Source organism: Rhinoderma darwinii, chromosome 3 (assembly GCF_050947455.1).
Source record: "Rhinoderma darwinii isolate aRhiDar2 chromosome 3, aRhiDar2.hap1, whole genome shotgun sequence".
Lineage (NCBI taxonomy): Eukaryota > Metazoa > Chordata > Amphibia > Anura > Rhinodermatidae > Rhinoderma > Rhinoderma darwinii.
In genome coordinates this window covers 383,027,642-383,099,730 of record NC_134689.1, presented here as the reverse complement: position 1 = coordinate 383,099,730, position 72,089 = coordinate 383,027,642, and the positions used below count along the sequence as shown (strand labels likewise).

Below are 72,089 nucleotides of genomic sequence, written 5' to 3'. Positions count from 1 at the left end.
AGAGAGCCATCTTTCTTTTTGATGAAGAAGAACCCGGCTCCCGCCGGGGAGGAAGACTTTCATATGAAGCCCCTCTCCAAGTTCTCTTTCACATAGGCGGACATGGACAGAGTCTCTGGCGAGGAGAGAGGATATACCCTACCACGGGAAAGGGATGCACTAAGAATCTGTTCGATAGGGCAGTCATACGCCCGATGTGGAGGAAATCTCTCTGCCTCTCTCTTGCTGAAGACGTCCGAAAATGCTGCATAATGACTCGGCAATCCTGCCAATGACCGAGGCAGAGAAAGCTGAACCAAATGAATCTGCACCAGGCAATGGCTTTGATACAGAGATTTGTTGAAGGGAATGAGGGGATGGGAGGAAACCTCCAGCTCACCAGCTCCACGCTCCTGTGTCCAGATCTCGCCCAGATCGCCGCGACGGCACACGGCAGACAACACGAGAGAAAGAAAGGTAGGATCCAGCGATGTATAGTAATGTGGGGAAACTCGGTTTCCACTTTATTGAACATGCACAATAAAAAGTGAACACAGGAAAAGTTACAAGGTGGTTGAATTGGCAAATGACAGGAAGCCTACGCGTTTCGAACACGGTCTGTGCTCTTATTCATGGCTGATTCAATCATCGCTGGATCCTACCTTTCTTTCTCTCGTAATGGCTTTGACACTCAGTGCCCCACTGGAGTACCTCTCCAGAATTCCAGCCCAGGACTGGGGCATGCAGTCGGAGCCATGGCAGGCCCAGCAACACAGGGTTAACAGCTTTGGATAGCACATAGAACGGCAGAAGTTCGGAGTGAAGAGCTCCCACTTGGAGCCTCAGCGGCTTGGTCACAGCTATAACTGGGTCTGACAGAGGTAGTCCATTTACTGAAGCACCTGTCAACGGGCTCTCCAGAGGGGTGGTGGGTAATTGCAGAAGGTCCACCAGGTCTCTACGGATGAAATTAGCAGCGGATCCAGAGTCCAGATACGCAGAGACCTGATGCGTTCTCTCATCGAACACTATGGTCACAGGTATGGACAATTTAGATGGAAGTCCATTCTTACCCAAGGCTGTCACTCCTAGCAACCCTAGGCTTTGGGATCTTTGGGGACACAGGCGCACAAGATGGCCACCGAGGCCGCAATAAAGACAGAGTCCAGAAGTGCGTCTGCGTTGTCTCTCCTGGGGAGATAGTTTACACTGGTCCATTATTACAGACTCCTTCGGAGGATCGATATCTGAGGACAGCAGGGGTTGCTGCAAAGTAGGAGCCAGACTGGGAAGAACTCCCTCCCGTCGAACCTCTTGGAGGCGTTCTTGGATCCGTATATCAATCCAGGCAGATAGAAGGATGAGGTCATCCATGGTAGACGGCAGATCTCGAGCGTGAAGTTCGTTCTTAATTTTAGGAGCCAGTCCATGCCAAAATTCAGCCACCAGGGCCTCATTGTTCCATAACAGCTCTACCGCCAGGGTGCGGAAGTGGATGGCGTACTCACTCATGGAGGTGTCTCCTTGGCGTAGATTAATCAAAGAAGCCGCTGCAGATAAGACCCGACCAGGCTCCTCAAATACCATAAGAAAAGTCCGGAGAAAGGCTTGGAAGTCACGGGTCTCCGGTCCTTGTCTCTCCCAGATAGGGTTCGCCCATGCAAGAGTTTTGCCAGTGAGGAGAGAGATGATGAAAGCGACCCTTGCACCATCAGACGAAAATGTCCTAGCATACAGGCTGAAGTGGATCTGGCACTGATTCAGAAATCAACGACAGGTACTTGCTTCTCCATCTCAACAGGACCAACTACTCCAGGCATCGAACATTCTTGCACATCAGCAGGAGGCACAAGCTGCCATTCCTCCTACTAAACCTCCTGGCTGTGTTGATCCTCAGACTACACCTCTTGGCAGTGTTGACCCGCATGTTTCTTTGCCACTTCCTGACCACTAGAAACATGCGGGTCAACACTGCCAAGAGGTGTAGTCTGAGGATCAACACAGCCAGGAGGTTTAGTAGGAGGAATGGCAGCTTGTGCCTCCTGCCGACGTGCAAGAATGTTCGACGCCTAGAGTAGTTGGTCCTGTTGAGACCGTAGGTTTAGCATATCCGCCCGCATCTCTTGAGACGTCGCCATAGTCTTGAATCGACCAGCGAAGTCCATGGCCTGAGCATACTTTCACGAAGGGTCTGTGGACCCACTGGGCCGTACCACCTTGGCGGTAAGGCAGCTGGCCAACAGGGCGCAGGTCAATGTCTATAGTTCGTATAGGTACCTGTGACAGCTTGGACAGCAGCAAGGCAGGCTCGGCTGGGATTAGGCAGCAGCCGTGGCGCATTTACCATGAGGCAATGTGAGCCGACAGCCTCAGGCGGCGCAGCCCAGCTGAAAGTGGGGGGCGGTATTTTGAGCCACAGACGGACTGGACCGGGGAGGGGGATTATTTTGCTTAGCAGACGTGCCTGTCTGTGAGAACACTCCTGCTCCTCTCTGACGCTGTATGAAGCACGCGCCACCAGAGAGGAGCAGGTCTGCAGGAGGAGCGGTCGTCTCCTCAAGCAAGTGACCGGACGAATTAGGTGAGCGGTGGACTGCTTTGAATACAAGCTACGTCCTCTCCCTCTCTCTCCCTTTCGTCTGAAGCAGTCGGTGCAGAGAAGAGGAGGAGGGGAGAGTTCACAGCCTCAGAGTCTGCAGAGAGGAAGCTCTGTGTCTAGTTCTCTCCTGTGTCCCCTGTTACCCCCTCCTCTCCTGTGTCCCCTGTATCCCCCTCCTCTCCTGTGTCCCCTGTATCCCCCTCCTCTCCTGTGTCCCCTGTATCCCCCTCCTCTCCTGTGTCTCTTTGCTTCCCTCTCCTCTTCCCCCCTCCTGTGTGCTGTGCCCCCCTATTTGTCTAACAGACCAGCTACTTCTGCAGCTGGTTATATCTGCTGTCATGGGATGCCCCTGCCGCTTCAAGAGACTGCATGAGAGATCCTACATAGAAGGTAAGTGTGTGTATGAGTGTGTAAATGTTTGTTTGTGTGTGTGTGTGTGTGTGTGTGTGCATATATATATATATATATATATATATATATATATATATATATATATATATATGATTCTCGTCGATATATGAGACTGTCTGCATTAGAGATCCTACATAGTAGGTAAGTGTGTGTATGGGTGTGTAAATGTGTGTGTATATATATATATATAATCTGTGTGTATGTGGAAATATGATTCTCGTGTACATATGATACTGTAAGGACATTCACACATTGTAGTTTTGCAGCAATAATTTAGAAACTTTTTTTGCTGTGCTTTTGTGTAAATAGTGGGAAAACTGATGTGTAGAGTATATAGTGTATATACTGGTATTGTGTGTTTAGACTGTGTAGCAGTATTGTGCGTAGTGTATGTTGCAATATAATAGGCAGTGGCGTAGCTGTAGGGGGTCGCAGCGGTCGCAATTGCGACTGGGCCCGAAGCCAGGGGGGCCCGCAGCCCCCCGCACCACATCAATAAAAAGTTACTATAGTAACTCGGGCCGCGGGCCCCTGTTACTATAGTAACTGACAGTACTTACCTTCCTGGTTCCGGAGCGCAGTGGAGGTCCTGACGTCAAGCGCTGTGCGCAGCGCATGACGTCACACCGCTATGCGCCGCGCACAACATCGTGATCCTGGATAGAGTTAGGACAGAGCTTCCGCCGCGGCTGAAGAGGAGGGTAAGATTAATATCCGTCTGCTGAAGCTGATTGGAGGGGTCCGACTCCCGGGACCCGCCAATCAGCTGTTTTGAAGGGGCCGCAGGGTTCGTACGAGAGCTGCTTCCCCTTCATTTCGGTCACTTAATTCCGGTCACACTGTGAATCGGTGTCGGCGATTCACAGTGTGAGCGAGTAAGGGAAATGAAGGGGAAGCAGCTCTCGTACGAGTGCTGCGGCCCCTTCAAAACAACTGATTGGCGGGTCCCGGGAGACGGACCCCGACACATCAGCTATTGATGGCCTATCCTCAGGATAGGCCATCAATGTTTAGGGACTGGACAAGTCCTTTAAGCCTACGATGTAGCAGGTTTAGAGGGCCCATGAGACAGGTTCACAGATTGTGTGATGCTGTCTGCTGGCCCCTGTATCTAAGCCAATCACATGGTAGGCTTAGATACAGGGTCCCACAGACAGTATCACACATGGGCCCTGTATCTAAGCCTAACACGTGTTACTAATCGTTTTTTGTGTGTTTTCTTACACATGATTTTAGATTCCAGGACTACTTCGATGACGGCTTTTTTTATTATCAATAAAATGGTTAATGAAGGTTGTGTGGTTTATTTTTATTTCAATAAAATATTTTTTCTATGTCTTTGTTTTTTTTTTTAAACTTTATTACTACCGCCTTAGTAATGGCCGCCGGCTGTTTGACAGCGTCCATTGCTAAGGCGGGGCTTAGTGTTAGCTGGTGCAGAGGCTAACACTAACCCCCATTATTACCCCGTTACCCACCGCCACCAGGGGTGCTGGGAAGAGCCGGGTACCATCAGGTACTTGACCATCTGTAGTGATGGTTGGGCAATGGGGCGGCCGCAGGCTGTGGAAGGCTTTATACAGTGGCCCTTCCCACCCTGGTAATGCTAGGCTGCTGCTGCTTTTATGTATCTGGCTGGTTATGAAAAATGGGGGGGACCCCACGTCATTTAAAAAAAATAAAATACAAAATAATTGGAAAGAACGATGTGGGGTCCCCCCTAATTTTCATAACCAGCCAGATACAACACAGCAGCAGAAGGCAGCAATACCAGGGTGGTAGGGGCCACTGTTTTTGGCCTTCCCCAGCCTAATACTATCAGCCTGTGGCCGCCCCGGTGTCTGGCCGTCACTGCAGATGGTCGGGTACTGGTTCGTACCCGGCTCTTCCCAGTACCCCTGGTGGCGGTGGGTACCGGGGTAATAATGGGGGTTAGTGTTAGCCTCTGCACCTGCTAACATTAAAGAGGCTCTGTCACCAGATTCTCAAACCCCTATCTCCTATTGCATGTGATCGGCGCTGCAATATAGATAACAGCAACGTTTTTTTAAAAAAACGTTCATTTTTGGCCAAGTTACGAGCAATTTTATATTTATGCAAATGAGCTTTGAAATGGACAACTGGGCGTTTTTTTTTCGTTATGTCCAACTGGGCTTGTATTGTGTTTTTAACTGGGCGTGTTTATGTGTATGACGCTGACCAATCAGTGACCAGTCAGCGTCATACACTCCTCAACATCTGCACGCTCATCTCCTGAAATACTCTGTGCTGCTGTGAACTCTGCTCTTACCATTACTGTCTGCTGAGCCAATGTATCCTATCCATACTTTATAGGGTCGTAGTGCTATACACACACACACACACACACACACACATTTTTTTGGGCAGACACATATGTATTGGGGCTATTTCCCCTGACATTTTAAGTCCTTAGTGACGCCCCCGGCTGCTAGTGCTGGATTGTTGGGTCACTTAGGAGACCCAGCGATGCAACTGAAAGCTGCAGACTGTCGGCCACGAGAAGTTTGTGGGTGGGGGGGACCCAATAAGAACTTTTGCATCGGGGCCCATGAGCCTTTACCTACGCCCCTGATTATAGGTGTATGCAGTGTATAGCAGTATTATATGTGAGTGTAGTATATAGCAGTATAATAGCTGTGCAGTGAATATAATGGTACTATATGTCTACAGTTATAGCAGTATTTTTTATACAAACAATATGTAGTGGTATTATATGTGTACACACCTATAACACCGCTATATAATGTACAGAGTATAAAGTGATTTGATTAATTATACTTACAGCATATGTTGGACTCTATATGTACAATATATGGCAGCATTATATATATATATATATATATATATATATATATATATATATATAGTACATGGGGGTATTATTCAGTCACTATGTGGTTATGGTTCAGTAACAGTATGGGGTATTATTCAGTAACAGTATGGGGGTATTATTCAGTCACTATGTGGTTATGGTGTGGTGGTATTATTCAGTAACAGTATGGGGGTATTATTCAGTAACAGTATGGGGGTATTATTCAGTAACAGTATGGGGGTATTATTCAGTCACTATGTGGTTATGGTGTGATGGTATTATTCAGTAACAGTATGGGGGTATTATTCAGTCACTATGTGGTTATGGTGTGGTGGTATTATTCAGTAACAGTATGGGGGAATTATTCAGTAACAGTATGGAGGTATTATTCAGTAACAGTATGGGGGTATTATTCAGTAACAGTAAGGGGGTATTATTCAGTCACTATGTGGTTATGGTGTGGTGGTATTATTCAGTAACAGTATGGGGGTATTATTCAGTAACAGTATGGGGGTATTATTCAGTAACAGTATGGAGGTATTATTCAGTAACAGTATGGAGGTATTATTCAGTAACAGTATGGAGGTATTATTCAGTAACAGTATGGTGGTATTATTCAGTAACAGTATGGGGGTATTATTCAGTAACAGTATGGAGGTATTATTCAGTAACAGTATGGGGGTATTATTCAGTCACTATGTGGTTATGGTGTGGGGGTATTACTCAGTAACAGTATGGGGGTATTCAGTCACTACGTGGTTATGGTGTGGTGGTATTATTCAGTAACAGTATGGGGGTATTATTCAGTAACAGTATCGAGGTATTATTCAGTAACAGTATGGAGGTATTATTCAGTAAAAGTATGGAGGTATTATTCAGTAACAGTATGGAGGTATTATTCAGTAACAGTATGGGGGTATTATTCAGTCACTATGTGGTTATGGTGTGGGGGTATTACTCAGTAACAGTATGGGGGTATTCAGTCACTATGTGGTTATGGTGTGGTGGTATTATTCAGTAACAGTATGGGGGTATTATTCAGTAACAGTATCGAGGTATTATTCAGTAACAGTATGGAGGTATTATTCAGTAACAGTATGGAGGTATTATTCAGTAACAGTATGGAGGTATTATTCAGTAACAGTATGGGGGTATTATTCAGTAATATTATGGAGGTATTATTCAGTAACAGTATGGGGGTATTATTCAGTAACAGTATGGGGGTATTATTCAGTAACAGTATGGAGGTATTATTGAGTAACAGTATGGAGGTATTATTCAGTAACAGTATGGGGGTATTATTCAGTAACAGTATGGGGGTATTATTCAGTAACATTATGGGGGTATTATTCAGTAACAGTATGGTGGTATTATTCAGTAACAGTATGGGGGTATTATTCAGTAACAGTATGGAGGTATTATTCAGTAACAGTATGGGGGTATTATTCAGTCACTATGTGGTTATGGTGTGGGGGTATTACTCAGTAACAGTATGGGGGTATTCAGTCACTATGTGGTTATGGTGTGGTGGTATTATTCAGTAACAGTATGGGGGTATTATTCAGTAACAATATGGAGGTATTATTCAGTATCAGTATGGGGGTATTATTCAGTAACAGTATGGGGGTATTATTCAGTAACAGTATGGAGGTATTATTCAGTATCAGTATGGGGGTATTATTCAGTAACAGTATGGGGGTATTATTCAGTAACAGTATGGAGGTATTATTCAGTAACAGTATGGAGGTATTATTCAGTAACAGTATGGGGGTATTATTCAGTAATATTATGGAGGTATTATTCAGTAACAGTATGGGGGTATTATTCAGTAACAGTATGGGGGTATTATTCATTAACAGTATGGAGGTATTATTCAGTAACAGTATGGAGGTATTATTCAGTAACAGTATGGGGGTATTATTCAGTAACAGTATGGAGGTATTATTCAGTAACAGTATGGGGGTATTATTCAGTAACAGTATGGGGGTATTATTCAGTAACATTATGGGGGTATTATTCAGTAACAGTATGGGGGTATTATTCAGTAACAGTATGGGGGTATTATTCAGTAACAGTATGGGGGTATTATTCAGTAACAGTATGGAGGTATTATTCAGTAACAGTATGGGGGTATTATTCAGTAACAGTATGGGGGTATTATTCAGTAACATTATGGGGGTATTATTCAGTAACAGTATGGGGGTATTATTCAGTAACAGTATGGGGGTATTATTCAGTAACAGTATGGGGGTATTATTCAGTAACAGTATGGGGTATTATTCAGTAACAGTATGGGGGTATTATTCAGTAACAGTATGGGGTATTATTCAGTAACAGTATGGGGGTATTATTCAGTAACAGTATGGAGGTATTATTCAGTAACAGTATGGGGGTATTATTCAGTAACAGTATGGAGGTATTATTCAGTAACAGTATGGTGGTATTATTCAGTAACAGTATGGGGGTATTATTCAGTAACAGTATGGGGTATTATTCAGTAACAGTATGGAGGTATTATTGGTAATGTTGGTCTTACAATCTACAGTGAACGAAATAAGTATTTGATCCCTTGCTGATTTTGTAAGTTTGCCCACTGTCAAAGACATGAACAGTCTAGAATTTTTAGGCTAGGTTAATTTTACCAGTGAGAGGTAGATTATATTTAAAAAAAAAACAGAAAATCACATTGTCAAAATTATATATATTTATTTGCATTGCGCGCAGAGAAATATGTATTTGATCCCCTACCAACCATTAAGAGTTCAGCCTCCTCCAGACCAGTTACACGCTCCAAATCAACTTGGTGCCTGCATTAAAGACAGCTGTCTTACATGGTCACCTGTATAAAAGACTCCTGTCCACAGACTCAATTAATCAGTCTGACTCTAACCTCTACAACATGGGCAAGACCAAAGAGCTTTCTAAGGATGTCAGGGACAAGATCATAGACCTGCACAAGGCTGGAATGGGCTACAAAACCATAAGTAAGACGCTGGGTGAGAAGGAGACAACTGTTGGTGCAATAGTAAGAAAATGGAAGACATACAAAATGACTGTCAATCGACATCGATCTGGGGCTCCATGCATCTCACCTCGTGGGGTATCCTTGATCCTGAGGAAGGTGAGAGCTCAGCCGAAAACTACACGGGGGGAACTTGTTAATGATCTCAAGGCAGCTGTGACCACAGTCACCAAGAAAACCATTGGTAACACATTACGCCGTAATGGATTAAAATCCTGCAGTGCCCGCAAGGTCCCCCTGCTCAAGAAGGCACATGTACAGGCCCGTCTGAATTTTGCAAATGAACATCTGGATGATTCTGAGAGTGATTGGGAGAAGGTGCTGTGGTCAGATGAGACTAAAATTGAGCTCTTTGGCATTAACTCAACCCGCCTTGTTTGGAGGAAGAGAAATGCTGCCTATGACCCAAAGAACACCGTCCCCACTGTCAAGCGTGGAGGTGGAAACATTATGTTTTGGGGGTGTTTCTCTGCTAAGGGCACAGGACTACTTCACCGCATCAATGGGAGAATGGATGGAGCCATGTACCGTCAAATCCTGAGTGACAACCTTCTTCCCTCCACCAGGACATTAAAAATGGCTCGCGGCTGGGTCTTCCAGCACGACAATGACCCGTAACATACAGCCAAGGCAACAAAGGAGTGGCTCAAAAAGAAGCACATTAAGGTCATGGAGTGGCCTAGCCAGTCTCCAGACCTTAATCCCATCGAAAACTTATGGAGGGAGCTGAAGATCCGAGTTGCCAAGCGACAGCCTCGAAATCTTAATGATTTACAGATGATCTGCAAAGAGGAGTGGGCCAAAATTCCATCTAACATGTGTGCAAACCTCATCATCAACTACAAAAAAATGTCTGACTGCTGTGCTTGCCAACAAGGGTTTTGCCACCAAGTATTAAGTTTTGTTTGCCAAAGGGATCAAATACTTATTTCTCTGTGCAAAATGCAAATAAATATATATAATTTTGACAATGTGATTTTCAGTTTTTTTTAAAATATAATCTATCTCTCACTGGTAAAATTAACCTAGCCTAAAAATTCTAGACTGTTCATGTCTTTGACAGTGGGCAAACTTACAAAATCAGCAAGGGATCAAATACTTATTTCCTTCACTGTATGTAAATTACTGGTGTGGGGGCTGTGGGGAAGTGTGAGTGTGGCAGCAGATGATCAGGCTAAGAGACAGTCTGCAGAGTGGCATGTGATGTACTTTGACATGTAGGTGATACTTACGTGTGGTATGTGGGCCCATAACTTGTGTACAGCCCAGGGCCTAAGATCATATTAATCCACCACTGGCTTCGAGCCAGCACAGGCAGACCACTACAATACAGCAGGTAGAGCAAAGAAACCAGCCCAGGACGTGCCGCTTCAAAACAGCGCTAAGTGCGATCCGTCCTGGACTGGCCTGAATTTAACTGCAGAGAGTGACGCCACAAATGAGACTGGCTGCGAGGAGAGATATGGGGCTGTGCAGACTGTAATATTTGCACTGCACTGATTGGCAGTAAAAATAATTCTTTCAATATTTTCTATACTTCAAACAGCACTTTAAGGCTATGTTCACACTGAGTTTTTTGCAGGAGGAAAATTCTGCCTCAAAATTCAGTTTGAGATTTTGAGGCAGATTTTGTCCCTTCCTGCACGTAGTTTGCCGCGTTTTTCACCGCGTTTTTCGCTGCGTTTTTCGCTTGTGCCCATTGAGTGCTACGGCCAAAAAACTCAGCGAAATACGCTTTTTCTGCCTCCCATTGATGTCAATGGGAAGCCAGAGGCCTAAACGCGTGAAGATAGGGCATGTCCCTTCTTTCTCGGGAGGCATTTTCGGCTGGTTTTTGATGAGTTTTGCGGAGCGGTTTCCGCACCAAAAAACTCGTCAAAATACTCCATGTGAACAGGGCCTAACAAATAAACATCAAATGTTTTCTTATTTAAAAAAATGTATATATTGCGTGTTTGTTTAAAGCTAGGAATGAGAAAACTCTGATAGATTTGGGGGGGGGGGCGCCTTTTTATAGTTCGCCTCAGGCAGCAGAGGGGCTAGGTTCACCCCTGGGCAGCAGGTAGACGTCAGGCGAGGTGAGGCAGGTCAGACGTGGAATACAGCACGACATGACTTTGGCACAGCACAGTGCTTGACCAGCATAGTATGGAATGCAGGGAACAGGAACAGGAACCGGACCTGGAACAGGAACACACCAGGAGACCATTGCATAGACAGACTAGGGAAACAACAACAACGCTCAACCATAGAAGCAGGGGACTGGAGCCCTCTTATAGTCCAGGGTACTCACGGGTTCAAGTTCATCAGAAGTCCGGTGCGCACGCTACCCCTTTAAAAGCGGGCACACGCGTGCGCGCACACCCTACGGGATCCGGCTGCGGTCAGTGGACGCGAGCGCTGGTGTCTCCTGAGGAGGCTGGGGCCAGCGCTTGCCGACTCGTAGCTGCGGCTGTCAGGGGGAGGTTGGAGCTGACGGCCTGCAGCCACGGACATTACATCAGTAAAGAAATATTCGGCACACAAAGTGATGATTTTAGCAAATCTTTCGGTTTTATGTTATCAAAAATTTATGCCAGAGGTTTAGTGTGACGTTTCGGTCGTATATTAGACCTTCATCAGGCACTTGTACCTCCTGGTGTCTGGTTCATCCAGTCGTTGGCGCTGTGTAGATTAGAAGCAGTTTACTGCTTTCTTATGGCGCTCAAGAAAGCAGTAAACTGCTACTAATCTACGCAGTGCCAACGACTGGATGAACCAGACACCAGGAAGTACAAGTGCCTGATGAAGGTCTAATATACGACCGAAACGTCGCACTAAACCTCTGGCATCAATTTTTGATAAAATAAAACCGAAAAATTTGCTAAAATCATCACTTTGTGTGCCGCATATTTATTTACTACGTAATTGGGTTGGGACCCTATTCGTGCACCTACCGGATCTTGTGCGCTCTGAACCACTACATACGGACATTACATCAGTCAGCATTTGGGGACTACTTTTAATTTTCCCAGGGCCACACTTTGTCTAGAACCGGCCCTATGTGCACAGTACATGTCACTTTTTCTATTGTTTTCATGCACATATCTTCACATAATCACTAATACTGAACAGACAAAAAAATCTTGCAGTCCAGAAGCCAGTAAACAGTTGAGTCACAGAGGGTGGGATTAGATAAGTACGTGCATCACATATTTAGTAGAAATCAAAAAAGACAGCCCTACATATTCTCCCTAATAGGTACGGTGGGGATGATAACATAAAGAAAAGTTCCTTTAGGACACCCCTGGGGTCACAGGAAGACTAAGACTAATATGTAACAGCCTATCAGTGGCGTAACTACCGCTATAGCAGCCGTAGGGGATACATGTGTGATCGCTGGGACGCCCAGCGATAAGGAGATCGGGGGACCGAAAGTCCCCCGAAGTTCTCCATGACAAACCTCGGACTTCTGGTGTCTATCTGCAGCTCCATAGAAATGACTTGCGCACCGGTCACGCTTGTGCGCATGCGTTACCAGCGCTCCTTTAATTTGTTTTGAACTGAGCAGACGCCGGAAGTCCGAGGTTTGTCATGGAGAACTTCGGGGGACTTTCGGTCCCCCGTTCTCCTTATCGCTGCCAGCGATCACACATGTATCCCCTAGGGGATACATCTCTTTTGTAGGACAAACTATAGACCGTTTTATTGCGGGGGGGGGGGGGCTATATGGCGATATCTACAGGGGGGGGTCTGTATGGAGTTATCTACAGGGGGGGTTCTGTATGGTGTTATCTACAGGGGGTCTATATGGCGTTATCTACAGGGGGGCTGTATGGCGTTATCTACAGGGGGCTGTATGGGGTTATCTACAAGCGGGCTGTATGGGGTTATCTACAGGTGGGCTGTATGGCATTATCTACAGGGGGGATTTGGAGCTTTAAGGCGTTATCTACAGGGGGGCTGTATGGCGTTATCTACAGGTGGATTTGGGGCTGTATGGCGCTATCTTCAGGCGGCTGTGTATGGCGCCATCTACAGAGGGCTGTGTATGGTGCTATCTATAGGGGGGCGCTGTGTGGTGGAATCTATAGGGAGGCACTATCTACAAGGGGGGGTTGTGTGATACCCAGCGGAGGGGGGGCCCCAATCAAAAGTTTGCTATGGGCCCCAGTCTTTTCTAGTTACGCCCCTGCAGCCTATGATCATTCTTCCTGCTCACACATGCATCTATCACCCCCCTCCCCTACACAGAACCAGCAAACTTGCTCCTTAACTTCAAACGAGTGCTGTTCCTCACATTTTGGGGCTGGAGCTTAGATCCTTATACTGAAGTCACGGAAATTATTTAAAGTCATGACATATTACATACATCCTTGTCAGTGAAAATGTTAAAACACAGCATTAGAACACTGAAATACCCCTAGAGATATGAGGGCAGATTCACTAAGCATTAAAGGGGTTTTCCCAAAATCATAAATTGTCACCTATCCATAGGATAGGTGACAATTTACTGATTGCTGCACCCCCTGCAGTGAGGAGGAGCTTTGATGTGCCTGCTGCACCATTCACTGTCTATGAGAACGACAGAAACAGTCGAGCGCTGTACTTGGCTGTTTCATTCCCATAGACCTTAAATGGAGCGCCAATGCATGCTCGACCACCGCTCTATTTAATGTCCTCCTCATTGCAGTCGAGAGGTATGGAGGATCTGGGGGTTTGGAACTCCGATTCTCTTGATCGGTGAGGGTCCCAGTGGTCAGAAAATTATCCAGGGCCACACCTAGACTTTTTGTACCGCTACTGATTGATATTAATTATTGAGCTACAGCTGCAGTCCAAATGAATACATTGAGTTGCATGCAATCTTGTGGACTGCAGCTGTCACTCAAGAGTTCAAATCAATCAATAGTGCTACAAAAAGTCTAGGTGTAGCCAGACTGTTTAGACAGAGTAAATTTAGACCAGTCAGAAAAAGCGCCAAATTGATCAAGTAGCGCACACTGGATGATAGATTTGGCGCATCTTGCTAGACATGTTAAACGCTTTTGTCTTCATTATACCGCCTCTTGGTTGGCTTAGTTTATTCCAGATTTGTTTGCGCCAAAGTCTTGGCTCAATTTTGTCGCGTGTGGAGTATTTAAGCCACACCCATTTCGGCTTAGCCACACCTATTTTCCCTGACACTTTTGGAAAGTGTCTAGTGAGGCGCAAATATCTGTTCTTTTTGGCGCAAATCAATAACAAATTTGACCAAAAGATGCGCAAATTATGTTCCACAATTTGGGAACCTAGGCCTGGTTATCTTTATTAGGGCATCTTATAGACACCTGTGCTTTTCACGGGCTCACTTTAATTATCTAGACATCCAATTGGTAGAAAATTGGCGGGTGTAATTATAGTTTGAAGTAGCTGAACAAGTGAGTAAGCGGTCCATACGTGTATCTAGATACACGCTTGTCCCCAAATATAGGATAGGTTTCAAAGCGGAAGCGTGTTTAAGAGAGGGAGGAACTGAGACAGAAGAAAAGCACAAACCTTGCACAAGAGATACTTCAACAGAGAGGAAGAGAACAGCAGCGGAGCGAATGCAGAAAGTGTCTGCAAAATAAGATTCTTTACTGAAAGGAAAGAGACAGGCAAGAAAGAGACATTGTGCGGGTGTGGCAAAGCCAAAGAGACAGCACAGGCTATGGGTTCTTGGGCGATAGATGTTTTCAGGAGGGAGTGAGTGTAGAAGTAGGGAAAGAGAAGAGTACATTACAGAGTATCAGTGTTGAGCTTTGCAGAGAGACTGCTATAATGAGAGGAAACAGTCTGAGATGAGGAGGTAGCCTTGAGTTACTTTAAGGAAAAGAGACTGAGGAGAGGAGGGAGTGTGTCTGTAGAGAGGAGTGTTAGTGGTGCTGACGAGACCGCTGTTACATTACAAGAGTGTAGGCTAAGAAAAGACTGCGCTAGTAAAAAAGGAAGTAAGAGTGTTATCTTAAAACGGCAAGCTGATTGAAGTAGGTGATGGATGGGGGTCTGGTGAAACAGGGGGCTCTGTATGTACAGAATCAGCAGCGGTTTGGAAAGGTGAGTGTAACACCATATACTATTTATATAAACTAATTCTACTTCACTGTTTTCCTGCTTTCAATTGTACATTAAAGGGGTTAAGTCCTATTAGGGTACATGGACAGCCATAGAGGGGTGTACTTTATTAAGGATTGCCCTCTACTAGTCAGAGTGGAGAGTCTTTGCAAAGACTTGACATGACAAGTATCACATTGAACGGGTACCGTGTGAATAGTTGACAAGTATCACATGATCGCACAGTTAGTTGAATGGGTACCGCGTGAATAGTGTCAATAGCAAACTTGAAGATCACTTAGTGTCCAAGATAATAAACACATGTTCAGACCATGGAGCCCCTTTAAAAAGAAGCTCTGCCATTGAACCTGCTCTGGAGAATATATTAGACAATTGCATAAATAGCAATTCCCATGTTGTATGTTACTTTCAGAAATACTTCCACTAGCCATGGGAGGACATTTGTAATAATCCTGTGTTTATAATCCATTGACAAACTATAGGATGCCATATAAGGCATCCTACAATCTGCGAATGTGCCTGAAGAGCAAGCAAGGGGATCTTGAAAATCTCTGCTGACTGCGTGATATGAAAATTCCTAATATATTTATACTGGCTTTAAAGGCAGAGCTTCTCTAAAGCCATCGTTCTCACAAAGCAGTCAGTATGGCAAAAAAAAAACAACAAAAAAAACGGCATTCTAATGTGATTTTCATATAATTAGTGGGAAAAAATGCATTTTGACTGCAACGTGAGAACCCAGCCTAAACCATCAGCTGTTGCACACAACGCATGTAAGAGTGCAGCCAGCTCATGAGAATTTCTTGTTTCCATCCCATTGGTTTTTTGTGAACCAGGAGCCGACGGGTTGTCCAGTTTAGAAAACCCATTCAGGGAATTCTTAGTTAATAGAGGGGATCCTCTATTTAGGATCCTCATCTCTTGTCCTGTCCTGCATTACACAGACAACCCATTGATATGAATGGGAACTGTGTAATGCTTAATATCCCCTCTGGGGGAGCTGTAGAGAAACTGGACACTTACTGACAGGTTTCCCCATAGATTACAGCTAATTGCTTGGGGGACACTATGTGATCAGATTATTATCAAGGGACCCTTCTAAAAAAAGGACATCCCCTTTAATAAGAAAAAAACATAAGACAGGTTTAAGGGTATACATAGCATAGAAGCAGACCATGCAGCTGCCATAGGACACTTGTAGAGAGGGGGGTCAGCCCTGGTTCATCCCATCCCCTTTGCTACTGGGTGGTGAGAATTTGTGCAACACTGGCCGACATATAACGCTACAACTTTGTAAATACCTGGCATAACTTCTCTTATTCTAAATAAACGACTGTTGTATAGTTCAGAGCTGCATTCACAGTTCTACATGCTTCAGAACTTGAATGCCCCAGCATTCCCTGCTTATTCATTGTCACAAATAGCACTGTTGATTTGTATTATGGTAAGGCAATGCACAGTAATCTAATGTAGGGAAAGGTCACTGTTCCACTGCATTATATGAGTTCAGCTGTTAGGGATGTGCCTGACAACAAGCTTGTTGACTGATTCCAATAACAACTAACAGAATTATGAGTGCAGCTCTGGACTATAATACAGACTAATACAAAGATAAGGCTGCGTTTGCAGTGTACATTTGGCGTATAAGTGCCGAAATAGCTCCCAGTGCACATGCCAAGCGTATACATAGGGCCCTTTTGACCTGATATATGCTAAATAAGTGTTCTTTTGTCATATGCCGGATGGCATGCGTTGGCGTGCCTTTTTTCAAACTGTATTGAATGGCGTACTCAATACAGAGGCATCCCACAAAAACCATTTATACCATAGCATGCTTTTTTTCTGGACAAATATATCTCAGTATATGTTTTTTATAATGGCATTCAATGAGCAACGTATGCCACTGTACATAGTCACATACATCATAGGTTTCCGTTAGAGGTATATTTCGGGATGGGCCTAAAAAAAAGTCCTCAAAAGCGTGTGTGAAGCTTGCCTTATTTGGAAAAAATTATTGCTGTTAATAAAACATTAATACAAAATTCTTAGTGCCTGTGAGCAATAAAACAAGCTCAGTAAACAGCAGCATTTGCCACTTTTTTCCTTCTTCGTGTCATTCTTAAAATTTCAGTTAATTATGTTGTGACCATTTGTGTGTCTTTTTTTTCCACTTCCTCTGTCTAAAATGTACATATAACCCAGTGGTTAATGATATGATAAGTGACTGCCGCACTTCTAATAAATTATTGCATAATTTCAAAATATTTTTGAAAGCTGTTTTATTCTATGACTGGTACCAACTTGCCAGCTCAGTATGTGCAGTTGCCATAGTTCTGCCAACTTCACACGTCAACCGTTTCTGTTCAATAAAAGAGGGACATTTTGTCCGAATCCTGTTTCCCTTGCTTGTTAATGTTGCGTACTTGTGGAGAGAAGTCTTGTAAAGAACAGATCGACCAACAGAGAGATTACACATTGTTTTAATTTTTTTAATTTTTTCACGAGTCAGGAAATATTATAAATTAGATTCAAATTTATAACATTTCCATGTGCTGGTCACTGGAGGGAGCAATTCCCAAAATTGCAGAATGGTCACTGCTGTTTGCATTCTCTATGGGGTTGTATGTGCCGTATAGCATCTCTGTATGTGTCGTTAATCGACACATACAGAGATGAAAAAAAAATGGCAGCCCCCATAGAGAAGTAAAAGTAAAAACACAGTAAAAAGTAGAACATGAGAACACAAATAAATGACATTTATGTTAATATCATATTAAAAGCCATATAATAATAATAAAAAAAATCATGACACCTCCCCTTTTAAGCAAATTTAAGCTGGGCCCGCCTCCACCGGCTCCATAACAACTGCAAGGCTCTCCTCTTAGGCATGTGCCATGGGGATACAGTTTGAGTGCATAAAAAGCATACAGATGGATGCGAATATGATTTTAGGATCAGACTATTCAGGGTTTGTTTGGGGTCTGTAACCATAGAAATACATAGTTCTGCATAGGGGCTGTGAACACAAAATGGTAAAAGATTTGTAATCAAGTTTATTTGCAAAGTTGATTCATTTAAGCTGCATTGGAGAAATAAAAAATAAGTTACAAATGTGGACATATCCTTTTAAATCACAATGATATTTGAGTTTCTAAGGGCTTCTTTAAATCTGTGTTGTAATCTCCGCTAGAGGCCTCTATGCCGAAAATACCGGAAAGAATAGCGAAAATACCAGTAAAAACCACGAACACCCTGACAGAACTCTGACGGAACCCATTAAAGACAATGGGTTCCGTCGAGCGCCGATGTACAACAGAATTGGCACTTCCAGTATTTGTGTTGTTCTGCCTATAATCATTCTACGCTCACTGCAATAAAAATAATCTCTGACCGACTTCTACACTCGCTTCTTAGTGAGCTTGTGCTAAACTTGGGATTAGCAATGAAATCTGATCTAGAAGAGCTGCAGTGTAAAGTATGAGGCAGAAAACTGCAGCCTAAAGGGGGTTTTACACTGGGCAGACAAGCATTCATAGAACACTCATTGCCGATAATGCCAGGGCAGCGATCAGCAGATGAATGAGCAAACGCTCGTTCATCTGCTGATCGTATCGTTTTAAAAAAGTAAAATATTGTTGTCGGCAGCACATCTACATGTGTAAATAGGGAGGCGCGCTGCCGACATGATAATAATGTGTGGGGACGAGCGATCGGAGTAACCGCTCGTCCCCATCCATAGCTCCGTGTGACAGGAGCAAACGAGCTCGTTGATCGGCGCTGTACCGGCCGATTATTGGCCTGTGTAAGAGGGTCTTAATCCTTCGATGAGACAAGAGGTGGATTTTAGACTTTCTTAGACTTCCAACTTAGACTGCTTCTAAGATACAGTCATTGATCATAGATGTGTACTAATGAAGTAGAGCTAAAAAAATCTTCACAAAAAAAATAAAAGAAAAAAAAGTATTATGCAGAGGAAGTGACATAAAATGAAGCATTTTTAGACCACAACTGAACTTCTGCTTTAAGTGCTGGTCACTGCAAATAGCTTGGTCAACGTCAAAGTGAACGGAAAAAAAATGGACTATGGTGAGGATTGTGTCAGTGGTCTACAAAGAAGAGAGATGTGGGATAGAGCATAGGAATTATGTCAGCACTACTTCCCCAACAATGTCAGCTGCTCTAACTCGCACAGATTTTTTTTACAAGTTTTTTGACGCGGAAACCTCCCTGCAAAACTCGTCAAAAACGGCCCGAAAATGCCTCCCATTCATTTCAATGGGAGGCGAAGGCGTCTTTTTCCCGCGAGCGGTAAAACCGTCTCGCGGGAGAAAGAAGGGACATGCCCTATCTTCGGGCGTTTATGCCTCTGACCTCCCATTGACTTTAATGGGAGGCAGAGAAAGCGTATTTCGCTGCGTTTTATGCTCACGGCACTCAATGGCCGCAGGCGAAAAACGCTACGAAAAATGCCGCGTAGGGAGAGGAAAATCTGCCTCAAACTTCCAAACGGAATTTTGAGGCAGAAATTCTGCCTGCAAAAAACTCTGTGTGAACATAGCCTTAGAAGGGCTTTACTTCCTCAGTAACAGTATTTATATATATATATATATATATATATATATATATATATATATATATATATATATATATATATATTCATCATTTATACCATAATATTCTATTCAACCAATACTGCATATTAGGTCTCTATAGGCAGCCATTCCAATACTCATAGGGGTTGTGACCAGGGGCGTAGCTAATGGCTCATGGGCCCAGGTGCAAGAATTCAGCTTGGGCCCCCCTACCCCTCCTCAACACCACCATCATCAGACCCCTGCGCGCGCCTATGCCCAGACGCCTTGCCCAACAGCTCCCATAGTATAATGCCCCACACAGTATAATGCTTCCATAGCTGCCCCCACACAGTATAATGCCCCATAACATATAATGCCCCCATAACAGCCCCATACCGTATAATGCTCCCCATATCAGCCCCTACAGAATAATGCCCCACATAGCTGCCCCCATACAGTATAGTGCCCCCCATATCAGCTCCCCATACAGTATAATGCCTCCCATATCAGCTCCCCATGCAGTATAATGCCCCCATATCAGCCCCCATACAGTATAATGCCCCCCATATCTGCTCCCATACCGTATAATGCCCCCCATATGAGCTCCCCATACAGTATAATGCCCCCATATCAGCTCCCCATACAGTAAAATGCCCCCATATCAGCTCCCCATACAGTATAATGCCCCCCTTATGAGCTTCCCATACAGTATAATGCCCCCCATATGAGCTCCCCATACAGTATAATGCCCCTCCATATGAGCTACCCATACAGTATAATGCCCCCTATATCAGCCCCCCATACAGTATAATTCCCCCATATCAGCCCCATGCAGTATAATGCTCCCCCATACAGTATAATTCCCCCATATCAACCCCCATGCAGTATAATGCCCCCCCATCTTATCAGCCCCAATGCCATATCAGCCCCCCATGCAGTATAGTGCCCCACCACAATATCAGCCCCCCATACAGTATAATGCCCCCAGGTGTGCATAATAGAAAAATAACATAATTACTTACCTATCCCCGTTCCCACGTCGGGCGGAGGATACTTCGCCTCCTCCGGTGTGTGATATGAGTGACTCAGCACAGACAGGCGCGATGATGTCGCTACATCACGCCAGCCTGCGTCGAGCCGCTCAGGGCAAAGTGAATGCTGGATCAAGGAGATGTCAGCTCCTTGCTCCAGCACTGAATGGAACCGGGACCTCGGTGAGTGACTCGCGACCCCCCGGAGGTCTTCACACGAATCCCCAGGGGGACGCAACCCACAGTGTATAATGTATTGTGTTGTATTGTTCAGTTTGCGGTGGAGAGAGGAGGGGGGGGCTGTAATTTAACGAACCCCCCCTCTCCACCGCAAACAGCACAATACAACACAATACATTACAAGGCAACACAATACATTACAAGACAACACAATACATTACAAGCCAACACAATACATTACAAGCCAACACAATACATTACAAGCCAACACAATACATTACAATACAGACTCTGCAGCTCACCTGTAGTCCTCCGCACCGGCTCTTCCACTGCACTGGCTGGAAGACGTGTCACGTGACAACATGGTCACATGGTACACTAGGTGTACCATGTGACTGTAACCAGGAAGTGCCAGCTTCACGGCACAGAAAATTTATTTAACAAGCATGCTGTATGGCAACGGGGGCTCGTGGGCCCCCAGGCTTAGGGGCCCGGTCGCAAATGCGACTGCTGTGACCCCTATAGCTATGCCACTGGTTGTGACTTAGCTTTCAATAGACCCTTAATTGTTACGACCACTTTGCTCCTTCTCTCCTGCATCTCTGCCATGATGGTGTCACAGTAGTTCTGACAGTTCTGTAGTTCTGGCATTGTATTTATATACAGGATGAACAGTGCTATATGTCCTACGCAGACAGGAGGGACCCCAGTGTATGAAATTGTAAAAGGACAGAAAAAAGCAAAGAGATTTGAACAGATCAATTTCTACTGTGTGAACGATGCAGAATTTCCACACAGAAATTCTGGATGGAAATTCCACAATATTTACGCTGTGTGTGGACGTACCTACAGTGATTTTCACATCACAGACAACCCCTTTAATATCAGAGCCACCCCTGAGATCCCTGGCAAACAATTGGAAAGTTGCAATAGACTGCTCATATCTGCTGCAGTGGCCACTACAGGGAAAATACAGTATTACATGAGTTCAATAAAATGAATGTTAACAGCTCTCTGCTCTGTCTCAAAGAAAGGGGTCCTGAGCAGGGGACCCCTCCTCTATGATGTCCAGATGACCTTATAGGGTATATGGAAAGGGGTTATTGAGATGAGACAACCCCATTAATATAAATGGTAAGATGAGCAATGTGACATCTGTGGCTGCAGTCACTGGGGGCTTTAGCTTTTTAATCTTTCGACTCTGATCATTACATTGCTAGTGTACTAAGATACAGAAGAGTCTGTATTCCATAAACTACATTGTTTTAATAGAGAAGGAAATGAAATATATGTGAGAATTGAAACCTGCGTGCAGAACAGGAAACCCATTCCTGGCATCTACCAAACCCAGATTCAGCTCCTATTGCTTCATGGCCCAATGGCCCCTGGGTTCTTACATGTTCTGGTCTACAATACTAAAAAGCACTTCAGCCTGCTATATCAGTTCACCACCCTTGTTTCCCTGCGTTCACACCTATCTGCAGATTGAATCGCTTTGCAATGACTGCAGGTACATTATACCATTTCTGAGTGTTACCATCTCCATTAATCATGACACTGAGACATTTTGGTGGGTAAAAGAAAACGGGGGGGGGGTGGCCACAGCTTTATTAACATTTATATAAAAGACCTTGTCCATTAATTGTGTATTACATTATTTGATATTCAGATGACTATCACCTCGCATGCCGTGCCACCGCAGCCGCGGTGGGCATGTCTTAGTTGATTTGCCAGGTGACCCGTATTACAATACCCCTTAAACGAAAAAGGACTTACAAATACGCCAGCTTTGACAAATAGACGACAAGAGAAAATTACACATAGGAAAAAACTTTCATAAAAGACAAAACAATTTGTTTACTGTTACAAAAAACAATGGGCGGGTGGGGGTTACATTTCCTTAGCAGGGGAGCGGGAAAAGACGCTTAAGTATAGGAAGTAACTTGTTTAATTAAGACCTCCCCCACATGTGACTTCTATTTGACCAATCAAAATCTAAGAACTGCCTTTTGGGAAATCCCTTAAGGGGACCTGACCTACAATCAGTGCCTCCCAGACTTATTCAGCCTGTGAGCCATAAGGACAAAAATGTTTTGCATGCAATAGTTAAAGGGTAACTAAACTTTCAAAAAACTTTTGGCATGTCATAGAGACATGTCAGAAGTTATGATCGGTGGGGGTCCAAGCACTGAGACCCCCTCCGATCGCTAAAACAAAACAGCAGAAGCGCTCGGGTGAGCGCTATGCCGAAATAGTTTTTGAACGGCTTTTCTCGGAAATCCGAGTGAGCAGTGTACGGACCTTCTGTTGAGCCCGTACACCACTTGATCGGATTTCCGAGGAAAACCGATCAGACACGAAGTGGCACAGCTTTCACCCGAGCACTTCTGCAGCTTCGTTTTAGCGATCGGTGGGGGTCTCAGTGCTCGGACCCCCTATGATCAAAACTTCTGAAATGTCACTATGACATGTTTTTGGGAAGTTTAGTTACCCTTTAATATACAATATTTTTGGTGAATCCTCTTTAAGTCATCCCTGTTCCTGCCGATGAAGCAAAAAAGTTGATATGTTATTAATTTATTTTGTGGGAAACCCCTTTAAGTCTAGGTTTGCACATCATGTGAAAATTACGCTGTAAGCCCTGCCTGAAAGTCCATACCAAAAACCACAATGAAATACACATGTAATTCATTGTTGATTTAGCTACAGATTTGTATTTCCTTGTATTGCAATGAATTATATTTGTGGTAAAAATCATAAAATTTTCGCAAAAAAGATAAGGCATGCTGCGAATTTGAAATTCTGCAGGATACCTATAATCCGCAGCAGATTTGTTACGCTATTAGTGAATGGGATTTGCTAATTCTAGAAGTACTCGATGTGTGAATCCACCCGCATCTACACATTTCAGGCAGTGAATTAGTGCTCTCTAGCTAGCGGTTCTGTATGGGTACAACAGACCCATATGTGGTAAACATCAATCCCATCCAGCGGGTCACTAAGAAGAGTAAGGGTATGTTCACTCGGCAGCGTCCGATACGGCTGAAATTACGGAGCTGTTTTCAGGAGAAAACAGCTCCGGAATTTCAGACGTAATGGCATGTGCAGGTGTTTTTCGCAGCGTCCATTACGGACGTAATTGGAGCTGTTTTTCCATGGAGTCAATGGAAAACGGCTCCATTTACGTCTCAAGAAGTGACATGCACTTCTTTGACGCGGGCGTCTTTTTTACGCGCCGTCTTTTGACAGCGGCGCGTAAAAAAAATGACCGTCGGCACAGTACATCGTAAAACCCATTCAAATGAATGGGCAGATATTTGCCGATGCTTTGGAACCGTATTTTCGGACGTAATTCGAGGCTAAAACGCCCGAATTATGTCCGTAAATAGGGTGTGTGAACCCAGCCTGACTGTACTAAGGCTTAGGCTCCGCAGCGACACAGAGTTGCCTAGAAGTGGCAATAAAAATGGCGGCATTACCGCTCAGTAACCATGACTTTAATGTTTGCAAGAAATTTTTGTTTTTTTAACAAGGTCGTCTGTAACTCTATTTCCTACAGGGAAACATTGTAGTCGCCCGTGGGTCACAATAATGCTACAATTTTACAATGATTGGACAGTGACTTTATGTCACCGTGGAGTCCCTGCACTTTTGTGGTTAAAATAGGTACAACTGATTCTCATTGAAAACCATTTTTATAGTTTTTTTTATCTTGAAATTCAGAGGGAGTTGAGCCTGACCACATTATACTGTGTATGTGAACAAGCCCTCAGGTATCCTTGTGTCTGCAGGACTGAGGCAGGCTGTGAATTCCTTTCTCTCATTACAGAATACTGTAGTTGATCTCTTTTGCACTAATGTCCGCTCTAGTACCATTTATGTAGTCAGTGAAACAAATTCATGATTTATAAGTATGATTGAGAAGGATCTTAAAAGGGATCTCCACTTTCAACAATCCTTACTTGTTTGGGGGTCCCTCGGCAATAAAAAGATCACAGTGTCCTACTATTGGGAACTCCAACGATCAGCTGTAATCTGTGGGGAAACCTGGCAGTATGGCCGGATTCGGATTGACACGAGCGTGATCAGTCCGTGATATACGGTCCGCAGGTCGGCCGCATTTCCTGGACCGAACACAGTGCAGGGAGCCGGCCTCCTAGCATCATCGTTATCTGTGACGCTAGGAGGCCCTGCCTCTCTGCGGAACTACTGTCCCGTACTTAAAACATGTTTTCAGTACTGGACAGTTTTCCCGCAGCGAGGCAGCAACTCCTAGCGTCATAGATAACGATGACGATAAGAGCCCAGCTCCCACCTGTGTGCTCAGTCCGGGAAATACTGCCGACATACGGACCGTGTATCCCGGACCGAACACGCTCGTGTGAATCCGGCCTAAGCGTTCAGTTTCCCTGCAGCACCACCACAGTGGAAATTAAGTATTACACAGTGCCCATTCATATCAATGGACTGACTGTGTAATGCAGGACAGGACAGGTCCTCCAGAGCAAAAGACGCTCTTTGTAACCACTCTCAACTCTGGCCAAGAGATGAGGATCCAGAACAGAGGACCCCTCTATTAACTCAGAATTTCCTAACGGTACATGAAAATGTGTTTTTTTTAAAATTGGCGACCCCTTTAAGCTTAGCTCCTGTCAAATTTGACTTTTTTAGGTTAAATAATCTTATCTTTATGTGTGCCACTTTCATTAAGACTTTTTAACCGCTTCCCGACCGCCCACTGTATATTCACGTCGGCACTTGCTGGGCTCTGTGCAGTGCCGACGTGAATTCACGGTGGGTGTTAAAAGCGCGATCCGGGTGTCTCAGAGTAGTGCTGACACCCGGATCGCGCTGTTATCACCTGCCTCTGGTCCCGGAGATATGATCGGGACCTGATTAGTTCAGGTCCCGGTCATGTGATCGCAGGGAAAGTGTGTTGTAGCAACGAACTGGAAAGTTTGTTGCTATAACAAACTGGAAAGTTTGTTGCTACACCAAACTTTCCCGGGGACCGATTGCTGGTGCTGCAGTCGGTTATAAGGCAGAACCGGGGGCCATATAACAGCCCCCGGGTCTGCCATGCACAGCAGCCTATGAGAACCAGCCGGATGCTGGTTCTCATTAGCTTCCTGTCAGTGTGACTCTCAGCGTCACACTGACAGTTTATAATACGTTACACTACCTAGGTAGTGTAATGTATTATAGCAGCGATCAGAGCTGCCAGGCTTCAAGAAAAACAAGTAAAAAGTAAAAAATAAAGTAATAAAAAAGTTTTATAAAAGTGTAAAAACAAGTTATAAAAGTTACAAAAAAAAATAATGCTTTTTTTCCTATAATAAGTCTTTTATTATAGGAAAGAAATGAAAATGTTAAAAAAAGTACACATATTTGGTATCAACGAGTTCGTAACGACCCAAACTATAAAACTATAATATTATTTTTCCCGCACGGTGAACACCGCAAAAAAAATAATTAAAAAACTATGTCAGAATCACTTTTTTTGGTCATCAACCCTCCCAAAATATAGAATAAAAAGTGATCAAAAAGTCGCATGTACCCCAAAATAGTACCAATTAAAAACTACTACCCGTCCCGCAAAAAACAAGCCCTTACACCGCTTTTTTGACGGAAAAATATAAAATTATGACTCTCAGAATATGGTGACACAGAAAATAAATAATAAGTGATTTTATTGCGCAATCGCCACAAAACATAAAAAACCTATATACATCTGGTATCGCCGTAATCGTACCGACCCGCAGAATAAAGTAAAATGTCATTTATACCGCACGGTGAAAAGTGTAAAAAAAAAATACAAAAAACATTGTCAGAATTTATGTTTCTTTGTCACTTTGCTTCCAAAAAAATCTAATAAAAAGTGATAAAAAAAATCACATGTACCCTAAAATGGTACTAATGAAAAGTACAGATTGTCCCGCAACAAATAAGCCCTCATGCAGCTCCGTTGGAGAAAAAATAAAAAAGTTCTTGAATATGGCGATGCAAAATGTGCAGAGTGTCCAAAAGCGGATAGGATCGGGCGCCATTTATCAGTGCGACAAAGGCCACATATCTGCGAATTATTATTTATGTACCCCATTATTATACCCTCTTATTATGCCCTGATGTACTCTGCCCAGTTTACACATACCCGCACATTATAAACTGAGATACCAGCAAAACGCCAAACAGAACAGTTACCAAACAAAATCTGCGCTCCAAAAGCCAAATGGCGTTCCCTCCCTTCTGAGCCCCACAGCGTGCCCAAATACCATCTTACATCCTCCACATATATGACATTTTATATCCGGGAGAACCCGCTCAACATTGTATGAGGTATTTGTCTTCAGTGGCACAAACTGGGCACAATATATTGTGCATTAAAATGGCATATCAGTGGAAATTTTAAATTTTCACTTTGCACCATCCGCTGCGCATTAACGCCTTGGCGCACCACGACTTAATAGCATGTCGTGGTGCGAGGGGTTATATATGGAGCGGGCTCACGCGCTTTGCCCACTCCATATTCTGCAGGTGTCCGCTGTGTATTACAGCTGACACCCGGGACTAACGGACAGGAACAGCGATCGCGCTGTTACAGGAGCCTGTAAAATGACATTATACTGCAATACATTAGTACTGCAGTGTATTGTACCAGCGACCTAATGATCGCTCGTTCCAGTCCCCTAAAGGGACTTTTGGGATGTTTCCACTGTTTTGGTACCTCAGGGGCTTTGCATATGCGACATGACACCCAAAAACCATTCCAGTTAAATTTGAGCTCCAAAAGCCAAATATTGTTCCTTCCCTCCTGAGTCCTGCCGTGGGTCCAAACAGCAGTTTATTACCACATATGGCGTATTGCTGTAATCAGGACAAATTGCTTTACAAATTTTGGGGTAATTTTTCTCCTTTATTCATTGTAAAAATTAAACATTTCTATGTTTTTTCAGAAAAAAGTAGATTTTCATTTTCACGGCCTAATTCCACTAAATTCAGCAAAAAAAACGTGGGGTCAAAATGCTAACTATACCCCTAGAACAATTCCTTGAGGGGTGTAGTCTTCAAAATGCGGTCAGTTTTGTGGGGATTCCACTGTTTTGCTTACTCCAGGGCGTTGCAAACGCGACATGGCACTGAAAAACAATCCAGCAAAATCTGCGCTTCAAAATCCAAATGGCGCTCCTTCCCTTATGAGCTCTGCCGTGGGTCCAAACAGCAGTTTAGTACCACATATGGGGTATTGGCGCAATCGGGAGAAGTAGCTTTACAAGTTGTGGGGTGCTTTTTAATCTTTATTCCTTGCAAATATTATTTTTTTAAATATTTTTTCAGAAAAAAGTAGATTTTCACTTTCACAGACAAACTCCAATAAATATAGCAAAATACCTGTGGGGTCAAGATGCTAACTATACCCCTAGATAAATTCCTTGAGGTGTGTAGTTTCCAAAACTGTCTCACTTTTGGAGGATTTCCACTGTTTTGGCACCACAAGACCTCTTCAAACCTGACATGGTGCCTAAAATATATTCTAAAAAAAGGAGGCCCCAAAATCCACTAGGTGCACCTTTGCTTCTGAGGCCTGTGTTTCAGTCCATTATCACACTAGAGCCACATGTGGGATATTTCTAAAAACTGCAGAATCTGGGCAATAAATATTGAGTTGCATATCTCGGGTAAAACCTTCTGTGTTACAGAAAAAAATGTATTACAAATGAATTTCAGCAACTCTCCAACCTATATTTAACAAAGACAATAAACTGAAGGAAATATTCCCAGATTTACCACTCCTTGCCTACTAACAGCCACCAAACCTAAGGAATCTCCTGGTCAGAAGTGCCCTCTCACCACCATCAGAGACTGGCACTTTTCCTTGCAACAGTAGAAAATGCAAGACCTGTACCAACATCTGGTCATCAAACACCATCCACATACCAAACACGCAGCAGGACTATAAAATCACTGGCACGTTCTCCTGTACATCCTCCAATGTAGTGTACATGATCCTGTGTACAAGGTGCATCAATAAAGGAATCTACATTGGAGAAACAATACAAAAACTACAATCCAGGATGAATCTTCACAGACATACAATAAAACAGGAGGTGGATACACCCGTGGGAAAACACTTCTCTGGACCAGACCACAGTTTGGCAGATCTAAAGGTACTCATTCTGAAGGGTCATTTTAAAAACAACAGAGAAAGAAAAATGTGGGAATTCAAGATGATGATAAAATTCCAGTCATTGACACAAGGCCTCAATCTAACACCAGGATTGATGAGCCACTACATGGACACACGTCACATCCCCCATCAGACTGACTCCAGATGCCTTAACTCCTAAGTCATCACCCCTATAACCCCAGTTTTATTGCCCCGGCTTATCTTAATGATATATCACTTCATGTACTACCGTGTTCCCCGAAAGTAAGACAGTGTCTTACTTTCTTTTTATCCCCAAAAGCCCGACTATGTCTTACTTTCGGGGTATGTCTTATATTGTAAAAAAATTGTCGAATTTTTTTTTTTTTTTTTCACAAACTTTATTTAACTGTTTTACATTTTTTTTTTTAGTCCCACCAGGGGACTTCACTATGCGATGTGCCGATCGCATATATAATGCTTTGGTATACTTAGTATACCGAAGCATTATTGCCTGTCAGTGTAAAACTGACAGGCAACCTATTAGGTCATGCCTCCGGCATCGCCTAACAGGCAGATGCTGAAGGCAGACCTGGGGGTCTTTGTTAGACCCCCGGCTGTCATGGAAACCCGACGGCGACCCGCGATTTGTTTGCGGGGGCGCCGATCGGGTGACAGAGGGAGCTCCCCCCTCTGTCAAACACATTAAATGCCGCTGTCACTATTGACAGCGGCATTTAATGGGTTAAACTGCCGGAATCGGCGCGCGCTTCGATTCCGGCAGTTGCAGCAGGAGCAAGTGCAGGGGACGGCGCGGTGACGTATGGAGAGGGGGGCGGCGCGGAAGTGGGCAGGAGGCGGCAATACCCCCGTGTTTCCCCGAAAGTAAGACATATGTCTTACTTTCGGGGTACGGCTTATATTAGCCGACCCCCTGAAACCCCCGATACGTCTTACAATCGGGGGTGTCTTACTATCGGGGAAACACGGTAATTGTCTTTGTGTAACATCTAAATGTTGTGCTTTTTTCTAAGTCATTCATTTGTAATCTGCCTGAAGAAGGAGCCTCTGTGCTCTGAAAGCTGCATATAGAACTTTTATGGTTAGCCAATAAAGGTATCATACCTATTATACTTTTGTCTTTTTTGACACAAAAGTATTTAACATTTCATATTGTCTCTGGCTAACACGGTACTACACTATTTTTTACTGTACTACGCAAAAAAAAATAATTGGTAAATTTCACCTCTACTTTGCTTTAATTCCTGTGAAGCGCCTAATGGGTTAAGAAACTTTCTGAATGCTATTTTGAATACTTTGAGGGGTGCAGTTTTTAATATGGGGTGATTTATGGGGTCTATCTAGTACATAAGGCCCTCAAAGCCACTTCAGAACTGAACTGGTCCCTGTAAAAATAGCCTTTTGAAATTTTCTTGAAAATGTGAGAAATTGCTGCTAAAGTTCTAAACGTTGTAACGTCCTAGAAAAATAAAATAATGTTCAAAAAACGATGCAAATATAAAGTAGACATATGGAATATATAAAATAGTAACTATTTTGTGTGGTATTACTATCAGTTTTACAAGCAGATACATTTAAAATGAGAAAAATCATAATTTTTGCAAATTTTCTCAAAATTTTGGTGTTTTTCACAAATAAGCAATTAATTTATTGACCAAATTTTTCCACTAACATAAAGTACAATATGTCATGAGAAAACAATCTCAGAATCGCTTGGATAGGCAAAAGCATTCCAGAGTTATTAACACATAAATGGACACATGTCAGATTTGAGAAAATGGGGCTGGTCATGAAGGTCAAAATGAGCTTGGTCTTGAAAGGGTTAAAGTAGGCACAGGTGGGTTCAGAGACGCCTTGATTCAAGGTATGTAGTATAGTTACCATACTAAATTTGTCGTTTTCTTTCATCCATCCCAGAAGTGGAAAAAAGTATGGGCACTCTTGTATGAAGCTACTTCCACTGGCTTGGCACGCTTGGAGATGTACGAGGGCTCCCAGCCCCCTGAAACAGGACGTAAGCAAGAGTGCTGGAAACTGCTACAGCTCAGTGAATGTGTGAGCTTATCAGATCGTTGTGGAGAGAGCTGCCCGAAAGACACTCGCGCATTCAGTATCGAGACAGCACAGCGGGTTTACCTGATTGCCAGTGAGATCCTCGAACAACCAAACTGGGTGAAAGCGCTTTGCAGTTTGGCATTTTCGCAGGTGAGTTTCCTTTGTATCTAGTACGTATTGAGAAGAATACTATATATGAACAGTTCAAGTGTACGTTTTGTTACAAAAAAATATGACATTGGCTTGCAAATACCGCACAGTGCCCAGATAGATAGTTCCTATAGTGCCCAGATAAATAGTTCGTACAGTGCCCAGATATAGTACCTACAGTGCCCAAAAAAGTACAACATACAACAACTAGATAGTGCCACACAGTGCCCATATAAAAAGTACATACATTTCTTATATATATGTAGTACCCCACTAGTGCCAACATAGTGCCACTCAGTGCTCCAACAGCCCATACGGTGTCTGACATCTGCATATACAGGCCGCAGCCTTACATATATAACACTGCTTGTGGGCCAAGAGGTCAGATGGCACTATGTACGGGGGCTTTGGCTGGCCATATACAGGCCAATTTTTCTATGGATGCAAATGATCTGAATTATTTGGACGCAGCCTGTATGATTTTTTCTTTATACATTGACAGTGGTTTTTTTTTCAGTCACATATAATTGGCAAACTTGGGCGGGTTTCCAGATACCCGGAAACCTCCATCTGAGCGGGAGAAAACATTGTGTTAAATATATAATATTATTAAGTACTAGATCTGTAAGGATATTAGGTATTAACCCATTAATATCTCAGACCACCGTGGATAAGGGATATCAATATTATTCCCTTAGTCACCCTAGACCACCAGAGATTCTATGTATTAGCAGTAAAGATACTTTAGACCCCCAGGGATATTACAGCAACGCTATCACTAACCCCTTATGCCCTATGTAAAAATGTGTGATGTAACGCCTCATGCACACGACCGTGTGTGCCGTTCGACTCCCGTCAGTGATCCGAGTAAAGATAGGACAGGTCCTATCTTTCTTCGGATCAGAGACTCGAACCATTTTTCACAGACCCGATTCACCCACTAAAGTGAATGGGTCCGTGAAGACTTATCCGGTGCCATTCGGATGCCGTCAGAAACGGCCTGAGTGGCACAACGGTCGTGTGCAAGAGACCTAACACACATAGAAAATGTGAAAAGAAAGTATAATAGGGTGAGGTGAGGGAAGAAGGGAAATTTAGGCATCTCTGTCGTGATCACCAACACACTTGGTAAACCTCCTTTGAAATATCCTGCGTTTGCTCCTGCATATGTCACTGATATATCATGCTGCTAGTAATGGTGTGGTGGATGAGATACATGGACGCCATAGCCAGTTTCAACATGCTGCGCTCGAGGGATGAAAGTTGTACAAAAAACATATAGGAAGATTTACATTTAGCACCCATGACTCTTTTTTATTTCCCTCATATCGCTGATCAATGAAGTAAAAATAAAATTTTCACAAATTGCATACTTGGAGAATGGTGACTGCGTGTAGACTGAATCAATATAAGCCCTTTCTTTGTCTACAGGTTTGTTGTTTCCTCTAACCATAAAAAAATGATGCATAAAGTATAACAACATCAATCTATATAAAATCAATTCATAAGCAAAAACGACTAAAATATTCCTAATTTTCTTTGGATTGGCATAATTTAGCACTCCTTTCTGAAAGAAGTGTGGGCTATCAGGAGGCCAGTCTGAAAATATTGGCAAGTTCGCCTGATGATCTAATGTCTATGGGGGCCTTTTAACAGTCCCCCGATAGCAGATGTTGGCAAAACTTTGATCTCCAACCCGTGCGATCCTTTACTTCCGTGGGAGGTAAACCGATGTCTATCTAGCAGCAGAGTATTCCTCTATCCCCATTGAAATAAACATGCATGTTTGTGGCATGCTCTATCTATAGGATGTCGTAATATGAGCCAATCTCCCCTAGAAGCACTGTTTCTAGGCACAAATTCTCCATGTAGTACGGGGCTGCAGGGACGCCACATGTATCCATACAGCAAAAATGGATGATATTTTTTTCATACTTGTGCTTTTTAAAAAAAATCTATAATGTCTATGTATTTATTAATTGTTTTAATGATGGACATTCATAAATGAGGTTGTGTTATATTAGTGAGTAGGTTTTGGGACTGTTTTTCGCATTGGTTTTAGTGCCCCCATACAGTATAATGCCCCCATAACTGCCCCATACAGTATAATAATAATAATAAATTATATAATAGATTAAAACCCCTTTAAGGACACCGTATTTTGTCCTCTAAATGTGCCCACACAGTAAAATGCCCCCTAAGTGCCCCACACAGTATATTGCCCCCTGTAGTGCCCCTAAACAGTATAATTTCCCCTTAGTGGCCCTCATAGAGTATAATGCCTTCTTAGTGCCCCCCCCCCAAAGTATAATGTCTCCCTTCCCTGGGTGCCACACACAGCCCCCCTTGTACATAGTGCCCCCTGTATATTGTGTCATACATCCCCCTGTAGATTCTGCAATACAGCCCCCTTTAGATAGTTCCATACAGTCCCTCCACCTCCCCTGGTAGATAGTGCCATACAGCCCCCACCTCCCCCTTGTAGACAGAGCCTCCTACACCCCTTGTAGACAGTGCCCCCCACCTCTGCCTTGTAGATAATGCCATACAGCCCCCACCTACCCCTTGTAGATAGTGCCATACAGCCCCCAAAAGAAATAAAACAAAAAAATTGCAGTTACCTAGGCCCCGTTCCCTGCAATGAACGGAGCTTCTCCACAATGGGGTACTTGCGTAGGCCAGTGTGATCCAGTGACGTCATTACGCTGGCCTGTGCAGGGATCCTCTCCCTGCGCCTAAAAGGCTGCAGGCCTGTAGCCTGGTAAATAGCAGATAGTATTTGCATCCTAAGGAGGCAGATACTATTGAATGTGGCGTCGCTACTGCTGTAGCAGCCATAGCGACTGATAGCGGTGCCAGGGCAGGCGGCACAAGCCCCCTCATGCCACGGGCCTCGTAGCAGCCGCTATGGCTGCTACAGTGGTAGTTACGCCACTGCAGAGAAGGAGCGCCTGGACAGAAAGGCAGATGCAGAGTTGCCGTGCCCGAGCGCTTCAGAAACACAAACAGGGGAAGGGAGCCAGCGCAGCGCCCCCTTCCACCTTCTGGAGTTATACGCCCTGGGCGATGCACGGAAAAACCTCATAGGATATGCACCTCAGTCTCTAAATTCAAGTTTCTCAGATCTCCCTGGGTTTCTAAGTATTCCTGACATGCAGAATCCGATGGAACAAGCCAGAAATCCTCTATTTGCCTCTGTATAGTAGAGGCCCCATTCACCTCTATAAGAAGCCCTATTACAAATCCGTAATATGGCTGCCCGTGTGACGTTTAAGAGCAGCTATCATTTGGGACAGATAGTCCCTTAGACAGGCCTTCAACCATTTCAACCAAGCTGAAGGATTAGTCAATTTATCTTACCGAACGCTACATTGTAAAAAAATAATAATCTGTAAGCAGCCTTACAATTGTTGGTAAGTTTCTGACAGTGTGGAAAAGTTAACCATAGTGTCAAGATCATTCAGAACATTTTTCCCCATTAAAAAAACAAAACTACATGTTGCCGCAGTTCACGGGTGACTGAAAGTCCCTTCATAGCCCGAGCCTAAGGATAAAGAAGCACTCCGGTATCATTATTATTTTTTATTTCATGCTGTAAATTTCAAGTGTTCTTCCTGTCTGTTGGATTCCAACGTGATCCAATGGTGACCCCCTGGGAGCTTCTGGTGTTTTGGATGGGGTCACCATCTCCTGGCATGACCCACTTCCAGCTACCTCCAAGTGTGTGTCAGGCCCTTGATGCCGAACTCCCATATGAACGACTACTCTCTCCGTACCTCTTCTTCCCACCCCTGCCTTGACATGCGGTTCAGCATTAGCATGCAAGAGAGTGAGGGGTACCTGCTCCTTAGATTGCTGATGAAATGAAAAACAAACATGACGCCATTATGGTATGTAACGCTGTCAAGAGGGAATAGATGGTATCATTACATGACAATTACGTATTTGGATTAATTGCTGGAGTACTAATCTAAATTGCCTTCAGTGCACCCCCATAATTCCTGCCCAGTGCCCTATCAACTCCAGCCTCATTGGCCCCATAGCAAAGCTCTCTACAGTAAATTGTAGAACCAGCCACAGTATTGGCATAAAGGCAGCAATGATATAATCAAATATTATATTATGTTTTTCTATACTGTAAAAAAAACCCCGGATGACTTCCCAAAATTGGAGATATGTGACAAAACATTGTGGTCATAGGGCAGGAATTTGTTTGGACTTCAATGTCAGTCGTGCCAAGGAACTCTCTAGTGAGCCTCTACCTAGCCTGAAATGGCTGATAGCAGAGAACAGTACATTTTTATTCAACTGCACAGCAAATAAGTGAGTCTTTTAGATGTACCTCTATGTGTACTGGGTTTATAAAGCATTCTTTTTGTGTTTAGGAACGTCGTACTTTGGAGAGGACAACCAGCCAACCACTAAATTCATGTCTCCAACTACAAGAGAACTCTCTATACGGTACCAGCAAGGAGGCCTCACCAGGTGAGAACAGATACCAGGTGACGTGAATATCTTATGGGATGGAAGCAGGTCCAGAAGACAGTAGAAAGTGCATTTTTTTGCACATATAGGAAACTAATGCGTTTGAGTATTTGATGTGGTACTGAAGAAGCTTTATGCCGGAGATGAGAAAGTGGCATTCAGCAGGTGTGGAGTAAAACGCTGTGCCTGGTGCTGATCATAAGCAGGGGACATAGAGAAGCATCGGCAGATGATGGCACAGCAGGGTTTAGCAGAGGATGAGATAATTATTAGACAGGAGATCACAGTTTCCTGCTGTCTCTATTCTCCAGGGACAATGACCAAATTTAAAGGCATGGTGTTGCCCCAAAAACATGTTTTTTTTTTAAAATTTAAACATTTAGTGTGTGGGTGATAAAACATTGTTCAAATTTTTTTTATTTTTTTCGCGAGTCAGGAAATATTATAAATTTTTTCAAATTTATAATACTACCCATTTTTGGTCACTAGATGGAGCTGTTTGGAGCTAGTTCCCAAAATTGCAGCATTGCAACATTGGGTTAAAAGCTATCGCTCTAGTGAGCGCTCAGCATCCCCCCCTCCTTTATCCTGGCTAGTGCCGGGATAAACGAGGGGTTTGAAAGGTTTAACCTCCTACACTGTGTGTCGCCATTTTTTGAGGTAACCCACAGTGTAGTAGGTTTACATGCAGTAGTAAACACACACAAACACTAACATACATTGAAATCGCTTACCTGCTCCTGCCGCCGCGGCCCGTCCGCTCCCTTTGCTGCCGCTGTTCCATGTGCACTTGTCCGGAAGCCGCGACCGGAAGTAGTAATATTACTGTCCGGCCGCGACTTCCGGTCCACAGGAAAATGGCGCCGGACGGCGCCAATTTCGAATAGGACTGTGTGGGAGCGGCGCATGCGCAGTTCCCACACAGACGCCGTACACGGCAGTCAATGGGACGGGAGCCGTTCGCAGTCCCTATGGGACTGTGGCTGCCGTATTCCATGTCTGTGTGTGTCGTTAATCGACACACACAGAAATGGAACAAAAAATGGCAGCCCCCATAGGGAAAAAAAAGTGTGAAAAAAAGAAACAGTAAAACACAAACACACAAATGAAAATAAACGTTTATATTAAGGCACTAACATCTTTAACATATAAATAAAATATTTGTGATGACACTGTTCCTTTAAAGAGGGTCTCCACCTACATTTAATGCAAATGTCATTCATTTGGTAGTATGCGATAAAGAAAACAGTGATGAATAGTGCAAGGTGCCTGAGCCCATTCTCTTCTGTCTGCCTTGAGCTGAAGGCCTTGAGCTGAAGGCCTGAATAATCTAAGCAGGGGCATAACTATAGGGGGTGCAGGGGTTGCAGTAGCACCGGGACTCTTGTGCCTAATGGGTCCCAATGGCCTCTTTACTGCTTAGGAGCAGATCAGTACTATAAATGGCCCATGATGATTCAGGGGCAAGGGACCAGGAGTTTCAAGTTATACATCTGAATCTGAGACAGACTGCTTACTAGGGATAATTTGCCTGACAGCCACAGACAAGAGACTGCAGCTAAAGACTAGTTACTAATGACACCTCGTCTGACAACCATATACTAACAACTGCAGCTACAGACTAGTTACTAGGGATACTTTTGATGACAACCATCAATTACATAGCAAAGTCTGCATCTACAGACTGGTTACTAGGGATACTTTTCCTGACAACCATCAATTATATAGCAAAGTCTGCAGCTACAGACTGGTTACTAGGGATACTTTTCCTGACAACCATCAATTATATAGCAAAGTCTGCAGCTACAGACTGGTTACTAGAGATACTTTTCAGGATAACCACATTGCAAAGTCTGCAGCTACAGACTGGTTACTAGGGATACTGTACCTGACAACCACATAGCAAAGGCTGCAGCTAAATACTGGTTACTAGGGATACTTTACCTGACAACCACATAGCAAAGGCTGTAGCTACAGACTTGTTACTAGGGATACTTTGCCTGACAACCACATAGCAAAGTCTGCAGCAGTTAGTATATCCACTGTAATCATAGCACCCAGCCTCTCAAGATGACAAAGCAAGATTGGCACAGTGTGGAGAAAAGAAAAGCAACATGGCGACAGTCATGCTGTATCATTCCCTATATCAGCATGCATTACTAATCCAATTTTTCTAAAAATAAGTTCAAGTAGAGAATAGCATGGACCGTGGATAATTGGCAAACTAGAAATGTGCCTCTTTTCAGAGTATCCATTCTGTCAAAAAAAAATTAAGTTGGATTTAGCACAGATTATATCCCCCGTGTTCCTGGCACAGTTTTTAGTACTGATGGCTTGTGGCTATTGAGTCCAGGTCATCTTTCATAAGGAATATATGTATTCTCCTGTTGTCCGAGCTTCTTTTACCTCCTACAGTCCAAAAACAATCAGACAAAGACAATTTAGATGGTATTCTCCAGTCATGGCAAGGACTGATGTGGGTGAAGGCATTGTGTATAGAGCTGTCAATCATAATGAGACTTTATAAACTTTATATACTTAATAAATACATAAAACATAACTATTTATCAGCCATAGAAACAAATTGTAATGATGGGGGTAGGGAAACGGACAAGTGAGCCCTAATCTACCCACCACTCTGTCCCTGCCTACTTGCAACGACCCGCCCTAGGCGACGGGGTACAACTGGGCGGCGGTCCCTATGCTCAGTAAGTGCACGAGACAAACAGACAAGGGTACACAAAGCTAAGGGAAATGGGGCAGTTGCCCACGGCAACACCGTGAGCAACAAGAGTGGTGAACGAGCTGAGTCAAACCAGGAGTGAACGAGGTACCAAACGCAGAGCAGGAGTGTAGTCAGTAAGCCAGGGTCAGTATGGAGCAGGATCAAATAGATAGAAGCTGTAGCTGGGCCAGGAAACCACACGAGAAGAATCACAAGCAAAGGAGGAACAGGAAAGGCAGGTATAAATAGACAGAGGGCGGGAGCTAGCTCCGTCTGGCCAGGCTGCGATAGGCTCTCCCGCTCCTAAGCCTGCCATCCTGAGTGGTGGAAGATGGAGTCAGTCTCAGAGACATAGACTCAGGTGCAGACTGATTACCTATGGGCGTATACACAGAAGTTATGCCTGGCAGATCCTTTACAGTATCCCCCCTTTTATGAGTGGCCACCGGACCCTTTCTAAGTGGACCTGGTTTATTGGGGAAACGAAGGTGGAACTTCCTGACCAATACCCCAGCGTGAACATCCCGGGCGGGTACCCAAGTCCTCTCCTCAGGCCCGTATCCTCTCCAATGGACCAGGTACTGGAGGGAGCCTTGGACCATCTTGCTGTCCACAATCTTGGCCACCTCGAATTCCACCCCCTCAGGGGTGAGAACGGGAACAGGAGGTTTCCTCGAGGGAGCCAAGGACGGGGAGCAGCGTTTAAGGAGGGAGGCATGAAACACGTCGTGTATTCGAAAAGATGGGGGCAACTCCAGTCGGAAGGAGACAGGATTGAGGACTTCAATGACCTTATACGGCCCAATAAACCGGGGAGCAAACTTCTTGGATGGGACCTTAAGGCGCAAGTTCCTAGACGATAACCACACCAGATCCCCGACCATAAACAAGGGGTTAGCAGAACGTCTTCTATCAGCCTGAGTTTTTTGTACGCTCTGGGACGCCTCTAGGTTCTTCTGAACCTGGGCCCAGACTGTGCACAGTTCCCGATGAACGACCTCTACCTCGGGATTGTTGGAACTACCAGGTAAAACGGAGGAGAACCGTGGGTTAAACCCAAAATTACAGAAAAAGGGGGAGACCCCTGACGAGTTACTGACCCGGTTATTAAGGGAAAATTCGGCGAGGGGAATGAATGAGACCCAATCATATTGACAGTCAGAGATAAAACACCTTAAATATTGTTCTAGAGATTGATTAGTCCTCTCAATTTGGCCATTAGTTTCAGGATGGAAGGCAGAGGAGAAGGACAGATCAATGTCCAACTTTTTACAGAAGGCTCTCCAAAACAATGAAACAAATTGTACCCCTCTGTCCGAAACAATATTGTCAGGGACCCCATGGAGACGCAGGATGTGTTTGACAAACAACGTGGCTAACGTCTTGGCATTGGGTAGTTTCTTGAGGGGCACAAAGTGGCACATTTTACTGAAGCGGTGTACTACAACCCACACCACCGACTTGCCTTGAGATGGAGGCAAATCGGTGATAAAATCCATGGAGATATGGGTCCAAGGTCTCTGGGGAATGGGCAAAGAACGTAGTAAGCCCGCTGGTCGGGACCTGGGAGTCTTGGACCTAGCACAAACCTCACAAGCGGCGACGTAGGCCTTAACGTCTTTAGGCAACCCAGGCCACCAATAGTTTCTGGCAATGAGGTGTTTGGTACCCAGGACGCCTGGATGACCAGATAGTGCGGAGTCATGATTTTCCCTAAGTACCCTTAGCCGGAATTGCAGGGGAACAAACAGCTTGTCCTCAGGAAGGTTCCCGGGAGCTGAACCTTGATCAGCCGCAATTTCAGAGACTAAATCAGAATCAATAGAAGAAATGATTATACCAGGAGGCAAAATACAAGCAGGATCTTCCTCCGAAGGAGGGCTGGCCATGAAGCTACGCGACAGTGCATCGGCCTTAATATTTTTAGACCCAGCCCTATAGGTAACCAAAAAGTTGAATCTGGTAAAAAATAGCGCCCATCGAGCTTGTCTCGGGTTTAGCCTCCGGGCATATTCTAGGAAAACCAGATTCTTGTGGTCGGTAAGGAGCGTTACCTGGTGCCTAGCACCCTCCAGGAAGTGGCGCCACTCTTCAAATGTCCATTTAATGGCTAAGAGTTCGCGGTTGCCAATATCATAGTTACTCTCAGTGGGCGAAAACTTCCTGGAGAAGTAGGCACAGGGACGGAGATGGGTGAGGGACCTGGTACCCTGGGACAAGACAGCCCCCACTCCCACCTCGGATGCGTCAACTTCCACGATAAATGGCTCCATTTGGTTAGGCTGAACCAGCACCGGGGCCGAGATAAAGCACTTCTTAAGGACCTCCAAAGCCTGGACAGCCTCAGGAGGCCAGTGGAGGAGATCAGCACCTTTGCGAGTGAGGTCCGTAAGAGGCTTAGCGATGACCGAGAAGTTAGCAATAAATCTCCTGTAATAATTAGCGAACCCCAAGAAACACTGTAACACCTTCAGGGAGGCAGGTTGGACCCATTCCGCCACAGCCTGGACCTTGGCGGGGTCCATGCAGAATTCATGAGGAGTGGGGATTTGACCCAAAAATGGTATCTCCTGTACCCCAAACACACATTTTTCGCTTTTCGCAAACAGTTTGTTTTCCCGAAGGACCTGGAGCACCTTCCTGACATGCTCAATGTGGGAGGACAAGTCCTTGGAAAACACCAGTATGTCATCAAGGTACACTACAAGAAATACCCCCAGGTAATCTATTAAAATCTCATTTATGAAATTCTGGAAGACCGCAGGAGCATTACACAACCCAAAGGGCATGACGAGGTATTCGAAATGACCTTCGGGCATGTTAAACGCAGTCTTCCACTCATCCCCCTCTTTGATGCGGATAAGGTTATACGCCCCCCGTAGATCAAACTTAGAGAACCATTGGGCCCCCTGAACCTGATTAAAGAGATCAGGAATCAAAGGAAGGGGATACTGGTTCCTTACAGTGGCCTTATTCAAGTTACGGTAGTCAATGCATGGCCTAAGACCACCATCCTTCTTCCCTACGAAGAAGAAGCCAGCACCTACCGGAGAAGTAGAGGGGCGAATGTAACCCTTGGCCAGGCATTCCTGGATATACTCTCTAATGGCTTCACGTTCGGGACAAGAAAGATTAAATATCCTACCCTTAGGGAGCTTAGCTCCTGGTACCAATTCGATAGCGCAATCGTATTCTCTATGAGGAGGTAACACTTCGGAGGCCTCCTTAGAGAAAACATCAGCGAAGTCCTGAACAAACTCAGGTAGCATGTTCACCTCCTCAGGGGGAGAAATAGAATTAACAGAAAAACATGACGTCAAGCATTCATTACCCCATTTGGTAAGCTCCCCAGTATTCCAGTCAAACGTGGGATTATGCAACTGCAACCAGGGAAAGCCTAAAACTAAATCGGACGATAATCCCTGCATCAACAGTACAGAGCACTGCTTCAAATGCATGGAGCCAACAAGGAGTTCAAAAACAGGGGTATGCTGTGTAAAATAACCATTAGCAAGAGGAGTGGAGTCAATACCCACTACAGGGACAGGTTTAGGCAAATCAATCAAAGGCATAGCTAGAAACATAGCAAATTCCACAGACATGATATTAGCAGAAGACCCTGAATCCACGAAGGCACTGCCGGTAGCAGACCTACCACCAAAAGAGACCTGAAAGGGAAGCAAGATTTTATTACGTTTCATATTTACGGGAAATACCTGTGCGCCCAAATGACCTCCCCGATGATCACTTAGGCGCAGAAGTTTTCCGGCTGCTTATTCTTGCGCCTAGGACAGGTGTTCACTTGATGCTTGTCATCCCCACAATAGAAGCAGAGACCATTCTTCCTGTGGAACTCTCTACATTGTCGGGGGGACACGGAGGCCCCGAGTTGCATAGGAACCTCTGAGTCTTCCGTGGAAGAGCGAAGCAACGGGACCTCGGGAGGCATCATGGGGGAGTCAGAGGGGAAAACACAAAAACGTTCAAGTTGACGTTCCCTGAGACGTCGGTCAAGTCGTACCGCTAAAGCCATAACCTGGTCAAGGGAGTCAGAAGAGGGATAGCTAACTAGCAGGTCTTTCAGGGCGTTCGACAGACCCAAACTAAACTGGCACCTTAAGGCAGGGTCATTCCACCGGGAAGCTACGCACCACTTCCTAAAGTCAGCACAATACTCCTCAACAGGTCTCTTACCCTGACGTAAGGTCACCAGCTGACTCTCGGCAAAGGCAGTCCTGTCAGTCTCGTCATAAATGAGTCCGAGAGCAGAAAAGAAACGATCAACAGAGGAAAGTTCAGGGGCGTCAGGAGCCAAGGAGAAGGCCCACTCTTGGGGCCCTTCCTGGAGCCGGGACATAATTATACCCATCCGCTGGCTCTCAGAACCTGAGGAGTGAGGCTTTAAGCGAAAGTAGAGCCTACAACTCTCCCGAAAGGAGAGAAAAGTCCTCCGGTCCCCTGAGAACCGGTCAGGCAACTTGAGGTGGGGTTCAAGAGGTGAGGTGAGGGGCACTACCATGGTAGCGTCAGGCTGGTTGACCCTCTGAGCCAGGGCCTGGACCTGTAGGGAGAGACCCTGCATTTGCTGGGCCAGGGTTTCAAGGGGGTCCATAGTAGTGTCAGGGACCAGGGTAGACTAGGTATTGGGTTTGTGATTATGTAATGATGGGGGTAGGGAAACGGACAAGTGAGCCCTAATCTACCCGCCACTCTGTCTCTGCCTACTTGCAACGACCCGCCCTAGGCGACGGGGTACAACTGGGCGGCGGTCCCTACGCTCAGTAAGTGCACGAGACAAACAGACAAGGGTACACAAAGCTAAGGGAAATGGGGCAGTTGCCCACGGCAACACCGTGAGCAACAAGAGTGGTGAATGAGCCGAGTCAAACCAGGAGTGAACGAGGTACCAAACGCAGAGCAGGAGAGTAGTCAGTAAGCCAGGGTCAGTATGGAGCAGGATCAAATAGATAGAAGCTGTAGCTGGGCCAGGAAACCACACGAGAAGAATCACAAGCAAAGGAGGAACAGGAAAGGCAGGTATAAATAGACAGAGGGCGGGAGCTAGCTCCGTCTGGCCAGGCTGCGATAGGCTCTCCCGCTCCTAAGCCTGCCATCCTAAGTGGTGGAAGATGGAGTCAGGCTCAGAGACATAGACTCAGGTGCAGACTGATTACCTATGGGCGTATACACAGAAGTTGTGCCTGGCAGATCCTTTACACAAATAATAGAAAAGGAGGGTTTGATTGTGGAAACCCCACTGACCATGAGAACGTAAGCCCCTTTGGATCATTCATAGACACTGCACCCCTCTGGCTTATTGATTATTATGGGATCTTTCAGGTTTTATTCTCTCCGTCAAAACCAACAGAAACCAGATGGCATGGAGGATAACTGAAGCCCAATGATGGCATTCGCCATCAGAAAAATCCTACTGAAATCAATGGGAATATTATTGAAAAGATTTTCCTACAGAATAATGTAGACAGGACTAAACCACCGAGGGCCTGAAATCTCTTGTATAATGTTTGTATGACTTATTCTTGTCTATAGGTGGTCAATTTGCAGTGCGGGTGAGGCAGACAGATGCTTCATCTCGCTGTGGTCTATCTGGTATGTGCACACTTGTAGCTGAAGACAAATGTCTTTCTCTGAAAGATCGCCAAACTGGAAATGTGCTCTTCAGCTGGCCTTACCCATACCTGAGGAGGTTTGGTAGAGACAAGGTGAGGAGGTCTGTTTTGGGCTTTTCTTAAAGGGATATTAAAATGTTTTCTGTGATACGTCATTTTATATTGGGGAGACATTGACTGTAGTGTCCTTCAAAGGGGTCATAATTATATTCTAATTATATTATAGCAGGTTATTTAAAGAGGTTGACTCATGAATACAACCGCCACAACAATTGGCTGAAACTGTGGCCAGCCATACATAACCTGAACTGCCTCAAATGAATGCCTGTCCATATAATACATGGACTGTTTGGGTCCACCAGAGACAGAGACCCTTCTCTCCACTCTGGCTAATATGCCTGTAGGTCCAAAGTGGGTGACCCCTCTCTATCATATCCAACCCCCTAGAAGGACATATGGAAAGGGGTGTTCTTGATGAGACAATTCTTTGAAGGTAAAATGATTGAAATTGGGGTAATCTACTGTCAAAAAAGCCTTCCCCGAGCATGGTTTTCCATGTCTAAAATAATCATTGGGTGAGAGGAATTTTTTTGTTGCCAATGTCAAATAGAGGCTGATCTTGGGCCTTTACAAGAGGATTTTGCTTTTGAAAAAGTTTCCCTGGTTGTCATTGTGGCCGTACTTTACCAACTTTTGAGATTGACTCATCTTGGCTTTTAGGCGGATTATATAACAATATATCTTGCTGAATAATCTGGTTTTGTGATCTAAAAATGACCTTATACCAAATATCAGCACAAGAGAAAAATCACTGTGTGAATATATTGAAAATATCTAGTTGATTTATTTCTCTTCATTTCTTTTATTCCACTCCACCAACAGACCATGTTTTCCTTTGAGGCCGGCCGTCGTTGTGCTTCAGGAGAAGGCAACTTTGAGTTTGAAACAGCCCATGGAACTCATATTTTCCAGGCCATTGAGTCTGCCATCAAAGTGAGTCACAATGATTCCCCAATTGGTCATGAACAATATCACGAGGAGACCACCAATGCACCTCGTCAACCAGCTCGTTCTGCTTCTCTAGCAATGGTTTCTTCTAACCCAACTCTGGCTTCCAAGAACATCGCACCTGCTAACCAACCCATTCCCGAAAGTGAATATGCCGTGCCTTTTGATAAAGTGGCACAAAACCTTTTGGCTACAGGATTTGGAGGTCTCCTTGGACCAAATATTCCTCCACAAGCAAAATCAAGAAAGTTTAACAAACCTGAGCATATTTACGATGAGCCAGAACTTACTCCAGTTTATGATGAGCCAGAGGGAATCAGGGTGGATGCTTGGAAAAGTCAAGCCACTAATGCCCACGAGGTTGGGTATGAATATCCATATTTACCAGGATGGGATGATTATGCAGTGCCCAGAAAAGGTGGAAAGTGTCAAGTAGGAGTCAAGGGTCAAGGAGGGGTGCAAGAAAATGAGGATGATTGGGGATCACAGGGTACTAATGATAGGGATTATGATAATATTACATTAAGAGGGGCAAAGGATAGCTGAAGAACTATTTCCACCTATTCTGCCAAATCTATGTTTTTTTCTCTTCCAATACTGAAAATTACCAAATTAAAACATAGGTACAAACATCGATATACAGCTTGATTTTTACTTAAATGAGAAATTGTAGGTATACTATTTATTGGGTATGCTTTAAAAACAACTGGACTATCTTTAGGAGTAAAATCAAGATATGGGCAACCAGAGTTGGATTTAGCTTAGCTCCGCTAACTATTATTTCCTCTTTCATTTAGTTTGCAGTTCATGTTTAATCTTTGCAGTGTAGAGAAATATCTTGATCTTACCTGGGAACCGTCAACAAGTAGGTTAGCGGCTGCTGAAAGATCTCATTGTGGGTTATGTGTGCCTATTTAGTGCTGTGTGTGCACGACGTATGATGTTCTAGTTTGCCTATGGGTGGCTGAATACCCAAACAACCCAACACTTTAAAACTTGGGTGATACAGGGCAGCCCGGCTTATTAACTCATAAATATCCGTATCTGTGTTTATGACCTAGGCTACAGGCACTATTCAGAGCCCAGCTGTCCTAACTGTCTCTTTTATTTGTTATACCATATTGACGTCATAGTGGGAGGTTTCCTACTCGGGACCCTTCCTTCCATTAGTCATTTGGAGTCACCAAAAGCTTCCCCCCACTATAACAGCTGGGCGCCAGAGATTTCAGCTCTGAACTCGCGGAAACTAGATGATTGTATCTTCCCCTTTGACAACTCTTTTTTTTATACTGAAGCTCGCATGGAATCAGCTGAATCTTGTAGGTTTGGCTTTACTAACCCCCGGAAAACAGCTGTTATAGCAGAAGAAAACTCCTGCTCGCCATATAATGTAGTATTAAATACTGGCCAAATCGAGAGCTGCTCTTGAGCATTCATATTCCCTAATAGGCTATCTAGACAGGGGTTGTCATAATGACACAACCCTTTTACTGAGCCAAGCAGACACTCATTGAGAGCATTGCACTCGTGCGCTCAAACGCAAAGATCTATCAACAGCAGCTGCTAACCAGCTTCTTTACGGTTTCGAGGTAACAAGCTTAGATTACACCATTCAGCCAAATCATTAAAGCCACTTGCCTAATAGTGTTTCTTTGTCATGTTCCTCAAACCATTACTGAACAATGTTTGCAGTGTTGCAGGGCGCAATATCTTACCGAAGGCCACCGTCAGTAGGAAAATACCGTTGCCATGAAGGGGTGTACTTGGTCTGCAGCAATGTTTAGGTAGATAGCACTTGTCACATTAACATGAATGCTAGGACATAAGGATTCCCAGCAGAACATTGAACTGAACATCACAGTGCCTCTGCCGACTTGTCCTCTTCCCAAAGTGCATCCTGGTGCTATCTCTAACCCATGTTAGCGACACACCTACACCCGGCCATCCACATGATGTAAAAGAAAATGTGATTCATCAGACCAGGACACCTTCTTCCATTGATCCATGGTCCAGTTTATCATTAATGAGCCTTGGGCGCCAATGTCCCTGTCGCCTTGGACCAGTTTTGGAAGGTACTGACCACAGAACACCCCACAAGACCTGCCGTTTTGGAGATATTCTGAGCCAGTCGTCTAGTCATCACAATTTGGCCCTTGTCAAAGTTGCTTACATTCTCACACTTGCCCAATGTTTTCTTTTTGCTTCCAACACATCAACTTCAAGATTGTTATGGCTGATCGGTGTAGTCATACACTGCAAAAAATGAGCTGCGAAATAAGTAAAAACAGAAGCAAATGATATTTTATATTTGATGACTACAATTGGAGATTCACAAGCGGCAAGATTTTGCAGGGTTGACCTGCTATGGTAAGCTATATGTTGGATATAAATCATTTTGTACCCTGAAAGATGTGAGAATAAGTGTTCTGGAATCTACAACTTTAGCTTTAACTCCAAAGTGGGGAAATGTTCCGGAAAGAAGAAGTCCGAGGAACAAAGACTTGAAAATGGGGTATTACATAGACAATGACATTGCTGATGAAGCTGTATGAGATGAAAACCACCATGAATGCTATTTCTAGGACATTGTTGATATTGCTTTGGAATACTCATTGATTTTTTTTCCTTGTGGGGATTGAGAGTTCCCCTCTTTGAAGGCCCCTCCATATAATACAAGGTGAACAACCAGGTTACCGGTTGATGAAGGGAATCTAAAGGCCAGATATTTACCTTGACACAGCATTTATGGACTCCTACACCAGAATTATTCTCTGGAGTATCATAGAGATGGATATGCCTTGTACGGATGTAGTCACGTTTAACTTGACTCTGATAACTTACTGCAGCGTGATATCACACAACAAAAACCATTGTAAAGTCATTGAAAAAGTCAAGATAAGAGATCCAGCCATTATTTATTTAATGCGTTAAAAGTCAAGCTAAAGACGGCTACATCTGTATATTATGCTAATTGTTATACTCATGCACTAGATTAAATAGAAACATATGACCGTTATCATCAATTAACCCGTTAGTGACCGGCCCATCGTGTTTCTACGTCGGTCACTAACGGGCCTTATTCCGATGCCATAGACTTTTTACGTCGCGGCATCGGAATAAGTAAACAGAGCAGGGAGCTGTCAAATCTCCCTGCTCTCAGCTGCCAGAGGCAGCTGGCTGGGAGTGTCCCTGCTCTGCAGGGTGAGATCGATATTAGTATCGATCTCACCCGTTTAACCCCTCAGATGCGGTGCACCCGGGGATACGATCGCCGAGTGTCTGTGTCTCTAATGGCAGCCGGGGGCCTAATAAAGGCCCCCAGGTCTGCCTGGAGTGAATGCCTGCTAGACCTAGCAGATGCCTGTCCGTGTTAAACGGACAGGCAGTAATACACTGCAATACAAAAGTATTGCAGTGTATTATAAATGCGATTACAGAATCGCATATTATAGTCCCCTAGTGGGACTAGTAAAAAAGTGAAAAAAAAGTTTAATAAAGTTAATAAAAAAAAAATTTGAAAAAAAATGAAAAACCCAGCTTTTCCACTTACAAAATGCTTTACTATTAAAAAAACAAAATAAAGTTCAAAAGTTACACATATTTGGTATCGCCGCGTCCGTAACGACCACGACTATAAATCTATTACATTATTTAACCCGCACGGTGAACGCCGTAAAAAATGTAATATAAAACTATGGAAAAATTGCTGTTTTCTGTGAATACTGACTTTAAAAAAATGTGATAAAAAGTGATCAAAAAGTCGCATCTACTCCAAAATTGTACAATAAAAACGACAAGTCTTCCCGCAAAAAAAAAGCCCTCCTACAACCGCATCGGCGAAAAAATAAAAACGTTACGGCTCTTCAAATATGGAGACACAAAAACAAATAATTTTGAAAAAAAGCGTTTTTACTGTGTAAAAGTAGTAAAACATACAAAAACTATACAAATTTGGTATCGTTGCAATCGTAACAACCTGCTGAATAAAGTTATTGTGTTATTTATACCACACGGTAAACGGCGTAGATTTAAGACGTGAAAAAGAGTGGCGAAATTTCAGGTTTTTTTCTATTTCCCCCCAAATAAAAGTTAATAAAAGTTAATCAATAAATAATATGTCCCCCAAAATGGTGCTATTAAAAAATACAACTTGTCCCGCAAAAAACAAGACCTTATACAGCTATGTCGACGCAAAAATAAAAAGGTTATAGCTCTTGGAATGCGACGATGGAAAAACTTAAAAAATGGCTTGGTCATTAACCCCTTCCCGCTCCTGGACGTACTATTAGGTCATGGTAACTATAGCGTTCGCGCTCTATGACCTAATAGTACGTCTCGGGAGTAACGGCCGTTTCGGCCGTCCTCCCGACACATACAGGAGCTGTGACAGATGCCGTCTCGTACAGCAGCTGTCACAGCTCCTATAGCGGGGACCGATCGCTGTGTCCCTGCTGATTAACCCCTCAGAAGCCGCGTTCTATAGAGATCGCGGCTTTTTAGGGGTTAAGCTGCCATCGCCGGCCTGCTACACGATAGCGGCCGGCGATGGTGACTATGGCAACCGGACACCAAACAATGGCGTCCGGCTATGCCATAGACGGAAGCCTAGTGGGTCCTGACAACGTCAGGACCCACTATACTTGCTGTCAGTGAGAAGCTGACAGTTCTAATACACTGCACTACGCATGTAGTGCAGTGTATTAGAATAGCGATCAGGGGCTCCTGCCCTCAAGTCTCCTAGTGGGACAAAGTAATACAGTAAAAAAAAAGTTAGAAAAAGTTGTGTAAAAATAAGAAAATAAAAATATTCAAAGTAAAAATCCCCCCTTTTCCCTTATCAGTCCTTTATTATTAATAAAAATATATAAACAAACAAATAAACTATACATAATTGGTATCGCCGCGTCTGTAACGGCCTGAACTACAAAATTATTTTGTTATTTATCCCGCACGGTGAACGCCGTAAAAGAAAATAATAATAAACCGTACCACAATCACAATTCTTTGGTCACTTCACCTCCCAAAAAATGGAATAAAAAGAGATCAAAAAGTCGCATGTACCGAAAAATGGTACTGATCAAAACTACAGTTCGTTACGCAAAAAATAAGTCCTCGCACGGCTTTATTGATTGAAAAATACAAAAGTTCTGGCTCTTAGAATAAGGTAACACAAAAAGTGAATGATTTTTTACAAAACTTATTTTATTGTGCAAACGCCATAAGACATAAAAAAAAAACCTATAAACATCTGGTATCGCCGTAATCGTATCGCCCCGCAGAATAAAGTGAATATGTCATTTATAGCGCAAGGTGAACGCTGTAAAAAATAGAATAAAAAAACAATAGTAGAATTGCTGTTTTTTAGTCACCACGCCACCTAAAAATAGAATAAAAACTGATCAAAAAGCCGCATCACCCCAAGAAAACTACAATGAATTGATCAAAGGGTCTAGTTTCCAAACTGGGGTCACTTTTGGGGGGTTTCCAATGTTTTGGCACCACAAGACCTCTTCAAACCGGACATGGTGCCTAATAAAAAAGAGGCCTCAAAATCCACTAGGTGCTCCTTTGCTTCGGAGGCCAGTGCTTCAGTCCATTACCGCACTAGGGCCACATGTGGGATATTTCTCAAAACTGCAGAATCTGGCCAATATGTATTATTGTATATATATGTTGCGTTTCTCTAATAAACCCTTTTGTGTTGTAAAAAAAATGGAATAAAGAGGATTTTCTGACAAAAAAAAAATGTAAACTTCACCTCTACTTTGCTCTAAATTTCTGTGAAACACCTAAAGGGGTCATAAACTTTCTACATGCTGTTGTGAATACTTTGAGGGGTCTAGTTTCTAAAATGGGGTGTTTGATAGGGGTTTCTAATATATGGGCCCCTCAAAGCAACTTCAGAACTGAACTGGAACCTAAAAAAATAAATAAATGAGGCAATACTTTGCTTCTTACATTATACTGATAATGAGCAGTGCCCACCCCGAGATGACCCCAGTTTTGACCGTTTGTATACACGGAGACCCCTATTAGACCGTTTCAGTGCCCGGTTTTCCCAATCATACACCCCCGAGAAGTGTATTTCTATTGATGAGTCCCGGGTACATTTTAAAGGGAGGGTTCAATTCCGCGAGTACCTGCCGGGTAAGAGGGCAAGGTATGGCGTGAAGATGTATAAGCTGTGCGAGAGCGCATCAGGGTATACCTACAGGTTTAGGATATATGAAGGAAAGGCCACCCCCCCAAACCAGACTGCATCCTGGACTACAATAGGTACATGGGAGGGGTGGTCTTGTCAGATCAAATCCTGAAGCCCTACAGCGCCATGCGGTGTGGTATAAGAAGCTGGCCGGGCACATCATACAGATGGCATTGTACAATGCGTACGTGCTACGTCGATGTGCAGGCCAGACGGGAACTTTCCTGGAATTTCAAGAGGTGATTATCAAGAACCTAATCTTTAGGAACCAAGAAGGGGGGGCACCCAGTACTTCTGGAAGCGGGGCCACACGCATCGTACCAGGGCAACACTTTCAGGAGAAGTTCCCCAAACTGGCAAGAAGGGAAAAAGTCAAAAGAGGTGCAAAGTCTGCTATAAGAGGGGGATAAGGGATGACACAATATATCAATGTGACACGTGTCCCGAATAACCAGAGCTCTGTATGAAAGAGTGTTTTAAAATTTATCATACATCCCTTGGTTTATAATTTACCCCAATTTTACTTACCCTGATGCACTCCGCACAGCTTATCCCCCCCTCGTCTTTCCCCTCTGAGCCCTGCTGTGTGCCCAGGCAGCTGATAACAGCCACATGTAGGGCATTGCCATACCCGGGAGAACCCACATTACAGTTTATGGGGTGTAGGTCTCCGGTCAAAATGCTCACTACACCTCTAGATGAATGCCTTAAGGGTGTAGTTATTAAAACGGGGTCACTTCTTGCGGGTTTCAACTGTACTGGTACCTCAGGTGCTTCTGCATACATGACTTCGCACTAGAAAATCCCCAGTAGGCCAAATGGTGGTCCTTTCCTTCTGATCCCTCCCATGGGCCCAAACGGCAGTTTATCACAACAAATGGGGTATTGCGGCACTCAGAACAAATTGCGCAACAGAATGGGGTATTTGGTTTCTTGTGAAAATAATAAATATTCAGCCAAAACTACATATTATTTGAAAAAAATAATTTTGTTTTCATTCCCAGCCCAATTCAAATAAGTTCTGTGAAAAAACTATGGGTCAAAATGGTCACAACACCCATAAATGAATTCCTTGAGGGGTGTAGTTTCCAAAATGGTGTCACTTCTGGTGGGTTTCCATTGCTTTGATACCTCTGGGGCTCTGCAAATGCGACATGGCACCCGAAAACCAATCCAGCAAAATCTGGACTCCAAAGAACAAATAGCGCTCCTTTGCTTCTGAGCCCTCCCATGGGCCCAAACAGCAGTTTATCACCACAAATGGGGTATTGCCGCACTCAGGACAAATTGGGCAACAAAATGGAGTATTTGATTTCTTGTGAAAATAAGAATTTTTGAGCTAAAATGACATATTATTGGAAAAAATTTCATTTTTTTTAATGTCACAGCCCAATTGAAATAGGTGCTGTGAAAAAACTGTGCGGTCAAAATGCTAACAACAACCATAAATGAATTCCTTGAGGGGTGTAGTTTCCAAAATGGGGTAACTTTTGGTGGGTTTCCATTGCTTTGATACCTCTGAGGCTCTGCAAATGCGACATGGCACCCGAAAACCAATACAGCAAAATCTGTACTCCAACAAACACATAGCGCTCCTTTCCTTCTGAGCCCTCCCATGAGCCCAAACGGCAGTTTATCACCACAAATGGGGTATTGCCACACTAAGGACAAATTGGGAAACAAAATGGGGTATTTTGTTCCCTGTGAAAATAAGAAATTTTGATCACAAATGACATTTTATTGGAAAAAATGTCATTTTTTTCATTTCACAGCCCAATTCAAATACGTGCTGTGAAAAAACTGTGTGGTCAAAATGGTAACAACAACCATAAATGAATTCCTTGAGGGGTGTAGTTTCCAAAATGGGGTCACTATCGGGGGATTCCTACTGTTTTGGCACCTCAACACCTCTTCAAACCTGGCATGCTGCCTAAAATATATTCTAATAAAAAAGAGGACTCAAAATGCACTAGGTGCTTCTTTGCTTCTAGGGCTTGTGTTTTAGTCCACGAGCGCAGTAGAGCCAAATGTGGGACATTTCTCAAAACTGCAGAATCTGGACAATACATATTTAGTAGTGTTTCTCTGGTAAAACCTTCTGTGTTACAGAAAAAAAAATGAATAAAATTGAAATTCAGCAAGAAAAATGAAATTTGCAAATTTCACCTCCACTTTGCTTTAATTCCTGTGAACTGCCTGAAGGGTTAAAAAACTTTCTAAATGCTGTTTTGAATACTTTGAGGGGTCTAGTTTTTAAAATGGGGTGTTTTATCAGGGTTTCTAATACATAGGCCCCTCAAAGCCACTTCAGAACTCAACCTTAAAAAAAAGGCTTTTGAAATTTTCTTAAAAATATGAGAAATTGCTGTTTATGTTCTAAGCCTTGTAACGTCCAAGAAAAATAAAAGAATGTTCAAAAAACGATGCCAATCCAAAGTAGACATATGGGAAATGTGAACTAGTAACTATTTTGGGTGGTATAACCGTCTATTTTACAAGCAGATGCATTTAAATTCTGAAAAATGCTATTTTTTCAAAATTTTCTCTAAATGTTTCCATTTTTCACCAATAAACACTGAATATATCGACCAAATTTTACCACGAACATGAAGCCCAATGTGTCATGAGAAAACAGTCTCAGAATCGATCTTACCTGCAAACGCTGATGCTGCTGCAGAATCAACTGTAGCCTCTGCTGCCGATGTGGCCGTCACGATGCAGGACCTGTGAGTGACGTCACAGATCTGCACTGTCACAAGCTGGGCGTTCTGAAGAGAAGAGGATGTTACTTCTCTTCACAGCGCCCAGCTAGTAAAAGTATTAAAAACGCCCCGATGTACGCACCTAATACACACCCACTTGGACTTTTACTTTTAAACACACCCACTTGGACTTTTGCAAGCCTCATTTGCATAACTACAAAAATGGTCATAACTTGGCCAAAAATGCTCGTTTTTTAAAAATAAAAACGTTACTGTAATCTACATTGCAGCGCCTATCTGCTGCAATAGCAGATAGGGGTTGCAAAATCTGGTGACAGAGCCTCTTTAAGGCCAAAACTAGGCTGCGTCCTTAAGGGGTTAAGGTTTAAAATAGGCTGGTCATTAAGGGGTTAAAGGAAACTATTGGGTTTTCTCAAAATAATGTGACTGTGTATGATCATTCAATGGACAAAAGAACCTAGAAATGAAGAGCACACATGTAGTAGAGCTGAATCTGTCAATGAATTGTTTATTTTGTGCACATTGCTAATACATAGTATTAAAGGGAATGTTTCGCTATAATTTTTTTTTTTTTTTAGTTAAACAGTTAATATATAAATGATTACACATTATTCTAATTTTTTTTTTTTTTCCAATTCAAAATTGTTCTCATTTTTTAACGTTTTTCACAAGTCAGGAAATATAAATTAGATTCTAATTTATAACATTTCCATGTGCTGGTCACTAGAGGGAGCAATTCCCAAAATTGTAGCATTGGCATGTGGTAAAGCAACCTCATTGCTTTATGCTGCAAAATTTGAGAAGACACACTCGCTCTAGCGTCCTCAAACAATCCCCCCTCCTTTCTCCGGGCTAGTGCCAGGAGAAAGGAGGGGGTTGAATGTTCAAACCTCCTATACTGTGTGCCGCCATCTTTTGAGCGAATGCACAGTGTGGGAGGATTAGTTACAGTGGTAATCACACAGTATAACGCGAACATACACACACATCACATACACAAACATAACTTACCTGCTCCTGCCGCCGCCGCTGTCGCTGCCGCTGCTCCCTCCGCTCCTAGTCCTTGCTTCTGAACATATGGACGGAAGCCGCGACCGGAAGTAGTCATCTTACTGTCCAGCCGCGGCTTCCGGTCCACATGAAAATGGCACCGGATGTCGCTCTGACGAAGATGGTGAATGGAACAGCTCCCGTTAGCATTGTATGTGCCGTATTCCATCTCTGTATGTGTCGTTAATCGACACATACAGAGATGAAAAAAAAAATGGCAGCCCCCCCATAGGAAGTAAAAGAAAGAAAAAATAAAAAAGTACAACACAAAAACACATATAAATAAAATGTATTTTAATGACATAATAAAAGCAATAACATATAAAAAAAAAATTTTTTCGTGACACCTTCTCTTTAAAGGGAATGTGTCGCTAGAAATTATTTTATTTTTTTCAGTTAATTGGTATTTGAGTGATTACACATTGTTTTAATTTTTTGCATTTTTTTCACAAGTCAGGAAATATTATAAATTAGATTCTAATTTATAACATTTCCATGTGCTGGCCACTAGAGGGAGCAGTTCCCAAAATTGCAGCATGGTCATTGTGGTAAAGCAACCTCATTGATTTATGCTGCAAATTTGGTGTGGACACACTCTCCACTAGTGTCCTCACACAATTCCCCCTCCCTTCTTCTGGCTAGTGGCAGGAGAAGGAAGGGTTTGAATGTCTTCAAACCTCTTACACTGTGTGCCGTCATTTTCTGAGCGATTGCACAGTGTATGAGGATTAGATAAAAGCGTTCAGCAGACAGTATAACCCGAACATACACGAACATAATACACACATCACATACACGAACATAAATTACCTGCCGCCGTCGCCGCCTCCGCTGGTCTACGCTCCTATTCATTGCGCCTAAAAATAAGGCCGGAAGCCGCAGCCGGAAGTCGTCATCTTACTGTCCGGCAGCAGCTTCCGCTCCACATGAAAATGGCGCCGGATTTCGCTCTGCGAACGAGCTTCGTTTTGGTGTGGGAGCGGCTCCCGTTCGCATTCTTTATGGGGTTCTATGTGCCGTATTCCATCTCTGTATGTGTCGTTAATCAACACATACAGAGATGAAAAAAAAGATGGCAGCCCCCATAGAGAAGTAAAAGTTTGAACACAGTAAAAATTAGAACGTGAGAACACTAATAAATAACATTTTTGTTAATATTTTATTAAAAGCAATATAATAAAAAAAACAAAAAACATGACACCTTCCCTTTAAAGGGGGTTTCTACGTTATGTGTAAAATTAGTCATATATTAGGACTTCAGAGGTTAGAGAACTACTCAAAGTTTGGTAATTATACTTGTTTTACCTACAGAGATATAGTAATTTTTATATTCAGTTGTGGCAGACATTTTTGACAACAGGAAGTGCAGCCATATTGTCCCTTTAACCCCTTAGTGACCAACAATACGCCTTTTCACGTTCGTCACTAAGGGGCCTTAGGCTAGGCTGACGCCTTTTCACATGAGCCTAGCCTAAGTCCTGCACGGGTCTCCCGTGCAGGCTGGAGCCGGGGCTCTGCTGTCTGATGACAGCTGGGCTCCTGCTCCAACACCCGCGATCGAAGTTTACTTCGATCGCGGCCGTTTAACCCGTTAAATGCCGCCGTCAATAGCGACAGCGGCATTTAACTTGTTTACAGAGGGAGTGAGCTCCCTCTGTCACCCATTGTCGGCCCGCAAATGCAATCGCGGGTCTCCGATGGGGTGTCATGGCAGCCGGGGGCTTGATAAAAGCCCCCAGGTCTGCCCTGGACATATGCCTGTTAGGACGCGCCGGAGGCACGTCCTAACAGATTGCCTGTCAGATTTACACTGACAGGCAATAATGCTCTGGTATACGAAGTATACCAGAGTATTATAGCAGCGATCTGAAGATCGCACAGTAAAGTCCCCTAGTGGGACTAATGAAATAAGTAATAAATATGAAATAAAGATTAATAATAAAAATTACAGTAAAAAAATAAATAAAACCATTTTTTTCCATAAAAAGTGGTTTTATTTAGTAAAAGTGTAAAAAATAAATAAAAGTACACATATGCGGTATTGCCGCGACCGTAATGACTCCATTAATAAAGTTAATATGTAATTTAAACCGCAAGGTGAACACCGTAAAAAAAAAACGCAAAATACCAATCAAAATACCAATACCAATCAAAACTACCTCTCGTCCCGCAGAAAACAAGCCCAAAAAATCACTACATTGATGGAAAAATAAAAAAGTTACGGCTCTTGGAAAGCGACGATGCAAAAACAAATAATTTTAGTTCAAAAGTGTTTTTATTGTGCAAAAGTCGTAAAACATAAAAAACCTCTACATATGTGGTATCGCCGTAATCGTACCGACCCATAGAATAAAGGTAACATGTTATTTACGCCGCACAGTGAACGGCGTCAATTTAAAAACGCATAGAACAATGGCGGAATTTCAAGTTTTTTTATAATCCCCTCAAAAAAATGTAACAAAAGTTACAAAAAAAATTATATGTACCCTAAAATGTGCTATTAAAAAGTACAACTAATCCCGCAAAAAACAAGTCCTCATACAGCTATGTAGATGAAAAAATAAAAAAGTTATAGCTCTTTGAATGCGACTATAGAAAACTAATAAAATAGCTTGGTCATTAGGGCCTAAAATGGGCTGGTCACTAAGGAGTTTTAAAGAGGCTCTGTCACCAGATTTTGCAACCCCTATCTGCTATTGCAGCAGATAGGCGCTGCAATGTAGATTACAGTAACGTTTTTATTTTTAAAAAACGAGCATTTTGGCCAAGTTATGACCATTTTTGTAGTTATGCAAATGAGGCTTGCAAAAGTCCAAGTGGGTGTGTTTAAAAGTAAAAGTACAACTGGGCGTGTATTATGCGCGTACATCGGGGCGTTTTTAATACTTTAACTAGCTGGGCGCTCTGAAGAGAAGTAACATCCTCTTCTCTTCAGAACGCCCAGCTTCTGACAGTGCAGATCTGTGACGTCACTCACAGGTCCTGCATCGTGACGGCCACATCGGCACCAGAGGCTACAGTTGATTCTGCAGCAGCATCAGCGTTTGCAGGTAAGTCGATCTTACCTGCAAACGCTGATGCTGCTGCAGAATCAACTGTAGCCTCTGGTGCCGATGTGGCCGTCACGATGCAGGACCTGTGAGTGACGTCACAGATCTGCACTGTCAGAAGCTGGGCGTTCTGAAGAGAAGAGGATGTTACTTCTCTTCAGAGCGCCCAGCTAGTTAAAGTAGTAAACACGCCCCGATGTACGCACATAATACACACCCACTTGGACTTTTACTTTTAAACACACCCACTTGGACTTTTGCAAGCCTCATTTGCATAACTACAAAAATGGTCATAACTTGGCCAAAAATGCTCGTTTTTTAAAAATAAAAACGTTACTGTAATCTACATTGCAGCGCCTATCTGCTGCAATAGCAGATAGGGGTTGCAAAATCTGGTGACAGAGCCTCTTTAAATATGTTTTTAAGAATCTGATGGTAATAGTGTCACTATGATGTTGATAGAATATGCTACAAAATGACGGTTAATTTCTAAGTAGCAAATTTAAAAGTGACAACAATATGGCTGCACTTCCTATTGTCACTTTTGCAAAATGACTGCCTCCACAAAACTCCAAAAATGCCAATATCTCTTAAATTAGTACAAAAATAATCGTCAAAATTTGGGTGCTGCTATAACTTCACCAATGCTAACATATGGACAATCTTTACGTTTATGTGGAAATGCCCTTTACGATAACTTACCTGCATTCCTAGGTGAAACCAAGGAGAATACCTAGTGATATCACAGAGCTTTGTGCCAATTGAGAAGCTCAGGTTGGTTGCATTGACAAATTCAGCCTCACTACATCTGTATGTACTTGTCAATCTTCAAGACTTTTTGCAAGCTCCTGAAAGAAACTGTCTAGTAGGATTATTGGTGATTGGCTAAAAAGTTTGAATGGTCTCCATTGCAGTCAGAGCATTGAAGCAGCCTAAGCCCCTCCCCTTTCCCTAGCTTCCTGTTTCACACAGGAAAAAGGAAAAGAAGGAGGAGACAAATGGATGCCCTCCGCACACGTGCAGAAGAACTTTTTTATTGACTCTTTGAACTACAATATTGGACAGAAGTGCCCCTTTAAATTTTGCCTTCATTTAATAATAATGATGTTGTCTCCACTAAGTAAAGATTTACCCAGATAAATCTTGGAAGCGCAAAAAAGTTTAATATCACAATAGAATAATGGCTTTCTGACATTACTGTATCAAAATTTGGTGCAATTTACTCGGCTGGCTGGCTGAAAAAGTCCACACTTATTTACTTGAGAATCTTTTGTTGTGTTTTTAGTTGCAGGTTTCTGCCGTGATTTTCATAAGGCCCTGTTCACATCAACGTTGTCTTTCCGTTGAGGGCTTTTTTTGGAAAGCCGAGCAGTTGGTGTACGGGCTCAATAGAAAGTCTATGGGCCCCACCAACTCCTCGGCTTTCCTAAAAAAGGCGATCAGAAACGAAGCGGCTCAGTGTTCACACAAGCACTTCTGCCACTTTGTTTTAGCGATCGGTGGGGTCTCCACTGATCAGAACTTCTGACGTCACCATGACATGTCAGAAGTTTTCTGAAAGTTTAGTTACCCTTTAATCGATAATTTAAATGTACCCCAAAAATTACTTGTCTCGCATAAAAGAAGCCTACATACGCCTACATCATTGGAAAAATAAAAAGTTTTGGCTCTCGGAATGTCTAAAAACGATTTCTTTTTCATGAAATGTGGTGGTATTAAATAAAAAAAAACATAAAAAACATATACACATTTCGTATCGCCATAATCATACTGATGCATATCAAAATATAACAATATATATTCCACACAGTAAACAGCGTAAATTTAAAACGAAAAAAAATGTAAGAATTCCTGTTTTCTTTCTATCCCCCCCCCAAAAGAAAAAAAAAAAACCCCAACAAGATAATAACAAAAATCTATGACTTGTCTTACAAAAAAATAAATAAAAGGTATGGCTCTTGGAATGCAACATTAAAAAAACAAAAAAAGATGCTTCATCCCAAAAGGCCAAAAAGTAGTTAATGTAATAGGATGGACATGACGAATAGTCTGTTAACTAGAATGGCTTATGGGTATATTTACAAGAGACTTTTTTTTCTTTTTTCTTTTTTTTTCAAAGCTGTTGCAGTTTTTGCCGCCATAAGGGCTTGTTCACATCAGCATTGTCTTTCCGTAGAGGGCTTCCGTCGGAGCTTTCCATAGCTTCCGTTTGCATCACCATTGATATCAATGGTGATGGATACTTTGCTAATGGTTTCCGTTTGTCACCGTTGTGAAAGGGTTCCATTTTTTTGATGGAATCAATAGCGCAGTCGACTACGCTATTGTTTCCATCTAAGAAACTGAACCCTTTAAAGTCAACTGCGCTATTGATTCCGTAAAAAAAAAACAGAACTCTTTCACAACGGTGACAATCGGAAATCATTAGCAAAGTATCCGTCACATTGATATCAATGGTGATGCAAACGGAAGCTATGGTTTCCGTTTGCCTTTCCGTTGAGGGGTTCCCCCGACCGAAAGCTCAGACGGAGGCCTGCTCGAACAGGTGAGATCGATATCAGTATCGATCTCACCTGTTTAACCCCTCAGATGCGGCACTCAATAGCGAGCGCCGCATCTGAGTGGTTTTAAAGAGAGGGATCTCCCGCTCTCACCCCACCGGCACCCTGCATGTGATCGCAGGGTACCGGTGTCTTCTATGGCAGCCAGGTCTGCCTCTAGTTAATGCCTGCTAGGCCATGCCAGAGTCATGGCCTAGCAGATGCCTGTCCGTTTTAAACGGACAGGCAGTAATACACTACAATACAGAAGTATTGCAGTGTATTATAAAAGTTAAGTCCCCTAGTGGAACTAATAAAAATAATAAATAAATTAGTGAAAAAAAATTAAAAGTCCACTGTCACGTTGGGTTCGTGGACCCACTGGGCCGTACCGCCATGACGGTATGGCAGCTGGCCAACAGGGCGCAGGTCACAGTCTATAGTACGTATAGTGTACCTGTGGCAGCTTGGACAGTAGCAAGGCAGGCTCGCTAGGACTAGGCAGCAGGTAGACGTCAGGCGTGGGGTGTAACGTCCGTCGTCGCTGACCACGAACTCCTTCCATCCAGTTGACGCCCTTCTCTCAAGAGATATCTGCACATATGGCCGTCCTGCTCCACAGTGACCACCAGGGTGCGCTCACGAGCTCACTCCAGATTTGAGAAGCCAGAGTGCACGCATGTTGGATATTGAGCTAATTGCTCCCAGAGCACACTGGGCTATAAGAAGGTCCCAGCCCCATCCTCCCACTCCTGAGCGTTGTTGTCGTATTCCAAGTCTGTCTTGCAAATGGTCCCCTAGTGTTTCCTGCTCTCAGTGTTCCCTGTTCCTGTATCCTGTAACCTGTATCCTGATCTAGTGCCGTGCTTAGCTGTAGCCGTGCTGTGCTGTATACCATGCCTGTCCTGCTTCTCCATGCCTGACGTCTACCTGCTGCCTAGTTCCTGCCAAGCCTGCCTTTATATTGTCCGAGCTGCCACAGGTACCCCATATGAACTATAGACTCTGACCTGTGCCCTGTTGGCCAGCTGACATACCGTCAAGGTGGTACGGCCCAGTGTGTCCACGAACCCTACGTGACTGTACGCTCAGGCCAGGGACGCTGCTGGTCGATCCAATACCATGACGACGTCACAAGAGATGCGGGCGGATATGCTAGATATCCGGTCTCGACAGGACCAACTCCTCCAGACCTGGAACATTCCCGCATGTCGGCAGGAGGCATGAGCTGCTGTTCCTCCTACTACACCTCCTGGCAGTGTTGATCCTTAGACTACACCTCCTGGCAGTGTTAACCCACGTTTTTCTTTGCCACTTCCGGACCGCTATGATGGGGACGCAGGTACAGCTCGTGGATTTTTTAACCAGTGCCAGATCCAATTCAGCCTGTATACTAGGACATTTTCATCTGACGGCGCAAGGGTCGCTTTCATCATCTCCTCACTGGCAAGGCTCTTGCATGGGCGAAACCTATCTGAGAGAGACAAGGTCCAGAGACCCGTGACTTCCAGGGCTTCCTCTGGACTTTTTGCATGGTGTTTGAGGAGCCTGGACGGGTCTCATCTGCAGCGGCTTCCTTGATTAACCTACGCCAAGGAGACACCTCCGTGAGCGAGTACGCCATCCATTTCCGCACCCTGGCGGGAGAACTGTTATGGAACAATGAGGCCCTGGTGGCTGCATTCTTGCATGGACTGTCTCCTAAATTAAGGACGAACTTGCCGCTCGAGACCTGCCATCTACCCTGGATGACCACATCCTTCTGTCCGCCCGGATTGATATGCAGATCTGAGTACGCCTCCAACAGATTCGTCGGGAGGGAGGCCTTCCTAGTCTGGTCCCTACTTTGCAGCAACCCCTGCTGTCCTCAGATGTCGATAATCCATCCTGCTGGTGGTCCACCGCATGAAATGGAAGGCTGACACATGGAGAAGAGAACCTCCTCAATTTCTCCCTGGCACGAAGGTCTGGTTATCCTCCAGGAATATCTGATTAAGGGTGCCATCATACAAATTTGCTCCCAGGTTCCTCGGTTCCTTCGAGATGCTGCAGCAGATAAACCCTGTCGCCTACAAGCTTCGGCTGCCTCCTACCCTCATGATCCCCAACTCCTTCCATGTTTCTCTCCTGAAACCAGTAGTTCTGAACCGCTTTATCAAGGCTCCAAGCCCTGCGGTTGCCTCCAGCGGCCCTTCAGACACCTTCGAGGTTAAGGAGATCTTGGACACCAAGAGAGTGAGAGGAAAGACTTTTTATTTGGTGGATTGGAGGGGGTTTGGTCCAGAAGAGAGGTCCTGGGAGCCAGAGGAGATTCTAAATACTCCTACCCTCATTAAGAGGTTTCTCTCTCGTTCTGGTCCCAAGAAGAGGGGGCATAAGAGGGGGGATACTGTAACGTCTGTGGTCGATGACCACGAACTCCTTCCATCCAGTCGACGCCCTTCTCTCAAGAGAGGTCTGCACATACGGCATGTCCTTATACAGCTATGTCAGCGTAAAAATAAAAAAGTTATAGCTCTTTGAATGAGACGATGGGAAAAACTTAAAAAATAGCCTGGTTATTAAAAAGGGGTTTTCCACTACTGAACAACTGACAACCTATCCACTGGATAGATCATCAGTATGTCATCGGTGCGGGTGCGACACCCGGACCACCCACCGTTAAGCTGCTCTTGCTATCTCCGGGCAGCAGATGTTATGGCCCATTATGCTATGTACGGAGCCGGAAACTGTTGGCTCCGTACATAGCATAGCGGTTGTGCCGCCGAACTGCAGCTCCTATTCACTTGAAGCCATCTTCCGGCGTGTACGTCTGGTGCTCGGAGGCAGCCGGAGCGGCTTAATGGTACGGGGTCCGGGTGTCGGACCCCTACAGATCATGTACTGATGACCTATCCGGTGGATAGGTCAACAGTTGTCTGGTAGTGGACAACCCCTTTAAGACCTAAAATAGGCTAGTTACTAAGGGGTTAATCTGTCAAACGAGTACAGATAAAAAAAAATCAAATAACACACAAAATCTGTCTCTTGAGTGTAAAATAAACAAATCTACATTCTACATTAAAGACATTCAACAGAGGTTGTTTCTCAATTGTGCAATAAAAGAGGTTATGATAGATGGGGGGTTTCCTTTTAGGGTATGTGCACACACACTAATTACGTCCGTAATTGATGGACGTATTTCGGCCGCAAGTCCCGGACCGAACACAGTGCAGGGAGCAGGGCTCCTAGCATCATACTTATGTACGATGCTAGGAGTCCCTGCCTCGCTGCAGGACAACTGTCCCGTACTGAAAACATGATTACATGACCTGCCTATGTAGAGTCGTGTGTTAACCTTAGACCATACTATCCCCCCACCCCCACTTAGTAAAGACACATGACACCGAGGTTGGATGTGAAATGGCCACAGCAGCCGTTTATTAATTTCACAGTTTTATAAAAACAATTTAAATCCGAAACATTCGGATAACTAGTTAGGAATCCACCAGAGAATTCCTCCTAATAATTCACATGACCCAACATGGGTCAGAATCATAAATAACAATTAAACGTTAACATTAACCCGAGCAGAGGAAGTCCTTGAAGCCCCTTCAGATGTTCCTTTCAAGAACACACCGAATTAGCCATCTGCAAACCACTAATTACCTCCAGCCGTAAACCAGCTCGGAAGCACCGTTCACCTCTGCAGATGGCTCCAACCACTAGAAGTCCACTTCAAGGGGATAACACCCGATGAAGCCCTCAAGTGATATACCGACCACTAGAAGTCCACTTCAAAGGGATAACACCCGATGAAGCCTTCAAGTGATATACCTTCTACCAGAAGACCACTTCAAAGGGATAACACCCGATGAAGTCTTCAACCATGTACCTTTTTTGGGGGACGCATACCCCCGATGCGACCCCCCCACCATTTTGTACTGACTGGCCTCAAGGACTCCCCCCGCCAGCTGCCATGACAACAGAACCTACTCCGGAAAAAAGAAAAACAAGTTAAATAAGCACACAAACTAAATCACAACGCTCCTAAACAGACGTACATAATACCTAAGGAGTAACAAACCAAGGGTGGGAGGGTGGGAGCTTGCTTGTGCTATGTTACTCCTCCCGCTGCTTCCGGCTCAATGCCGAGAAACAGCGGGAAGCGCAGTAACGGCCCCCCGTCCCCCTTAACTCCTCCCCGCCCCTCCTTAGCTTCTTTCACCTCTCCCTCACCTCATTAACCCTTTCCCTACCAGGGCGGTCATGTCGGCTTCCCTTAAGCCTGCGGCTGCGTCCTGCCTCTTCTTGACCTGCCTATGTAGAGTCGTGTGTTAACCTTAGACCATACTATCCCCCCACCCCCACTTAGTAAAGACACATGACACCGAGGTTGGATGTGAAATGGCCACAGCAGCCGTTTATTAATTTCACAGTTTTATAAAAACAATTTAAATCCGAAACATTCGGATAACTAGTTAGGAATCCACCAGAGAATTCCTCCTAATAATTCACATGACCCAACATGGGTCAGAATCATAAATAACAATTAAACGTTAACATTAACCCGAGCAGAGGAAGTCCTTGAAGCCCCTTCAGATGTTCCTTTCAAGAACACACCGAATTAGCCATCTGCAAACCACTAATTACCTCGAGCCGTAAACCAGCTCGGAAGCACCGTTCACCTCTGCAGATGGCTCCAACCACTAGAAGTCCACTTCAAGGGGATAACACCCGATGAAGCCCTCAAGTGATATACCGACCACTAGAAGTCCACTTCAAAGGGATAACACCCGATGAAGCCTTCAAGTGATATACCTTCTACCAGAAGACCACTTCAAAGGGATAACACCCGATGAAGTCTTCAACCATGTACCTTTTTTGGGGGACGCATACCCCCGATGCGACCCCCCCACCATTTTGTACTGACTGGCCTCAAGGACTCCCCCCGCCACCGCGAAACAGGCCTTGACCACCTTAAGCCTGTGAGTTCCTCCACACCACCACCGCCCTTTCTATGCCTTCTGCTATAGCCAAGCTCCAAAGATCAATGCCAACCTCGGTCAGATGAACCCCGTCACTTCTCCAGAAATTCCCCACTCCTGACTCCAAATCCCTATGCCTCACGCAAATGCCCCCGTTCTTTGCCACAAAACGGGACACCGCCCGGTTAACTTTTATGCGAGCCTTATTGACTCTCTCCACCGATCTAGCTAACCGCCAATGCTTCCTTGGGACTATGTCCGACCACACTACCACCAACTTGGGATAAGATACCCACAAACACAACAAATCATGTTTGATATCCCGCACCAACTCACGAAAAGGGCGGACTCCTAAGTCATTCCCACCCACGTGCAACACTAAAACCTCCGGAACCCTATCAAGCCGCACATATGTCTGGAATTCCGCCAACACCCTGTTCCACGACATACCTCTAAACCCCAGCCAATGCACAACCGCATCCTGTCGCGGAATGCGCAACTGGCGACCATCCGGGCGGACGTCCGCCCTCAAAGCCCCCCAGTGCACGTACGAATGACCCATCAACCACACCAGACAAGGAGGCGAATCTGAAACGGAAAACACAGTTAGGCACCACCATATAACATTTGCAAGCATAAACAACAAAATTACAACATATGGGGGCGGACATAGGACTTAAACCTTTTAGACTCCCAACGACCAATACGCCTCACCCCCTCATCATCCAACCCCCAGCGCCCCGCTTCCGTTGCTGCGCCAATCCGGAAGGAGTGAGATGAATATGAGCCTGCCGCAACCCCAACCGCCGTCAAACATTTTTTAAAAACAGCTCCAAACTGAAACCTGGACAAAAACGACCCGTCCACATGACGTAACAAAGGCAAATCTGGAGACCCCCTGTTTTTCGTAAAACCCCGCATGCACTCTACTGGGCACATGACCGACCCCGGGAGAGCGAACAAAACTATCAGTTTTCCCTTCCCTAATTGGTCAGTTTTTGATCTACGCAACCACACCTCCAGCCGATCTGCAAAAAGGCTCACCTCCCCAGATCTCAGCCCCCCTGCCTGTTTAGTACTTGGCGACACCAACTCACCTATTCTAAATGCTCCGAAGAACGCCAACGAAAAAGCCAACCGAAACAAATCCATTTCATCTGAAGAACGACATACCGATGCTAATGAACCGCCCAACAAGCCAAGCAAAGCAAACGACACCGGCCTTCTACTATCCGCCTCCAACCTACCTCTGCGCAACCCCTTCAAAGCCTGCGATACCAGAAATTCCTTGGATACATCCCGCAAGCCCCTCAACTTAAGCCCAAACGCCACCGCGGATATGAACCGGTTCACCTTCGCTACTGAAAACCCCGACTCCCAGGCATCCCCTAACCAATACAAAAGTGCCACCAACCTGTCTCTATCCGTATTGATGTCACCCAACTCTCTTACCCACTCCTCCCACTGCCTCCAACAAGCAGCATAAGCACTCCACGTCGTGCGCGCCAAAGACCTTTGTAACAGCTGCTCTACGGGACCGATACCAGATCCCAAAGATGCTCCGGACAAGCCAAACCGAGACGTTCCGCTCCCGGGGCCAATTGCCGAAACCGGTCCCACTGCGAGCGAGAAAGAGCATCAGCAATACAATTCCGTACACCCGGGACATGCACCGCCACCACCCACGCGTTCAACGACAAACACACCAACACTAAATGTCGCAACAATTGAACTACCGGAGGAGAGGACGCCGTGATGTTATTAATGGCAAGCACCACCCCCATGTTGTCGCAGTAAAAACGGACCTTCTTATCCCTGAGCCTGTCCCCCCAAATGGTAGCCGCCACCACGATGGGAAACAGCTCGAGCAGGGCCAGATTCCGCGTCAGTCCACTGGACACCCAGCTAGCCGGCCATTGACCTGCGCACCACGGACCTCCCCCGTAAGCTCCAAAGCCACCCGCCCCAGCCGCATCCGTGAAAATATTCAGATCACTCGTATCCTGCGCTGGGGCCATCCATAGCGAGCGACCATTGTACTGGCCCAAGAAGTCATCCCAAACCTGAAGATCAGCTCGGTGCTCCTCCTTGAGCCGCACAAAATGATGCGGCGCCCGCACTCCCGCCGTTGCCGCCGCCAACCTTCTACCAAACACCCTCCCCATCGGCATAATCCGGCAGGCGAAATTCAACTTCCCCAGCAGCGACTGAAGCTCCCTCAGCGACATTTTCTTCCTTCTACAAGCCCGTCGCACCTCCAGCCTCAAAGCACCCAACTTATCCGCCGGGAGCCGACACTCCATTGCCACCGAGTCAATTTCGATTCCCAAGAAACAAATCGTCGCTACCGGGCCCTCCGTTTTTTCCGGCGCCAAAGGGATCCCAAAATCCCTCGCCACCTTCTGCAGGGCATGAAGCAAGTTACCGCAAACCGGCGAACCCCCCGGGCCAACGCACAAAAAATCATCTAAGTAATGGATCAACGAATCGACCCCGGATACTCCCCTCGTTACCCACTCCACGAAGCTACTAAACGCCTCGAAGTATGCACAAGAAAGAGAACACCCCATCGGAAGGCACCGATCCACGTAAAAGGCCCCATTCCAAAAACAACCCAACAGCCGTTGGCTTTCTGGATGGACCGGCAACAACCTGAACGCCGCCTCGATGTCGGTTTTTGCTAGCAGCGCCCCCGGACCCGCAGCCCGCACTAACCCCACCGCCTTATCGAATGAGGTATAAACTACGGAACACAACTCGTGATCAATCCCGTCATTTACCGACGAACCTTTGGGATACGATAAATGTTGAATCAAACGAAACTTTCCGGGCTCGCGTTTAGGGACAATACCCAAAGGGGACACAACTAAATCTTTCACCGGCGACTCCCCAAATGGCCCCGACATGCGCCCCAACGAAACTTCTTTTAACAACTTTTCCGACACTACTTCCGCATGCAAGTAAGCCGATTTTAAATTTCTCCGCGTAACCGGAACCTCATAAGGAGGCGGAGGAATAACAAAACCAACACGAAACCCTTCATAAAGCAACTTAGCTGCCGCCCTATCCGGATATTCACTTAGATAAGGGGCCATCCTTTCCACCCTCACCGGCGACACCCCCTTGACCAACCCCGTGCTGGTTCCCTGACCTCTTTTTTCGCAGACATTTTGCCGCCCCGTGTGATGCACCATTACACTCGGAGCACACGTGCTTGAACTTGCACGTGGCCCCGAACTTGCACTGGCCTTCATTGAATTGCCAGCAAAACCCCGCCTTTCCCCCGCCGCTTTGTCCACTCTGACTAGACTGGCCTCCCTGGCCACCGCTCCCGGGAAAGGGCTGCCTAACCGGAGCCGTAACTCGTAACCAGAGAGCAATATCCTTCTGGTCCCACCGAATCGCCGGCCGAACCGCCTTCCGCTGACGGAATTGCTCATCATATCGCAGCCACGCCTGACCCCCATACGCCCTATGAGCCTCCCCAATAGCATCAAAATAACAAAACAACGCCGAACAATTTTCCGGCGCCTTTTCCCCTATCACACTAGCCAATATGGCGAACGCCTGCGACCAATTAACGAACGTCTGCGGGATAAGCCTATACCGCCGCCGTTCCTCCTCGTCCTTTTTACTCTCATCCCGCTTGCTTTTATCCAAATTAAATTTAGCCAGCGGCAAGAGAGAAAAAATTTCAACATATTCGTCTTTCCAGATCCGATCACGCACCTCCTGCTTTAAATGCGCCCCCAACGGACCCTCAAAACAAACATACACCTCACCCCGAGCACGATCGTCCATACGCACTCGATCGCCGTCCTTCTGTGCCTCGGTCTGTACCGACACCGCGACCGCCTCTCTAACCGCCACCACAGGACGCGCCTGCAACGATCCCACGTCCCTGGGGCCTTCCCAAACTACCGCAGGAGACGCTTCCGTTACTACCGGCGCCGCGGCCCTATCCAGGCGCCCCACCAGCTCCCGTAAGCAACCCACTAAATCTGCCAAACCCGCTCCGTCGCGTCCGCCCGCGCCACTACCGGCCCCCGATGCAATGCTAGCAGCCCCCCCGCCGACACCCGACATAAAAATCGCTGGATAAGACAATGATGGAGTTATACACTCACCGGGCTGCACAGGCGCTGTGTTCCCGTCAGCCGGACCATCCTGACCGCGACGATACACGTCCAGTTCACCTTCCTCCAATTCCTCTCTCGCCGACGACTGTCCCTCCCAACGACATCTTCGGAAAGGGGATGAGGACGCGCTGACCGATGGGCCGGCAACCTGCCGCCCGACCGCCGGGACCCAGACTTCCGACCGGACCTGTTGCCTCGACGTCGCTGCAGATCTAGTCGTCCGTCTAGACGATCCTGACGAAGCCTGCCCCCTGGCCGGAACATCACCATGCGGGGCGGCCGTAACTTGTTCTCCACATCTTCCATCTGATGGGGGAGGGGTGACAGGGAGCCCAGCCTGCGACTCCCTGCTTACTGCCGGACCCCGTCGCGGCCTGGGATTCCTGCCAGGACGCAGGGCCTGGGAAGGGGCGGTCCTCCCAGCTGCCTGGCCTGCAGCGTCCGGGATCGGGCTCCCTCTGCGACGCCGTGTCCGCGGGACTACCTCCGGACTAAGGCGCTCTGGAGGTCGGGACCGCCGAGAGGGACGGGTCGACCCAGCCTGCATCGCCGTCACCCCTGGCACCGCTCTCTGCCTGCCGAGCGCAGGAGCGGTTGTTGCCGACTCCCCCCCCGCCGCCATAGCCATGCTCGTAAGGGGGCCGGGGGAGGGGAGCCCGTCCCTTTCAACAGACCCCGAACGCCGTGCCCGACGTGGCGAAACGGCGTCCGGGATCCTCGTTAATGCAGCCACGGTCTCCTCCAGCCATCCGGGACCGTGGTGCACAGCAGCGGCACGCAGCCGCTCTAAAATCAGGGCCTCTGCCATTTCTAAAAGCCGGGCAACGGGGAGCTTGCTTGTGCTATGTTACTCCTCCCGCTGCTTCCGGCTCAATGCCGAGAAACAGCGGGAAGCGCAGTAACGGCCCCCCGTCCCCCTTAACTCCTCCCCGCCCCTCCTTAGCTTCTTTCACCTCTCCCTCACCTCATTAACCCTTTCCCTACCAGGGCGGTCATGTCGGCTTCCCTTAAGCCTGCGGCTGCGTCCTGCCTCTTCTGTACGGGACAGTTGTCCTGCAGCGAGGCAGGGACTCCTAGCATCGTACATAAGTATGATGCTAGGAGCCCGGCTCCCTGCACTGTGTTCGGTCCGGGACTTGCGGCCGAAATACGTCCGTCAATTACGGACGTAATTAGTGTGTGTGCACATACCCTTATTTTATCCAATACATCTTCCTGATAATAATGGCTCCTGAGTCATTCCAGATATCCCAGTTATTTCTGAATTTATCATGTATTCATATTTATAATTTGTGTAATTATGTTGGTCATTTCTGATATCGCTGGTATATCTATGGATTTCCATGTTTTAGCTAGTAAAGCTTTAGCTGACGTAAGTACATGACAAATTACTATTCTATGGGATAAGGGTAAAGATTCTTTCTATTCCTAAATGTAAGGGTATGTTCACACGACTTATATCCGGCTGTTTTTCAGGCCGTGAACGGCCTCCAAACGGCCGAAAAATCGGAATCGGAACGCCTCCAAACATCTGCCCATTGATTTCAATGGGAAATATGGCGTTCTGTTCCGAACGGCCGCGTAAAAAAACGCCCACGAAAAAGAAGTGCACGTCACTTCTTGAGCCGTTTTTGGAGATGTTTTTCATTGACTCTATAGAAAAACAGCTCCAAAAACGTCCGTAAGAACGCGAGTTGCTAAAAAAACTTCTGAAAATCAGGAGCTGTTTTCCCTTGAAAACAGCTCTGTATTTTTCGACGTTTTTGAAATTGTGTGTACCCTAAGGCTATGTTCACACACAAAATAAAAAACTTCTGAAAATACGGAGCTGTTTTCAAGGGAAAATAGCTCCTGATTTTCAGACGTTTTTTGAGCAACTCGTGTTTTTTGAAGCGTTTTTTACGGCCGTTTTTGGAGCAATTTTTCAATAGTGTCAATGAAAAACGGCTCCAAACACGTCCCAAGAAGTGACATGCACTTCTTTTTCGCGCCGTTTTCAGAAAACGAGGCATAAAAAAACGCCCTGTCGGAACAGAACGCTGATTTTCCCATTGAAATCAATGGGCAGATGTTTGTAGGCGTTCTGCTTCCGATTTTTTTCAGCCGTTTTTCCGGACGTTTACTGCCTGAAAAACGACTGAAAACACTGCGTGTGCACATACCCTTACGGTATGTTCACACGCAGAGTCAAAAACGTCTCAAAATACGGAGCTGTTTTCAAGAGAAAACAGCTCGTGATTTTCAGAAGTTTTTTAGCAACTCACGTTTTTCGTGGCGTTTTTTACGCCCGTTTTTGGAGCTGTTTTCAATAGAGTCAATGAAAAACGACTCCAAAAACGTCCCAAGAAGTGTCCTGCACTTCTTTTGACGAGCCGTCTTTTTACGCGCTGTATTTTGACACCGACGCGTAAAATTAAGGCTCATGGGAACAGAACATCGTAAAACCCATTGAAAGCAATGGGTAGATGTTTGTAGGCGTAATAGGGGCGTTTTGTCA

At 44.8% G+C, this 72,089-nt stretch overlaps 1 protein-coding gene and 1 long non-coding RNA gene across 3 annotated transcripts; one reads left to right on the top strand and one right to left on the bottom strand.

Moving 5' to 3' along the window:
- The first annotated feature begins 14,398 nt into the window (after positions 1 to 14,398).
- On the top strand, positions 14,399 to 45,538 carry DOK2 (docking protein 2). Its single transcript, XM_075855414.1, has 5 exons — positions 14,399 to 14,901; positions 30,786 to 31,073; positions 35,459 to 35,558; positions 43,834 to 44,006; positions 44,796 to 45,538. The coding sequence occupies exons 1-5, from the start codon at positions 14,839 to 14,841 to the stop codon at positions 45,465 to 45,467; spliced, it is 1,296 nt and encodes a 431-aa protein (XP_075711529.1). The 5' UTR covers positions 14,399 to 14,838; the 3' UTR covers positions 45,468 to 45,538.
- LOC142748323 (uncharacterized) lies at positions 34,666 to 58,879 on the bottom strand. Of its 2 annotated transcripts, none has more exons than XR_012882228.1 (3): positions 58,649 to 58,879; positions 47,092 to 47,188; positions 34,666 to 34,928 (listed from the first exon to the last, which is right to left on the bottom strand). It is a non-coding gene; the product is annotated as an uncharacterized LOC142748323 (long non-coding RNA). The 2 variants fall into 2 exon arrangements; XR_012882229.1 differs by lacking the exon at positions 58,649 to 58,879 and adding an exon at positions 53,777 to 53,859.
- Between the last annotated feature and the right edge of the window lie 13,210 nt (positions 58,880 to 72,089).

Bases quoted from the DNA above. Each gene is read 5' to 3' on its own strand.
- DOK2 (XM_075855414.1), top strand. From the start codon at position 14,839: ATGGATGGGGGTCTGGTGAAACAGGGGGCTCTGTATGTACAGAATCAG. The intron at 31,074-35,458 runs GTGAGTTTCCTT...TTTTGTGTTTAG, and splicing joins GCAGTTTGGCATTTTCGCAG to GAACGTCGTACTTTGGAGAG. The intron at 44,007-44,795 runs GTGAGGAGGTCT...CTCCACCAACAG, and splicing joins GGAGGTTTGGTAGAGACAAG to ACCATGTTTTCCTTTGAGGC.